The 59043-nt window shown below is 33.9% G+C and overlaps 4 protein-coding genes and 2 long non-coding RNA genes across 8 annotated transcripts; 1 reads left to right on the top strand and 5 right to left on the bottom strand.

Annotated features, from left to right (window-relative positions):
- Window positions 1-8898: 8898 nt before the first annotated feature.
- Window positions 8899-12945, bottom strand: LOC147564025 (uncharacterized). Its single transcript, XM_086663542.1, has 2 exons — window positions 12872-12945; window positions 8899-9397 (listed from the first exon to the last, which is right to left on the bottom strand). Exons 1-2 carry the CDS (start codon window positions 12943-12945, stop codon window positions 8899-8901), a joined length of 573 nt encoding a protein of 190 aa, XP_086519668.1.
- Window positions 12946-13677: 732 nt separating this feature from the next.
- On the bottom strand, window positions 13678-14926 carry LOC147564024 (protein SLOW GREEN 1, chloroplastic-like). The gene has a single exon (XM_086642871.1). It carries the CDS (start codon window positions 14832-14834, stop codon window positions 13839-13841), a length of 996 nt encoding a protein of 331 aa, XP_086498997.1. The 5' UTR covers window positions 14835-14926; the 3' UTR covers window positions 13678-13838.
- A 7155-nt stretch (window positions 14927-22081) lies between these two features.
- Window positions 22082-23331, bottom strand: LOC147564023 (protein SLOW GREEN 1, chloroplastic-like). The gene has a single exon (XM_086642854.1). It carries the CDS (start codon window positions 23225-23227, stop codon window positions 22241-22243), a length of 987 nt encoding a protein of 328 aa, XP_086498980.1. The 5' UTR covers window positions 23228-23331; the 3' UTR covers window positions 22082-22240.
- Window positions 23332-27098: 3767 nt separating this feature from the next.
- LOC147564022 (zinc finger CCCH domain-containing protein 32-like) lies at window positions 27099-31697 on the bottom strand. 2 transcript variants are annotated; one of them, XM_086642843.1, is made up of 3 exons: window positions 31275-31697; window positions 29599-29709; window positions 27099-29381 (listed from the first exon to the last, which is right to left on the bottom strand). In XM_086642843.1, exons 1-3 carry the CDS (start codon window positions 31398-31400, stop codon window positions 27363-27365), a joined length of 2256 nt encoding a protein of 751 aa, XP_086498969.1. In that variant the 5' UTR covers window positions 31401-31697; the 3' UTR covers window positions 27099-27362. The 2 variants fall into 2 exon arrangements, with proteins under 2 accessions (XP_086498969.1, XP_086498973.1); XM_086642847.1 differs by having other exon boundaries at window positions 29599-30730; window positions 30775-31653.
- Window positions 31698-34580: 2883 nt separating this feature from the next.
- On the top strand, window positions 34581-36671 carry LOC147564021 (uncharacterized). The gene is made up of 3 exons (XR_015236743.1): window positions 34581-34891; window positions 35433-35518; window positions 36230-36671. It is a non-coding gene; the product is annotated as an uncharacterized LOC147564021 (long non-coding RNA).
- Window positions 36672-50060: 13389 nt separating this feature from the next.
- On the bottom strand, window positions 50061-53043 carry LOC147564020 (uncharacterized). Of its 2 annotated transcripts, XR_015236742.1 has the most exons (5): window positions 52939-53043; window positions 52667-52742; window positions 52421-52577; window positions 51165-51310; window positions 50061-50568 (listed from the first exon to the last, which is right to left on the bottom strand). It is a non-coding gene; the product is annotated as an uncharacterized LOC147564020 (long non-coding RNA). The 2 variants fall into 2 exon arrangements; XR_015236740.1 differs by lacking the exon at window positions 50061-50568 and having other exon boundaries at window positions 51122-51310.
- Between the last annotated feature and the right edge of the window lie 6000 nt (window positions 53044-59043).

Below are 59043 nucleotides of genomic sequence, written 5' to 3'. Positions count from 1 at the left end.
AGAAGTTTTAATTCTCTAAGATATTCAGAAATAGAAGCATTACCCTTCTTAATATTCTGTATTTTCCTTCTAAGTTGATCTTTTTTTTTATTCTAGACCCTCATTATTGGTAAGATCTAAGTAATCCCATATCTCTTTTGCAGTCTTTAATCCATAAGTGTCAAAGTATACAGATTTTGACAAAGTGCTTTTGATGTATGATCTTACAAAACTTTCTTTTGTTCTCAAAATTAAAAAATCTGGGTTTACTTGTTCTACACCATGAATGATCTTAAGCTGTGGGGGTTCTTCTATGGTACCATTAACAAACCCTATCAATTCATATGTTCCAAGTAATGTTTCAACTTGGTCTTTCCACATTAAAAAGTTACTATCATCTAGCTTTTCTGTGATAAAGCTAGTTACAGAAGATATAGGTGGAAGATTACCTTGAATAGTAGCTGCCATGATAAGAAAATGAAGAGATGATCAAAGAACCAGGAGAAAGCTGGAAGATGAGTCTGAAAAAGGAGTAAGTGATTCCAATCACTTAGTTTGTAGCTTGAATTTGATCTTTATTATCTAATTTTGATCTTTGTTGTATAAACTTGATATAATCTTTGAGTATTGATCCATTTTAACTGAATTTTGATCTTTGTTGTTTGTTTTGCGAGATTGTGGACTGATTGTTCTTGAGTTGATGAGCAGAAAACCTAGCTATGGATCTTTAAAAACTAACTGATACCATGTAAAAAGAAGCTCTCAACTCTATTTTATTCAATAATTGTCTTGTCTTTACAATTCTCTTTATATAGAAAAGGATTAGAGAAGAAAGGGTGAAAAAAACAGTTATACAACTAACAAAAACTAATAACAGAAAACTGAATTGAAACAATAAAGTTTGTTAACAATCTTTCTTGTTTCTATTTCAGGTGATGGTGGCCTTTAGACAGGAATAGAAGCTGCCTTTAGACAAGTCTTGGAGAAGTCACTTTGGGCCGGTCCTGTTGACTGAGCTTGGTCAATACCTGTTGACATATGACCAATTCATGTTGACCAAATATAAACTCAAGTGTTGCCCTAATCTCCTCTTTATTCTCTTACCAGGAAACCCTAGGAAACCCTAGTTTCCACATCTAGGTTAGGTATTTTTTCTACAGTTTGAAATTTTGTTACTCATATTATTTTCGTTTTTTTACGTTCTGTTGCAAATTCAATGTGTTCTTAATGGCAACTTCTCTACCTTTTCTGCTTCTAAGTTTTCTGATTTCAAGTTCCATTTTCTGATTTCAAGTTCCGCATATTATATAGTTCGGGGCTAATTTTGCTTGCTTTGTAGTGTGCAGGAGGCTTTAAAGTAATGAACAGTAGCATATTGATATGAAGAAACAAATTTCTCTAATATTTTTGCTTTTAGACATCTCTCTTAATTTCTCCAACATTTTGAATCACATTGAAACTTCTTTAAATTATTTCACTCCTTTAAATATCTCTTGATTTTCTCTTTCTTTAAAGTAGTTTGAGTGGTAGGTTCATTCAAATCTTTCTAAATTTAATTCATTTGTCTTCAATGCTGCCACATTATTACTGTTTATTTTGCTGATAGATTTTTATTTACTTTTTACAGGGATTACAATGTCAAAGGAAGAAACATCAACAAAATAAATTTTAGCAAGTTTACTCTCCATTAGAAATTTTACAATTACAATTTGTCAATTTCTTTTTTATTGTTTTTATATTTTTATCTTTTAAATGTAATTTTAAATTTGAATAATCTCCTCCTCACATAATTTCTCCCTTTTATTTTAGAGATTTGGTTGGAAACACATGATGATATAAAATCTTTTTATGTAAATGGACTCAAAAGTGAAGGGTATTGATGTCAATAAATAAATAAATAATTTTTTTTATCTTTATTTTCTTAACTTCTTACTCTTCCATTTTCGTTGTCTTCTTCACTGTATATAATTGACAATGATATTCATTTATGTTCTAATTTTCATTGTCTGCTTTTTATTTGTAGGCAGTGTTTTCTCTGTGCAATGAAGAAGAACAACAACCCACCTGCATTCGTAAATCCTGTTATCAAGGTTGAAGGACTGGACATAAAGGGCCTCCACATTAATAATTTTTGGATGTTTTTTTCTTCCATTGATTCTCTTTTTGTGTGTGATCTCTATATTTGATGTGACTTTATCATTTAAGAATTTGTAAACAATGCAAGTTTGTATAACTTTGATTCTTTTTGGTCTCGCTGATTCCATAATGTATTTTTTATTTTTTTAATCTCTAATGTTGAATCTCATTGTATTGTGATTTTTTCTAGGTTATTGTTTAGAGATAGCAAAAATTACTGCAGAAACGAATTTTTAAAGTTGTTTGACAATCCAAGTTACGTCTTTTTTTTTTGCAGAAACGAAGTTGTTATTTATATCAAACTAGGTTCCCACCGCGCCCTACGGGCGCGGTAGATCCCTCTTGGCTAACGCCGTCGAGACAGACAGACAGATTACATGGTCCGATTTTTTTCATGGCGAGCATACATCTACGTGTACACGTTCCAATATGTCCATTTTCACATCATATGAGGTCAAGTGGGTATCAGTTATCTGAAATTATGTACCGATTTCGTATGAAATCGTGTACTGATTTCAGATCACAGGTATTCACATGTCGCCAAAAGGTGTGAAAATAGACATATTGGAACGTGTACACGTAGATGTATGCTCGCCACGAAAAAAATTGGACCATGTAATCTGTCTGTCTGTCTCGACGGCGTTAGCCAAGAGGGATCTACCGCGCCCGTAGGGCGCGGTGGGAACCTAGTATGTTAAAATGACAAGACTTAGAGCAACAAAAGAGAAGGGTAATAGTGTCAAAACTACCCAAATTAAGTTCCTCGATTTTCTCCCACCTCTCGATAACTACCTTATATCTAAAACTACTAATAATTCTAAAACTACCTTATATTCTACAGCAATAAATTATAAATTCCTTGAATTAATCCAAACTAATTTAAGTAGTTACATTCCCTCTCTCAATGTGGATTCCACATTCAGTTTCAGTCTCATCTTTAAAATTTCATCTCTCTCTATGCAGAGACTCTTTCTAACTCTACAGCAGGCCAACAAATCCAAAAAAATAGCAACTACTTCATCTTCCATTTTTCTGATTTTATGTAGTTCCAATCTGCTTCTTCTTCCATTTTTCTGATTTTATGTAGTTTTATTGTTGACTAACCATCTCCTAATCTCTTCTCTTTCTTCAAAGAATTGTTATATTGTAGTTCCAATAGTAGATTTTAATCATTCACGGTTTAATCTTTATGATTTTTCTAATCCATCTGTTTTCGTTTGTTATTTAATCTTTATAGTTCTTATAATCCATCTGTTTATTTGTTTTATTTATAGGTTGAAGTTTTCATTGATTTACTGAGTTTAATCTTTATAGTACTTTTTTACTGTTTCATTATATTTTTACTTTTTTTTGTACTAATTTTGTTTCCTACTAATTTTATTCAGATATAAGGACGTAATGCAGTCTTGCTATAGAAGTGTTTGAAGAAATGTGTACACTCAAATTTTATATCTAATTAATCTTCTTATTTTCGTTTTATTCAGAAGGGTTCGTTAACTCAATTCGTATATAAGGCCATCCATGCTCTTCCTGTGAAGCTGTTCGAAGAAATGGCACTCAAGTTGGTGTGTTTCCTCTTTCTCTCACTTTCAGTTTTGGTGTATTCTTTAATTTTTCGAGTCTAATGACATTTTCCGAGTTCAAGGTGTTCGAAGAAATGACACTCAGGAAAGAGAAATGTCATTAACTCGATAATGACTTTCATTTTTTATTCCGTGTTTTGATTCTCTGGACGATCATCTTCGCCTCCATTTGTATGAGATTTGCAGATTTGGAGGTATTAAGTTATGATGGTGCACAAGTTGTTTGACAAAATACTTCTTAGATACAAATTTAGTATGTTAATGCGCGCACTTGGAGAAATATTGAGAAGAGTAGTTGCTTATTCTTTTATGAGCTTAATGTATTTTTCCTTTTATGAGAATAATGTATTTGTTTCTCTTATATGTTGAAGAGCTTAATAATAATATGAAGTTTGATGGTTTAATACTTTTTTTCTTTCTCCCTTTAGTTTTTTTTTTTTTTTTTTCAGTTTTTCTTCGATCTTTCAAATTTTAGACAAACCTAAAAAGCTTCCCCCTAGCATTTAGAAAGTAAAAAAAGTGAAACCCCGTCGAACTGTCCAGATTAACACAAACAAAATCAATCTGACGACACCAGTGTATAACTAACTAGGTTCCCACCGCGCCCTACGGGCGCGGTAGATCCCTCTTGGCTAACGCCGTCAAGATTGATAATGGTTTGGCATCCCGTGTCGAGCATACATCTACACATGTATGTTCCAATATCTCTATTTTCACATCATGTGGGGTCAAGCGAGTATCGGTTATCTGAAATTATGTACCGATTTTTATTCAAGAAAGAGAGAAAAAACCATCTCCATATTTTTCGTTGTGTGTCGTTTTCCATAGTATCCTTAACTCAATGTTTATAATACATTTAAATAATTATTTTACTTCCATTACTAATTTTTTAGGTTTTAATTTCTGTAAACCTCAAAATATAAAGATTTAGATTTTAATTTGTTTTTACAGTAAAAATGTCTTTTTTAATTTACATTTTCTTATGTTATTATGTACAAATTAGGAGTTACAGTTATTAAAATTATTGTGGCTAACATAAAAAATTATGGGTGTTTTAGTTGAGTAAAAAGAGAATTTTACATAACCATATCGTAAACAATTGATTAATCTTAGACTAGGTATCTTCGGCGACAAATTTATTCAAGAAAGAGAGAAAAAATCATCTTCATATTTTTTCGTTGTGTGTCGTTTTCCATAGTAATGTTAAATTCGATGTTTATTTTACACGTAATTATTTTATGGGAAATTTTAAAAGGCCCCCCCGCTAAAAGCGCCCCTCATTATAACCCATTTGGTTATAGGGCCCTCTCTACAAAAGAGCACCTCCTTCATCAATATTTGACCTAACGGCAAAGTTAACGCCGTTAGGTCAAACTTAACCCAAGACCGGTCATGTTGACCACGCCACATCATCATCTTCTCCGCGGCCGGCCAAACTTCCGGCCGGCGACCTTCAAAAATTTTTTTTTTTTTATTCTCTCTCTCTCTAAAAACAAAAAAAAAAATTTTGTTTTTAGAGAGAGAGAAGAGAGAATAAAAAAAAAATATATATTTGAAGGTCGCCGGCCGGAAGTTTGGCCGGCCGGCGACCCTGCCGGAGAAGATGATGATGTGGCGTGGTCAAATGATGTGGGTGAAATACACCTTTAAAGGGGGTTTTTTTCACCCATTCAAAGAGGGGGCCCTTTAACCAAGCTAAGTCAAAGGTTTTTTACTAAGTCAACAAAACCATGGGGAGGCCTTTTAACAAAAACGGGGAGGCCTTTTAAAATCTCCCTTATTTTATTCCCATTACTAACTTTTTAGGTTTTAATTTCTGAAAATCTCAAAATATAAGGATTTAGGTTTTAATTTGTTTGTAACCATTCTGTCTTTTTAATTTATATTTTCTTATATTTTCATGAACAAATTACGACTTACATTAATCTATAATTATTGTGGCTAACATAAAAAAGTTATGGGTGTTTTGGTTGAGTAAAAAGAGAATTTTACATAATCATATCTTAAACAATTGATTAATCTTAGACTAGGTATCTCCCGCGTCCTGCTCACGCGGTCAATCCCGTCGGGTTTACGCCAGTCGTGGTCGAAAATTTTCAAAGTACGTGCATCCGAGGGAATGCTTGAAACAACCGTGCTTGTACTTTGAAAATTTTCGACCACGACTGGCTTAAGCCCGACGGGATTGCTCTAACACATTTAAAATCTCCGATATTAATAATTGTTACGTAGACATCGTCTAGGTAGATCTTTAATTTCACTCTGGTTCCTATATTCCAAGTGTGATGACAGATCAAGTTGGTTATATTAATAATTGTTATGTACTTATGACAATCCACAAAAACCAAAATTATATCAATACAGACGTGCTAGCACTGTAGTGTCTGTGTTTCGTCGTATAGGGCTAGCACGTCTAGGTTTGGGCTCGGTCTGGGTGACGTTAGACGACGATTTACGTAGACATCGTGTTACATGCACCCTAAATGAATGTTTAAACTCGTTATGCTTGTGCTACGAAGGTTTTTTAACCCGACTGGCGTAAGCCCGACGGGACAATTCAGCTATAAAGGAGTCACTTCTTAGGTTATTCTTTGAACTTTGCCCTTGGTCTTGTTTCCATTTTCTATCTCTTCTTACAACTTGTCTATTTTTTTAATCTTCCCTTTCTAAATCCAATCTCTTCCTTTATTTATTTCATTCTCTTTTTTCTTTTAATCGGAACATAAAAATCAACCTCTTCTGTTCATAGTGGCCTTAAGAAACCATCTTAAATAGAGTCTCATGAAGATAACTACTTTATTGTGTTTTTTTTTTCAGAGAACCATGTTGCAAATCCGGTGAGGGTAAGAAGGGAGCAGGAAAAAGAATAACATAGAAGGAAATTTATTCCTCTTCAGTTTAGGTCTCCTTCTATGCTCTATCTCATGTCTAATCTCTACGTAGCTTTATCTATTATGAAATTTCTCCGAGAGAAGAGAAGAGAGAGAGAGACAAAAATAAAAGAGAAAGAAAAGGAGACATGTTGGAAAAATGGAGACACCTTATTAGCATGAGGGTACCGAAATACACTTACCCATGATTTTTGATTGGATGATTCGAGACTAAACAACTCGCGTGAAATGATAAATACCTTCCTCTTGTTGGTTGATTCCTTTTCATTCCTCATCCTTTAGCCAATTATCACCACGATCTACTTGAGTAAGAGGATCTTCTAATTGTCCACCTTCAAAGTAAAGGGAAAGGGAGAGAGAAGGAAAATTGGTTTTCTCAAGCGAGTTTTCTCAACCTATGTCTAAACAATGTGATCGACTAAGACATGTTTGGTTGTGGTGGGTTGACTTTGGCTATTCATAAACATGTTGTCCTACCCAGCAGGGCAAAAAAGACAGATAATGTGTGACTTTCTTAAATAGACTCTTAAGGAGGGGTGGGGGGGGGGGGGGGGGGGGGGGTCGTGGTTGGGGATTTGGAATGTCCCTCCAAGTCTGTGTTATTGGTTGGGGACATTTTAAATGTCACCAAATGCATGTTTGTGTTATTGGTTGGGGACATTTAAAATGTCTCTAAATGTCCGTGTTATTCGTTTCAGACATTTCAAATATCCTGAAATGTCTGTGGTATTCGTTAGAGACACAAAATTAAGGGCATTTCAAGACAAATTGGTTTTGGAGACATATGAGGACATTTTAGTGTAAATTGGAGAGCTTTTGGAGAGAAAATGTCTCTCAAAATATGGAAGACACTTGTGGACATTTCATTAAGAAAGATAAAAATAATATTATTATCAAATTAGATTAAATAATTTATAATAAATAATATATAAAAATATTAATTATTATAATACTTTATTATAGTAGTAATGATATTATTGTCATTACTATATTATACTATTATATTATTATAATATTATCTTATTATTATATTACTATACTATATTATTATTATCTTATTATATGTTACTATATTATTGTATTATTATTATATTATATTATTACTATATTATTATTATATTATAGTAATAATGATATTATTATCATATTACTATATTATATATACATTATTTTCTTATATTACTATATTATTGTATTATTATTATATTATTATATTATTGTATTATTATTATTATATTTTTTAATTTTATCTTAATATTATATTACTATGTTATATTATTATATTATTATACGTTACTATATTATTGTATTATTATATTATATTATAGTAATAATGATATTAATATCATATTACTATATTATATTATTATTATATTATTATATTATTATATTATTATATTTATATATTAGTATACTATATAAAATAATACATATTTACCAATTGTCCATCAATGTTCACAGATATCTACGGATGACTACCAAAGTCGAAAAATATATTTTCGAAATAATGGTACAATTATTTTTATTTCATATAATTAGACGATTATGATAATATTAAAATAATGAATGTCCACCAATTGTTGATCAATGTCCACAGATATCTACGAATGTCTATGGAAGCCGTAAAATATATTTTTTGAAATAGTGGTACAAATATATTATTTTGTATGGTTAGACAATAATGATAATACTAAAATAATAAATGCCTACCAATTGTCATCCATGATAATAATAATAATAATAATAATAATAATAATAATAATAATAATAATAATAATAATAATAATAATAATAAAGTAACAATAATAATATCCACTACGCATTTTGTCCATGGATTCAATATGTTGAAATGTCTCCAAAACATTTTGTCTATAAACCAAATGTCTTGAAATGTCTATAAAAACATTTTGTCCATGAATCAAATGTCTTGAAATGTCTATAAAGACATTATGTCTCCAGACAAATGTCTCGAAATGTCTTAAAATGTCTCGAAATGTCTACGAGACATTTTGTCCACGAAAGTCCTTTCAAATTTTCAAAAGTGATGGTTCCTTGTAAAGACAAAAACAACACAAATTCCAATTCCTTTGAAATTCCAAACAAACAACAAAAATCCTTAAAACTCTTACCTCCTTTCTTTTTGAAAGGTAGCAGAAGGATAACAGTAGGGTTTGTTTGTTTTCTATATATATAATTTTTTTTATGAAAGAAACTCAAGCCTTAATTTATTCAGATAAGTTTAAGGTTACAATATGATTTTTTTCGGAAAGTAACATACTAACAATGATAGGTGGTGTTTCATGATAACTTCATTGTTTACATATATTTAGTTCCAATGCTTGGGAGACTAGTGTGTGAGCAACTTTGTTTGTTGGGCGCCAGGTGTATCGGAATTCAATCCTCTCCAATCTTTCCTTTTCATTCATGATCTCTGATATAATATTTCTGATTCTCCATGGGATGGGGCCATCATTCGTATTGCAAGCCCGAATGACGGTGATTCCATCTCCTTCAATAATCACTTTGTTAAGATTTAATTTGGTTGCTAGTTTCACACGCAAAAGGATTGCACTTGCTTCTGTAATAATCGCATTTTCAACAATATAATAGTCGGAAATCGTTGCCCCGAACTCTCCATTTGTGTTTCTCATAATTGCAGTTGATGCCCCATCGCCATGTTTGAATGCCCCATCAACACTTGTCTTGTGATACCCTGGAGGTGGAGGTAACCAGGTAGTGACTTGATGGTGATCTTGAATTGGACTCGTTGTTTGACTATAATAATTGAGATTTGATCGTACTGTATAACTATAAATAATTATAATATTTAATTCTATAATAACATATACAATTAAATAATTTTAAATATAACTTTATTAAACTATTTAAAATATAATTGTTTTATAATATAGTTGTAATTTATAATCATACTATATAACTATAAATAAGTATAGTATTTAATTAGTAATAACCTATATAATTATATAAATAACATAATTTTAAAAATATTTTTATTAGACTGTTATAATAATTATATATTGTTTTTTATATATATAAATACATATGTAATAATTGATATTTGATGAAATCATTATTTAATCTTATATATAAATTATATTATAAATAAAAAAAGACGAGAAATAGACTATATAAAAATATATTTGATAATTGAGATTTGCATTGTACCTAATTTTTAGTCTCATCCGCATACGTCTTAAACATATTATCAAAGCGCTTCTTTAGCGAGGAGATCTCCTTTAAAGGTAGAAGATTAGAAATTATCGTCACTTGAGTATGGTCTTCGATATCAATAGTGGATACGATGTAAAGATGCTCAACTTTGTAAATTTGTACAAATATAAACTAGCCAATGCCACTAGACTCTCTCTTCACATTCTTTGGTCACCAACCTTTAGCGACCTCTAACAATTCATTAGCAACAGAATTACATGTTTAAGATTCCGTCGGCTTTCAAAACGACTTCATATAGTATTAAGCAACAAAATTACATGGTGTCGGTTGAAATTTTAAATTTAATAAAAACTAATGTTTAATTAAAAACTAATGTTTTAATTAAACTAATGTTTTAATTAAAACATTAGTTTAATTAAAACATTAGTTTTTAATTAAAACATTAGTTTTTATTAAAAACTAATAAAAATTAAAATTAATAAAATTAAAATTAATAAAACTTAAAATTAATATTAAAATTAATAAAAATCCATGTTCCAAGTAGAAATTAATAAAAAATAATGTGCGTAAACAAGCTCTAAATAGTATCAAGTAAAAAGAAAGACAAATGATAAAAAAAAAAAACAAGTTGCATGATTGCTCCAAAAAAGTAATTGCTAGATACAACGGTTTTTTTCTTTATTAATTTGCTAAACGACACCAAAAGTTTAGTTCATTTATTAAATTGTTAATAAAAATAGAATTTGTTTGATTGGTGCTATATCTAACAAATATTATATTGAGAATCTCAAAAAAAAAAATTCCAATTTAAACCCAAAAAAATAATAAATATAAAATAGATAACATTTCTTTTTAAATTCTTTTTACTAATTTGACTATAATACAATCTATTTTATATTATTATTTTTAAAAGATTGTCAATTTGACTCTAACATACTCTATTTATAAACTCCCAAGATTTTTGAAAAAAAAATCGATCATATTCGATTTTTTACTTGTGGTGTTGGTTTAACAATTTAGGACAAAATTTTATATTTAATTAGTTTTATTTAGTTATTTTTGTCTGATGGTTTTTTCTTTTTAAATAAAACTGAGTTGTGTATAGCATAGAGGAGAAACTTGTTATACTTGATTTTTGTTTTGAGGGTTGGTGTTTTATTTAACTATTTTAATTACTTTATTCGGTTATTTTTGTGCAATAGTTTTATTTTTACGGTCAAATTGGTCAAAAGAAATATTTACAACTGATCAAATTGGTCATATTTGTAGGTCTTAAATCTCGTCACATTCACAGATTAAGCGGGAGATCAAAAATCTAAAAATCTATTTCTCGTCGTGTATTCAAACAATATACTATTAGAGTTGTATTTACTTCAAGTGTTTGAATATGCATTGACTCATCATTGTTTTATTTCTTATGAGGGGTGTAGTGTAGTCTATTATGTAGTTGTGCTTATTATGTTCTATTATGAATTTTACTGGTTTCAACAAAAAAAAATCTTACTATATGTGCAGATTGTAGTCCGAGCCCGTCCGCGCCCGCCCGATTCCCACCCCTAATTATTAACTAAGATAAACTAGATTGACTAGCTTTCTCCAAGAGTCCTTTTAAGCCCAAAAAGACACCTTATATATGTGCAGTGGTACCCACCCTTGTACCAAACCATTCTACGAATAAGAGTAAAGAAATCAATTGTTCTACAAACCAAACAAGAATATTTAATTACACGGGCAACTCACTTGTGGTAGGAAGAAGCGATAAAAAAAAAAAAATTCAAGCTAGTTTGACAGTAGAAAATTTATATTTAAAAGTAACCCCTTATCTATTTACTAATGTGGACTAAAAGGTGAAAGTAGAAGTCACACATATAAATATATAATCAAAGATCGGGTAACTAGAAAACATCTAGTAAGTGAGAATGCGTATGTTCAACAAAAAAAAAGTGTGAACGCGTATGTTCAACAAAAAAAGTGTGAATGCGTACATATCCATGAGAAAGGATCATCCTAGAATAAACTAGAGAAACTATTTGTACCACTAAGGTTGAGATTTTGCTATGTGGTTTTGTCTCCTGTCTAAATGGGGCAGGTCATAACGCGCTAGCCTTTCAAGCCTCTAGATCTGGCACGACCAAAACAGAGAAAAGAGGGGGAGGGAAGGAAAATTGGTTTTCTCAAGCCGAGTTTTCTCGACCAATGTCTAAACAATGTGATCCACCAAGACATGTTTGGTTGTGGCGGGTTGACGTTGGTTGTCCATAAACATGTTCTCCAACCTAGCGGAGCAAAAAGCGGATAATGTGTAACTTTTTTAAATAGACTTCTATGTTGTACCAATTTTTCTACGAAAGTGTTTAAAGTACATCCCCATTGACTCTCATGAACCGCGTATCCAACATGGATAATCGAAGGGAGTGAAACACGGAAACATATAATATTGCCTACTGTCGTATTCGGGGCGGTAATAAAAAAAAATGAATAGGTAATAATCAAATAGACATGTTAAGTAAATTAGCTTGGAGAATCAAATCGGAACCAGAGGCAATGTGGGTTAAATTCCTGAAAACCAAGTATTTTGAGAAGACAGATAACCCAGGACCGGCGAAACCGCATCATTCCTGGATCTGGAAGAATATTAATAAACATCACAAACTAATAGAGAACCACACGATTTGGGAAGTGCATAATGGAAACAGTATAAACATTTGGACTGATAATTGGATCCCAACGCTCTCAGCAATACCTCAGAACCAGAACTCTAACCTTCAAAAGGTTTCTCAACTAATACACCAGGGTAACTGGAACGAAACCATCCTGAATAATGAATTCGACAACGAAACAAAAAATTTAATTTTAGCTATCCCCATAGCTTCTGATAGCGACGATCAAAGGAAATGGACCCTAACCAAATCAGGAAAATTTAGCGTGAAATCGATGTACCAACACCTAAGTTTAAGTAGAAATTCTCCCCAACCCCAGACCCCTAATTGGAACTTCCTCTGGTCACTCCCGGTTGTTCCCAGGGTCAAACTGTTCCTTTGGAAAATTTGTACTCAAGCACTCCCAGTCAGGGAAAGGATCGGTACATACATTGATAACAACAGAATATGCCCGAATTGCAATGAGATTGAATCAATAGAACATGCTATTTTGCACTGCCCCATTGCTAAAAACATATGGTTCTATTTTAACATCATTTCGGAAAATATACCATCCGCACGTGATTGGATCTTCTCTTGGGAGAACAAGGATCAGAACGAATACACTACTAACAACATCCATTACGCTACTATAATGTGGAACATTTGGAAATTTCGATGTGACCATTGTTTTCAACATGAAATCAATAAAATCGACACGATGATCGCCATTATAAGTTCATTCCCACAAATCCACATAGTGAACGAGACAAAATCCAAACTTATTCAGGAAAAATGGACCCCCCCTGAAACTTCGTTCTTAAAAATTAATGTAGATGCATCTTTTATAAATACCCAGAATATTACTAGAATCAGCATCCTGGTTCATGATAACGAATCTAAACTGATCGAAGCAGTAGCTTACCCGGTAAGATGTAGAAATGCAGAGGAAGGTGAAGCTATTGCCATCCTCAAAGGATTACAATGGGCAGAATCTAATGAATACAAAAAAATTATTATCGAAAGTGACAATATGAATATCATCAAATACCTTCAGAAAGGAAAGAATAATATACAGTGGCAATCCCTTTCACATATGAAAACTATCAAAGACATAAAGAAGAGACTAGAAACAGTGGAATTCTCGCACACAAGCAGGAAATTCAATCAAGCAGCGGACAAAGTGGCAAAATGGGCAAGGAAAAAAAACAGATCGAAGGTTTGGAAACATGTCCCTTATTTTCTATGTAAATTATATTGTAATAAAACTCTTATTCCTATTTAATATATATCTCCTTCAACAAAAAAAAAAAAAAAAAAACTAGTGATTTCAAACTTTCCGAATTGATAGATTCTTGTAAAGACAAAAACAACAATAATTCCAATTCCTTTGAAATTCCAAACAAGCAACAAAAATCCTAAAGGCTCTTACCTCCTTTCAATTTTTCCCCTAGAAGACACTGCAAAAATCCCTCCACCTCAAACTCCTTAGGAGAAATTTTACTACCCATCTCAAATTGTTCCTTAGCTTCTTCATTCCGACCTAATAATGTGTAAATTACACCTTGACAGAAATATGACCTATAATCTTTGGGATCTTCCTTAGCCAAATCTTGATAAATTTTCAATGCCTTTTCAGTTTTCTTCTTGAGAAACAGACATTGAGCAAATACAAACATAATATCACGATGGTCGTCTTTAGGGTCCATTTCTTTCATATAAAAAAGTAAGGCTTCTTCAAGCTTGTCAGTTAGAGCTTCAACTTCTCCAATTTGATCCATTAACAAAGCATTTTGAAACAAAGCATCAAAAGAGATTAGACTTTCTTTTAAAATCTTCTCTAAAACCTTTCCAACTCCGAAACTCTCTCCATATTCTTTTGTTAATTTGGCTAGTAAAAGTTTCCCTTGAATAAGTGCTAGTTGATCTGAAACTAATAGTTTCAAAGCTTTCTTATCTTTAGTTGATTCAAGCTTTTCTTTACCTCTAGATTTTAATTCGTCAATATCTTTAGATTGAGAATCAAGAAACTTCTTCAAAACTAATTCTCCAATCTCCTCTTTTATTCCTTTTGATTCTTGTTGTTGTTGAAGATCTTGTTGTTTTTGTTCTTCAACTAAGGGCACCGGAGTCTCTGCTCTTGCAGGTAACTTGGACAACTTACCGATCATCAAAGCCGTCGCTACGGTTATAATGAGAGTTCCGGCCGTGCTCTTAATCTTCCGCAGAACAGGGGTTTTTCCGGGTTCAACATTGAAAGATGATGATGAGGCCCTAATGTTAAATCTGGATTGGGGATTGGAAGGAAAATGTAAATTGGATCTGAAAAATGATAGTGATGTTTTTGGATTGAATTTTGAAGGAGATAAGGGAAACCCTTGTAGTGTGAGAGATCCTGTGATCAAAGAATCCATGGAAATATGTTTGTGATGGTTCTTCTTCGATTGAATTTTGAAAAATGTAAACTCTTCCCACAAACCAAATGATGAAAATGAGGTTTTTAAACATTGACTCTGTTTACTGTGTTTGGGAAAATTTAAAGCTCATCAACTCTTGGGTGGCCTAGAAATCTGACCAACTAGCTCATTCGGCCTCCAAAATGTTACTGTTTGCCTATTTTTTTTTTTTTTGTTGAGAAGAAAACTAAAGACACAAGGACTACACAAAAGAAGACAGTAAGGAGACTGGTAGATCTGATCGAGCTAGCCAAATCCAGGTTCCCCCATTCAGACGACTCCATTTAGCCAACTGATCCGCTCTAGTATTTCCTTCCCTGTTGATGTGAGAGTAAATAATTCGGACGAAGTTTCCTTCAAGCTGACGAATTCTGTCGATGAGTTTGATTGTTTGCCAACCAATATCTGCCTGTTTCCCATTGAGCATCTGAACGATATTACTATTATCACTTTCAATATGAAGGTAAGCAATATTCTTTGAAGCCGACCATTGAAGCGCTTTGACAATTGCCCAGCATTCACATTCTTCTGCGTTTTGGCCTCTGAAGTTACATGCCGACGCAGCTAGAAAATTGGCTTGATCATCATACACAACATAACCAATGCCCGCAAATTCTTTACCATCCACGAACGAGGCATCTACATTAATCTTGATGAAAGGCGCTATCGGAGGAGACCAGAGGGAATTCCTATTTAGCCTTACTTTTAACAATGAAGTGTGAATCTTGAGGTCCAAACAATAGAAGATTATATTAAGGTCCTCAAACTAAGCATCTCTCTAACAATCAAGTCAATTAAGACAAACTAGATTGACTAGCTTTCTCCTAGAGTCTTTCAAGCCCACCCGCCCTATCGATCTATGATTCTAAGAGTAAAGAAATCAATTGTTCTAAAATCAAACAAGAATATTTAATTACAGGGGCAACTCACTTGTAGTAGGAAGACACGATAAAAAAAAATTCAAGCTACTTTGCAGTAGCAAATTTAATTTAAAAGTAGCCCCTTTTCCATTTACTAATGTGGACTAAAAGGCGAAAGTAGAAGTCACACACATCCAAAGTCGGGTAACTATAAATCATCTAGTAAGTGTGAATGCGTACATATACATGAGAACGAATCATCCTAGAATATCTGTTTCATGTCTAAATGGGGCGGGTCATAACGCGCAGGCCTTTCAAGCCTCCAAATCTGGCACGGTCCGTTTTGTGGCAGAATTGGCACGATGGTTTCTACAGTCTCAGTGAGCAAAAATGGGCGTGCGGTGCTTCCTTTGGACCAATATGGCCCGATAAGGAACTCTAGATTGAACCAAATTTTCTATCCTTTGAAGCACAAATGTGTCCAATACTCATACATGAACACTATCCAAAATATATCACTAATCAAAGAGACATCATCAACAAACTAGTAGTTTCAAGAGTGACTTTCCAAATACAAAGAACAAAATAAGAATTCGGATTGCTTTAAAATTCAACAAGTTTGTAAGAGAACCCCAAATTCAACAAAAATCCCTAAAATATTTTTACCTCCTCTTCGACTTTTTTTTTTTGTTGAGAACCTCCTCTTCGACTTAATCATTTGTTTTGAGTTTTCGACTTGTGGTCACGAATATTCTGCAAAAATCTTTCAACCTCATCAAACTCTTTAGGAGAAAGTTTTCGACCCATCTCAAATTGTTCCTTCGCTTCGTTGTTTCGATCAAGTAATGTGTAAATTACACCTTGACAAAAATATGGCCTATAATCTTTGGGTTTCTCCTTGGCCAATATTTGATAAATTTCCAATGCCTTTTCAAAATTCTTCTTAAGAAACTCAACTTGAGCAATTACAAACCTAACAGAACGATCTTTTTTATATTCAGTTTTTTCTTCATTCAAGTTTAGGGTTTTCTCAAGTCTGTCTATTATAGCTCCACCTTCTCCGATTTGATCCATTAACAAAATATTTTGAAACAGAGAGTCAAATGGGATTGGATGTTTTCTCATAAAAGACTCAATAATCTTTCGAAGGAAGAAGTTGTTGCCAAATTCATTTAATATACCTGTGACGACAAGTTTCCCTTCAACTAATGTTAGTTGATCTGAAACTAAACTTTTTAAAGCTTCCTCATCTTCAACTGATTCAAGTTTTTTTCCAAGTACAGATTTGATTTCTTGTATACGAGCATTAACAAACTCTTTAAAAGACCATTCTTCTTCACTTTCATCATCCTCTTCTTGATTATTTTGTTCTTCAACAAAGGGTACCACAGGAATCTCTCTTCTTGAAGGTAACTTGGAGAATTTAACTATCATCAAGGCTGTTGCTACTGTTAGAATGAGAGTTCCTGCAGTAACTTTGATCTTCCAGAGGATAGGGTTTTTAGGGGGTTTAGCATTGAGGGCTGATGATGATGATGATGATGAAGCCCTAATGTTAAACCTAAAATGAGTATTAGAAGGAAAATGTAGATTGGAAGTGAAAGATGATTGTGATGTTCTTCGATAGGTGGGATTTGAAGGAGAGAAGCTAACTCCTTGAGTAAGGCCACCTCTAATCAAAGAATCCATGGGAGAGATTAGAGATATAGACAAGAAAAAATGTTTCTGTCAAAATAGGTAGCCCTAATGTTAAACCCTAAAAAAATATTTTCAAAAGATGGAGCAATGATAAAGCCACCCAAAATCAGGTCGATATGGAGAAAACCTAATCAACATTTGGATTTTTCTCATAATTTTGAAAACAATTTCATAAAAAAGTGACCATTTCTTAATCAATTAGAATAGGCGGAGCGTAATTTCTGGTTGGAAACAAAAATTGGCCTCCCAAGCTGGAAGAACGGTACTAATAGAATCGGTCCTTGTGCCGAATTGTACCTACCCTTTAAGCTACCAAGCATTGCCAAAACAAATTATAAATCAATTAGAATAGGCGGAGCGTAATTTCTGGTGGGGGCATTCGGAAAATGAACATAAACTTCATTTCATAAAATGGGATATTATTAGCAGTCCCAAAATTAATGGCGGATTAGGCATTCGGACTTTAGAACATGTTAATGAACCATTACTAGCTAAAATGACATGGAGATTTCTCACTGACCAAAATGCTATTGGGGAATTTGGTCAAAACTCCCTAAGAAATTATGACTTTGGTTAAAAAGGATTCATCAAAGTTTTTTAGGCTTCACCTCCCTGATGGCAATTATGTAAATTTCAGTAAAAAGACCAACCTAACCCCAGTCTAAGAAAATACCTTGCAAACACCTTGCACTGCCTTGCAAACACTTTGCACTGCCTTGCAAACACCTTGCAGAGCCTTGCAAACACCTTGCATGGTTTGCAAACACTTTGCACTGCCTTGCAAAGCCTTGCAAACACCTTGCAGAGCCTTGCAAACACCTTGCATGGTTTTTGCAAACACCTTGCATGGTTTTTGCAAACAAATTGCAGAGCCTTGCGAACACCTTGCAGAGCCTTGCAAAAACTTTGCAGAGCCTTGCGAACACCTTGCATGACTTTTGCAAATACCTTGCACAACCTTGCGAACACCTTGCAGAGCCTTGCAAAGCTTTGCAAATACCTTGCAGAGCCTTGCAAACACCTTGCAAACACCTTGCAAAGCCATGCAAATGGCTTGCAAATTAGTTTCTGAATTGATTTAACATGAAATTTGTTCAAATTATTATATATTGTCTAATAGAATGGTGTATCGAAAAACTAGCTAAAACCCCTACAAATTCATAATAGTCATTTTATAAACTCTAGCACCATCATTTTACATTTCTTCGAAAAACTTCCAAAGCTTTCATGAAATTCTCAATTTGAACATAAATACCAATCATGATTGTCCAAGAAAAAATATTTCTCATAGGCATTTCATCTAGCAACTTTATAGCTATTTCAACCTACCTAAGTCTTGTATAACCAATTAACGTTGCATTCCAAGCAACAACATCTCTTTCAAGCATTTTATCAAACACATTGCATGCATCAACTATACTTTCACAACTTCCATGTAAATCCAACAAATAAGTTTGAACATAAACATCAAAACTAACAAATTGTCATCCATCATTCATAACTCAATGAAAATAAAGCAATGAAGAAGTTGGATTATACCCTACACTATCAAATTCTCTTTCCATTGAAAGTATATAAAACTTTCTCTCTCTAGAATTTAGAACCAAAAACTAAATCAAACCCCTTAAAAACCTCTTCAAACAACAAGCAAATAGATTAAATCACCAAAACCTAAAAACATCAACCTATCTTATAGCCAAAATCAATTCAAACCCTAGAAATTCTAATCGGCGTCGACAATCCAACTTGGTTCGTTCATGAGAAAAACTCAAGTTCCTAATTTTTTAGTTAGATTATTACTAGGTATTTCTAATTGAATGAAGGGTATTTTTGACTCTTAAAAAGTTGGTGCTTTTAAAAATGTCCTTCAAGCCTATTTTTAAAACTTACTTGGGGCCTAGCTAGTAAAAAAGATGGTTTGTCTTTTTAACAAAAAAATACAAGAAATTGGGCCTCCGGCCCAATTTCCTGAATGCTATTTGGGTTAAACTCCTAAAATCTAAGTATGTGAAAAATGACGACTTTTGGAGTTCAGTCAACCCTACCAGTATCTCCCCATTTTGGAGCTCGATTTCAAAAACTAAAGAGACCATCAATGCTAATGTGGTGTGGCTTATAGGAGATGGACTTCTGTTAAAATTTTAACGGATCCTTGGATTTTGGAAATAGAAAATCATCGCCTCACAATCACACAGGATTTGCCTACTAACATCTTTTGGGTTTCAGATCTTATGAATGCAGGGACTAATATATGGAATGAAACAATTTTGTATCATTATTTCGATCAAACAACAATAGATGCAATCGTCAATATCACATTACCTCTGAGATCACAGAAAGATAAATTAATTTGGTGTCCTACGGAAGGGGAAAATTCAGTACTAAATCTTATTACAAGCAAATCAAGCTTCTACCTGAATTACCTGAAAACGCAAATTCATTCCCTTAGAAACAATTCTGGAAGAAAAGTGAACTTAAACCCACAACCCAAAATTTCATATGGAAGATCATTCAAAATGGGATACCAACACTAGCAAATATCGCAACAAGGGTTCAGAATATACCTTTCTTTTGTCGAATCTGTGGTACAGATGAGCCAGAAACAGAGATACACCTTTTTTGAGAATGCAGTAAATTTAAGGAGTTGATAATACACATAGGTATTACAGACCTACAACATTTAGATGTTAATCCTATAATCAGACTAAAAAACATTCTGTTAGAGGAAGGTAATACTAGTAGGAAATGGTATTTATCAACATAAATTCTTTGGGAATGGTGGAAGATGAGAAATGAGTTGATATTTCGAAATAATCCAGTCGATATAAACAGATGTCGATGGAACACGAAGGAGAACCTCAGGTATGTCTCTCTGCTTCAAGATTCAATTAAATCTAACTATGATTTGAGTGTCGCAGTATGGATCCCCCCAAATCCAGGAACTATCAAACTAAATTTTGATGGAGCATGTACAGAGAATCGAGCTACAAGCGGAGTGTTAGGGTGAAGAGACTTTATCGTTGAAGGTGATGCTAGGGTTCTCTTAAACCTAATCAAAGTCGTCGATCTTGATCCACTTGAGAGAATCCGTCATTTAATCGACGGTCTTAGATCTCGCTCCTGTGCTCTGCACGTGCGTACTTCGTTTTGTCCGAGAGATGCAAATCAAGAGGCCCACCTGTTGGCTCATCCAAATTAGGTCCTCGAAATTGTCCTGCGACGCTTCTAATCCTTGGTGCTAACTTCTATTACTTTTTAGTCCTCGTGCGGCTGTTGTTTTTTTTATCTTTCACCCTCCCGGGTCCTGAACTATGTAATATGTTTTATGTATGGATTTTACCTTCTCAAAAAAAAAAAAAAAACCAGTTCAGTTAGATTACTTTCTTAGCCCTTAAATTTACAAAATTGTTGATTTTCATTAGTTGGAGTGTATATTTTTTCAAAATAATTTTTGTAAGGAGTAAAGGTCTAGATTTATTTCTTGTAGTCTACGTATTGTCCTTTTATAAGCACTACCGGCAATTAGAAAGAATATAGTATTTGTCATGCTTGTTCGTTACAAGGCATTGATGCATTATTGAGATGTGATAAACACGATAACTGCCTAAGTTAAACCAATGTAATCCATAGACAGTTTGGCCCCCAATTTAACGGTTCGTTCAAAAAACGAGTTAACTTCACTTTTTGTTCCAACTGTCCTTTTAAGGTTCACAGCAGAACTCAACTACACGCTTCAGGAAAAAACGAGCTAACTTCACTTTGATCCCGACACCCCAAAGGACTTCACCAGATCATTTTTGCTCTAGTTTGGGTGCCTAGATTTGAACTTTTCATTACAAATGCTGTCAAAGTTGTAAACTTTTGTGGAGAAAGAAGCACTGTTATTATATGATACTGAGAGTCTGAGCATTAAGATCTGTGGTCTTGTGTAACAGGCCAAAATAGGGAAAGTTCGAACTGAGTTCTGGCAGAACTCGAATTGCATGTCGTAAGCTAAGGCTTCACCAGATTGGGCTCAAAGAAATTCCTACTCCTGATAAGCTATGATGGCAAATCAAAGAACAGAAAGAAAGATAATAGGGAAAGTTCGAACTAAGTTTCGGCAGAACTCGAATTGCATGTCGTAAGCTAAGGCTTCACCAGATTGGGCTCATGAATCACTCCCTAGTAACTCTGGGAGTCTGCTAATGTAGCATGACCCAATCTAAAAAATTATACTAACAACATTTCTTGGGCGTGGAAGTAATCGATGTTCGACACATTTCTTCTACAACTTCATTTGAGAGTTACATCTTTCTTCTAATGGGATCGCCTCACTTTAAGAAAACTCAGAACTCAGATCGAAATGCTATAATAACATGATGTTCCAACTTACCATTTTACTAGTTACATTATGTGAGAAGGAATCACACAAGAGGATCTTAACCATGGAGGCACAACTTGCTAAATCCTAGCAAGACATGATAATCAAAATGTAATGCTAGTATAATTATGATTTACGAGTATTCGAATACCCACTTCCGTTTACTTGGAAATCATCAAGTATCTAAATTGTCAAAGATATCCATGAGTCATGACAATGAATCATCTTAAACCCTAAATACCAATATATTTGACCAATCAAAGAGACATCAACAAGCTAACTAATGAAGATAACATCACATATTCCAATTGATATAAAATTCTAAACAAGTTTATAAAGAGACAACAAAATTCAGGGGTTTCATCATTCATAGAGTTCTTAATAAAACTAACCTCCTCCCTCATTATTCACTTACTCTGAAGTGCTCCTAACTTGAATCATTTTCAACTTTTCGAATCCGTCGAGAAAAGTTGCTTCCTTGACAATGGTGTCTGGACAAATCCCTCAACCTCAAACTCCTTGGGCGAAAGTTGCCGACAAATCGCGAACTGTTCCTTAGCTTCGTTGTTTCGATCAAGTAATGTGTATATTACACCTTGACAGAAGTATGGTCTATAATCTTTAGGATCTTCCTTAGCCAAATCTTGATAACTTTTCAATGCTTCATCAATATTTTTTTGAAGAAATTGAACTTGAGCAATTATAAACCTAACATCACGAGCTTCTTTAACTTTTTGTTCTTCTTCAGCAAGAATTAGGGCTTCTTCAAGTCTTTGAATTACAGCTTCACCTTCTCCAATTTGATCCATTAATAAAGCATTTTGAAATAAAGCTTCAAAAGAGAGTGGATTTTCACTCAGAATTTCCTCAAACACTTTTCTAGCTTCTGATTTTTCACCTAATTCGTTTAGTAATCTTGCCATTACAAATTTCCATTCAACTTCTGATGGTTGAGCTGAAACTAAACGCTTCAAAATAGTTAGGGCTTCTTCATCTTCACCTGAATCAAGCTTTTCTTTAAGTAGAGATTTTAATGCATCAATTGCTTCAGAATGAGATTCAAGAAACTCAGTCAAAGGAGATTCTTTGATTTCATCTTCTCTTTCTTCGAATTCTTGTTTTTGTTCTTCATCAACTAGGGGTACCGGAGTCTCTGCTTTTGCAGGTAAGTTAGAGAATTTACCGATCATCAAAGCGGTGGCTACTGTTAGAACGAGGGTTCCGGCGGTACCCTTAATTTTTTGAAGGATAGGGTTTTTTCCGGGTTCAGCATTTAGAGATGATGATGAAGCCCTAATGTGAAACCTAAGTTGAGAATTGGTAGGAAGATGTGAATTGGAAGTGAAAGATGATAGTGATGTACTTCGATTGGTATTTGAAGGAGAGAAGCGAATTGCTTGTGGGAGAGGTCCTCTCCTCAAAGAATCCATGGTGGTAGATTAGGGTTTTGGGTGGGGGTTTTACAGAGGAGGAGGGAGGGAGGATAAAGGAGATAGAGTTGTTGAATTTTTATTTGAAGATCACACTCACTACTCACAATAGTGGTGAATCACGTGAACCCATCACGTGTTCACAACTCACAGACAGGGTGTTGCTAAAGGCACTCGACTTTTGTGTGGTTAGCGGACGGTCCTATTAGTATCCGGTTACTCTTTCTGAAAATCTGTGAGTACTTGGGGGTTTTTTCTTGGCTGAAAGTCGGTTCAGAAAAGGTTATAGTTGATAGTTTTGAGAAGAAAAGAAAGAGGATACCACTTAAAATCTGGACACTTATCAAATGTTTGTGTCAAGGTTAAGCCACCTACTTATTGCACAAAGGTCTGATAATTTTAGCAGCAACCACACAATATTTAGCATTCGCGTTTCTTAAGTTAAGAGTCACTACCGAAATTATAGAGCCAATAACTAGAAAAGTTACATGGACAGTAGGCAAAAAAAATAAAAACTAATAAACTCTTACTCTCTTAAAAAAAAACTCTTACTCTGAATTTGATTGAAGAAGTTCTCAAGAGTGTAACATCCATAGTTATAAGAAGCAGTTACTTTGGGAATATTGTTTTGGTTGCGAGGCACAACCACAAGAAGACCTTTGGTTTTGTTTGGGGTTTTTCTAACCAGACAATAAAGTCCTTCAACAAAAAAAAAACAGACAATAAAGATTTCGTTCTAAAAAAGGGTGGATCCCTAATCCTCCTTCTTTTCATACAAAAGGTTATGACAAAGAGAAACCTCATGTTCGTTCAAGAGGGAGAAAGATAAGAGAGAGGGAGGAGGAGAGCAAGAGGTAGGGGAAGAAGAGGAACCATATGACAAAGAAAGAGGTGTTAGCATCTGGAAGTGGAAGTGGTAGTGAAGATGAAGAATTGACCAAGTCTTGTATATCTCGAAGTCGCTAGAAGTCAAACCCGATTGACCAAGTCAAACAACGATCATCTGAAATGAATATAGTATAAGGTGTGTGATTTTGGGGGACCAAATTTAGTTTTTTTTGTTGAAATGGGACCAAATTTAGTTGAGGGTATAAAGAATATGGGGCAATCTAATTTAAGCTAAATTTGCTAGTGCAACCTAATTTTAATCCAAAAAACTAACATGTTTGTCTTTTACCTCCTAATCTTTTATCTTCACTATTGCCACCCACCATTTTCATCTTTTATCTTCACTATTGCCACCCACCATTTTCAACCTCTGCACCCTTCTCATTCACCTCCCCCCCCCCCCCCCCCCCCCCTCCATCTCACCCTATTTCTTTTTTCTTCTCCCCCTTTCAACCCCCCTCTCTCTCATCGGCTCTCCTTCTTCTTTCTCTATTAAAACTATTTTTTTGTTTCAACACAGAAAACCCGTCTCTTCGCTACAATAAAGAGGAAAGAGAACGCAAAGAGAGCGAAAAATAGTACTCCAGTGGTTGGAGGTGGTAGTCGAAGGGATGGGTGGTGAAGATGAAGAAATAGGGAAGAAAGGCAAAAAGGTAAAGTACAACTTTTAGGACTTAAAATTAAGTTGTCATTTAATCTACTTGGACCAAATGAGATTGACTTAAGAAAACACCCACAACTAAAAAGTCTAAAACTATATGCCCCACACCATGCACCTAAATCAATGGTGAGATTGTTACCTACGGTATGCAGGGAGTAAAGTGTCCAAGTTGTAGCTTGACTTTGGCCTCATTTGAATAAGTAAAAGTTTTCTGCAATCCACTTAATTGGACATCCTAAACCCAACCACAGAAACAGGTACTCCCAACTCTATAGAGCTTCCTCACCTTATTATATTGTTGTGGGTTTATGTTAGTTTAGTAAAAAAAAATGGTGACCAATACGTGGACAACCAATTCTCTTGTATGGACAACTATTTTCAGGTCCAGTACCAATCAACTATGTTTGACTTCATTGACTTTGATTTAATAAAGGGACAACTTTATAAGGACTCCAACAATAAAACTACTTAATGTGAGGACCAATTAAGAAAACCTAGAAAAATGAAGAGAGATAAACAAATAATGTTTCCTTCACAAATTTTCTCTCTCTAATTATCTGTCAATCTAGTGAGAACCAGTTAAGAAAACCTAGCAACTTCATCTTCTATCCTTCTCTATTTCTCTCTCTAAAAACAATCAAAAACAGAGAAACCCTAAAAGCCATCTAAGTACCCCATCTGTCAAGCAAACCGTTCCGTTAATGTGATGCATACACACACAAGTCTCTCTAATGATGATAGAAAACTTGTAAACTGTCCCTTGATTAATTGGTGGAAAACTTTTGTAATACACACACAAGTCTTAAAGTTTCACTTTTCTTGCTAAGTATGGGCATAAGAAAAATTGTATCGTATGGGCTTTGTGTAAGACACAGATAGTAGTAAGATCTAAAAGGAGTAGTATGATACAGATCTTTGGACACAACAAAGATATCAACAATCACTAATGGTTCGATAGTTTTTATCAAGAACTTAAGTCTTCCTGCGACCTTTCTTTGCCCTAAATAAATAAGCCAACCATGTTTATGAAAAACATAAATTTTTATCAAACAATATCCTTTTCTTACTAGAAAAAAAAGAGAAACGAACACTTGATCAATCATATACCTTCATATCAACCCTAAAATCTCAAAGATTCCACATGTACCTTTCATTAACTTCCTCTCACTAGAAAAAAAAATCGCTCTCTCTCTCTAAAAATATTCAGTTAAAATAGAGATGAAAACTGCGACCATGTTTTCGAATTATTGGTAATTACTTCATTATCGAATTTACAGTATTAGAGATACCCATTATCAAAATCCTAATCAATAATGTCTCTCTAAATTTTTTCTCTCTCGAAAAACTTGTTGGGTGATGAAGAAGAAGAAAAGTCTAGGGTTTATGGAAAAAAATAAGGAGGAGTTAAAATAAAAAATTCTAATTCTCGAAAGACTTGAGTGAAAGATAATAGTGTGTTGTCCTCTTAAAGACGGTTGTCCGCATAAAATTTTTAATTTTCTTGATTGTCCATATAAAATAGTTGTCCATATAAGAAAATTGGTTGTCCACGTATTGGTCACCAAAAAAATCCAAAAGTGACAAAAAATACTGCAACTTCGAAATAATTGTTTAATCAATAGAATTACAACTTTTTGTTTGTAAATATCAACATACTTTAAAGGGTATGATTCTGTGTCTCGAACCCTTAACCTATAGGGTGAAAACCGATTTTTTTTTTTTGATGAGATGGTGAAAACCGACTTGGTAATCAATTCAATTTTGATTGTTGACATAGAATTACAAGTTTACAACTTTCAACAAAAAAGAAAAGAAAAAATAGAATAGAATTAGAAAGGTGTTCTTCTTCTCTCTTTTTCCTACTTTTGAACTTACATTCACTGATATATTTTTTAATTTTTATTTCATCGTTTTTCTAACTTTTTTATTTTATTTTTCTTCGTTTTCCTTTTCAATTATTTACACCTAGTTTTTTTTGTCACCAACAACCTATAGTTTGCCACCTGCACAAGCTGTTTGTTTCTACCATTAATTTTCTTTTTTCGAGAAATCGACTACGATCACATTTAGATGATGTGATAAGCACGATTAATATCGAAATACTACTGGATCTAGAGCCCGATAAACCTGAGACCTCTGCATTGCAGAGTATATGCACTAACCAACTGGGCGAATCATTATTTTTTAGGAGACAAAAAACTAAACAAACAGTTGTTTAAGCAAAACAGAGCTGAACAATCAAATCAGCTCTTCTAACGAAACAAAATAAAATTATTAATAGCCATTTTCGGTTACACTATCAAACTAGAGAGGGAGGGAGAGTTTTTGGCATCAAACTTGACTGCCTCAATATTTATGAGCATGTCACAGAAATAAATTATAATTCAATCAGTTTAAATACAGTGAGAAGGTGTTCTTCCAGTGATACAGAACAAAATGGGAAAAAGAAAAAAAATAGGTCTCCCCACTGTTACCAGGAAACCCATTATCTAACACAAGTTTCTCTTATGCTGCAGTCATGTACTTGAAAGAGCATTAGTAGCCAATCTAATCTTAGTTTTCTCGCTTCTTCTCTTTCGCTCTCTCTCAAGGGAACATTACACCAATCCTCTTCGCAAAGTCATCATCGTCTGAGAATTCCTCTTCTGCTTCTTCCAAATTGAAATCAGCTTCCTCGGTCTTGAAATTCTCATCACCCTCAACGGGCTCGTAGTCATATTCCCCATCTTCCTGAACATCTGTTTCAGATTCTTGTTCTTCCACTTTGTCCATCAACATGGCGTCTTCTTCCTGAAACTCACTATCTTTCTGTCCAGGAAAATGGGTTTCATGTGCTATGTCATCATCACCTTCAGCATGGATCAAACCTTCTTCTGCCACATCTTCTTTACTGATTTGACCTTCTTCTAGCGTTGGCTCAAATGGCACCTCACTCTCTTCTTCTGGAACTTCTCTAGTTCTTGATCTGGTACCAGGAATTTCTTCACCCTTTCTTCTAAACCCGGGTTCCTCTTCATTGCCAGAAATTGCATCATCTCCAGAACTTCCTGCTTCTCTTTTCCTCTTCAGAATCACACTCAAAGGCTTTGGACCATCAAAAGAGTGGGAACCTTCTCCCGATTCTTGGTAATTCACAAGTTCTCTGGTAACGGGTTTGCGATTATTCTGAGCAGGAACCTTTGACCCTTTTAGCTCTGCGAGGCTTTTCGGACCAGCAAAATTTAGTGTGTTGGCATCTACCTCATCTCTCTTGATTGGTGCTGCCCTGAAATTTCTCCCCTCTATGTTAACATCTTCATTTGTTCTTCGTTTTATTGTGTCCTGGAGCCTTCCCTGGATGGAATATACCGGTATCCTGCTAGGTGATGATATTCTAGCCACATCTCTTACCCTAGCAGACTCGCTCTCTTGATGAGAACCACTGTAGTTCTTACTGTCAGGCGAAGATCTCCCTGGGATTTTTATTCTACCTTGTAAGCGATTACTTCTTATGGAGCTCTCCCGCTGATTTGAACGGTGTGGGTCACTACGAGAATGATCACGGATTCTCTCATCCTCGACATAACGGCCACGGACATCCGTTCTGTAAAATGCATCACGGTGATCGGGACTAACAGCTGATCTAGATCCATTAATCTTCCTGTGTTTTAGCCGATTACGAAGATCTGATTCATCAGTCTGACCGGGGCTCTCAGCTCCTAAGTATCCCCTCCTTTCTGATATAAGTGGCCTCTCAGATGCTCTATCAGATGAAGGCCTACGTTGTTCCTTAACATACGGATCTCGCGTTCTCCCATATGACCCATAACCACGAGAATTGTCATAACTCTCTTGGTCAAATTTTCCAATAGAACTGTGATCAGAGGATCGCCTGAAATCAAGATCATTGTTATTGTCCCCATCCCTTTTCTTAAGACCTGTCCTTCCAATTTCATCCTCGTTGTGGAAGTAATCAGAACCCTGGACGTCATTATCTACAAGAACATCAAAACCAGGAGAGGAATCTGCTAAAAGGTCATCAGGTTCTTTACCATTCTGAGGGATACGAAAGTCCATTGGATTAGCTTGGCGAGAATGGTGAGTCCTACTAACTAATTCTGAACCAACTGAAGGATAATTTGTGGCCTTATACCTCGGAGCCTCATTGTAGAAAGAGGATGTCACAGGCACCATTTTCTTACCTGCTACTCCATTTGTTGGGAGTACAAGTTCCGGTCTTGATGGTGGTTTGGATGTGGATGGTATTTCAACTGGCTTTATACTGTTCCTTTGCTGTGGGGTAGTACACCTCTGAAGGCCTTCCACAGGCTTCTTGGGGATATGGTGATCGATAACAGATATAGGCACTCTTGTTGCCGGTGGCTTAGGGGCAGAATTATCCACAGGAAGTGGTTCATGCATGAAGGGACATCGATCACCCTTTAAACAATGCCCGTTCTGGAAGTAATAGCAAGGGGTAGCTTGCTTCTGGGGTTTCACTTGATTACTGAAGTTAGCCGCAGAATTGTGGGTTGTGGGCAACTGTGTTGATGCTGCAGCAACCGACGGAGGCAGAGATGATTTTGCCGAAGTTGGAACTGCAGTTCCGACCAGACCATCAAGCGGCTGAAAGACAAATTTAGGCATTCAGGATACTCTCGTAATAATGATTAATACTAGCATCAAAGATAATAATATAGAAGAATCATTCTTGAACATCAAAAACTGATATACTGTCAGATTTTTTCTACTCCAAGCTTATAAGAAAAATCAGATGTATTTTAAGAAGAGGAACGAGAAATACTATTTGTATTGCCGTTAAAGTAGAGTTTGCAAAACTTACTGGATGTCGGAATGGACATTTTGGGTTCAAGCAATTGCTGTTCATCCAATACCAGCAATCCCGCGGATTCATTCTAGCCTCTTCACTGTGGCGATACTCGCATTCAATCCCCTGTGAGAAGGCATAAAAAGGAAGGCTCAAAACAGAGGCTTATAGGACATATTCTAGTGATAGTGATACTAACTGTATTAAGAATAAACAAAAGAACTTCTCTAGCTATCATTACAGCAGTTGCAGTATACTAATTACACAAAGAAGAAAATAAACATCTCAAATATGAAAATTTCTGATGTTGATTAGTTTCCATGACTACAATGTGAATGATAATACTGCTTCACATCATAGGCACATACAACAATCAAAACCTGTTATAAATTTACAGTGATTTATTTGTTAGGCATAGACATTATCCTGACTTCCTCATCTATTGGTCGCTCAGATGCAAATCAAAATAAATTTGTTTCAGAGTAAATGAATGAAGGTATTGTCATATATATTATTCATAGAAACAGCAGATCCGGGAGATTTCTCATTTCTCTAACTATAAGTATAAAGCAGAATTTTTACGAGCTCTTTGCAGGATTATCCATTTCTGGAAAACGATAAAGTTAGTAAATATATAGAGAATATCAACGACACTGAAATTGCCAATGAACATAAGCCTTTCTAGAACACCAAACTATTTGGGGAAAGCTTCTTTTGCAAATCACGCGTATATTTCAGCGAGAAACCGACACTATCTCGGAATCTCCAATTACTACTGCTAAAAAGTTTGTACTATTTATAACTATATTAGGCACACGTGTCGGTAGGAGAGTACTGAGGTAGAAGACCATTTTGGGACAACTGAATGGTCAATTAAGGAACACGACAAGAAGTTCCACACGTTAAGTTATATAACGCCAAAGATACTAACCAAATTCTCATTAAATAAGGATTCCTGTTCCACAAATAGATGAATAATAGCCATGAAAAATCAAGGCCAACTAGTATGGAATTGATCAAAACAGGGTTCAACAAAAATAGCATCCTCTCGAAGGAGAGCTGCCTAGAAAAGCTTATGAGAACTTAGAGCCGGTCGTCATTTTGGTGGCACATTAAGGTTTTTTTTTTTTGCTTAAAAGACGACTAACTTTCACATTTCAAACAAAAATAGTAGTAGTGATCAAATTTTACGTGAAATCAGACCCTCCTGGATTAATAAGATAAGGTCAAATTTCTGGAAAAGAAAGAGTAGTAGCAGGAAACTAATTAAACCCTTCCCTAGAATGATATAAAAACCTCACCTTTCTCTTCATCATGTACTCAAACTGGATCTTTAAGAGTAAAAGACTTCTATTTATCGAAAACAAATAACGGGGGAGATGGGTAATTTTCAGTCCTAATCACTAAGATCTAGCTACTCAACTCCACCGCAATTAGGTTCCGATGATACTTTATCTAATCTACTTCATTTTCTTGGCAGAAGAGTTCCAAGATGCAACAACACTTATTAATCAAAGAAGCACAAAATAAAATTGATAAAACCCTAGTTCCTTATTAGGCGTTAATTCAATCCACACACCAGTTCGATTAAAACCCTAATCCCACAAAATCCCGATATTATTTTAAGATAAAGAAACACGACATACGCTGAGAAAAACCCTAAAAATTATAGAAACCCAAAAAGATTCTACCTTTTTGCAAGTCAAAGGAGAAGCGAGAAAATAAACGCAATCGGTATTACGCTTCAAGGTCTCATCTTCAGCCGGTTTTGTTGTTGTTTGAAGATTGCTCGAATCTTGAGTCGTCCCCGTTTTCATGGCTTCTCTAAAAGAAAGAAAATCTGACTACAAACGTCTAGAGAGAGAGAGAGAGCCAAGAAAAGAAAGTTGCAGATAGAGAGCCGCTACCTAAAGAGATAAATTAGGGCAAAAGAATGGAGAGGGAAGATCCGATCTGAACTTATTAGAGAGAGATATCAGAAAATCTAGTCACGTGATGAGAGAGAAAGTGAACAAAAACGAGATACTAGCCAGAGACAGAGAGTAGAAATAGTTGGGTAGTTTGAGCTACAAGGGCAGATCACTTCTCTGTGTCTAGTCTTTTAAGTGGATGACTTTCTAATTTCAGTACCGACCTTTGTAATTTGGGTTGATTCTATTTTGGCCCCTTAAAGATTATAAACTCATCAAAATTGACCTCTAAAATGAGTAACTTTGAATATGACTCTCTTTTTAATAATTCTGTTAGTAAACTTTAACAGTTGACTTTTTCTCTTTTACCCTCATTTTCAGAAGTATTTCCCTCCATGCTCTTTCTCATAGGGGTGGCCCTTCTAATCGAACACTAAAGATGTGTTGTGGCTTCTAGAAGGTGGTGGTCCGAACGAGGATTTTCTAGCTTTGACCCCTAAAATCGACATTATTATATTTTGATACGATGAAATCTTCTTGATTTCTATAGAAAAATCATAATTTTGGTTGTGGCGCGATTTGCTAAGAATTAAAATAAAATTGATTTTGTAAGATTTAGTTTCTTGAAATGAAAAAGGTACCTGTTGTGGTTGAAACATGTGCCACGTAGTCATCTTTATCTTGGATGCCCTAAAATTGACATTATAAATACTAGTTTATGAAGTTGTCGTAGAGCAGCCGTCACCACATTTCTCTATCATTCCTTGGTCTACACTATACCTTGTCGCAGTCATGCTAATAAAGACCAAACATTGGTAAAGTATTTGATTTCTTACAATTCAATTGTAGTTTGCTATTGTCTTTAACGACTTCTTGCTTTGTTGGATTTCTACTCTGGTTATGTTTTTGTTGATTCTCGAATTTTATGGTTATGAAATCACAAGAAGACGACCAATGACACAATATGACGGAGAACCTGAAGGAATGCAATTGTGTTACTAGAGTTCAATTTCAATGTTTTACTTCGGTTTTGATAGTTTTTTTTCTATCTTGTTTTAGAAGGTTATCATGTAACAAATTTAAGTGAAATTTATCATGTAGTAGATGTAATTAAAGTTTATCACACAATAGAAATAAACCCTAATTTAGTTATCTCCATTGTTATTATTTTTAGGTTAAAGATAAAGTCTAGCAGGAAAAAGTCGATCATCGGATCAACGATTTATCATATTACTTCTCCTCTTGTGGTTATTCTCTCCCAAGGGTTGATTTTCTTCCCTAGTATCATTCACCTTCAATGTCTGCCTTCATATGCTATGAATTTCTCTTTACTAATATTAAATTGATTTAACTTTTCAAAGCATGAGAATGAAAATATTGGCTCAGGATATATTTGGAAGGAAAAAAATATAAACTGACCAAAATGTTAATTAGAGATATTATTTTACACACAAGTCACACTTATACTTAACAAAACATGGAATTTTTAGTTATTTCAAAGGACCACAACCTTTTTTTTGTTTATTATGCCTATTGTATGTTTTGGCTCAAAATGAGTTCTCTCACAAACCACTATAATCGATATATAGATCTTGATTCATTTGTGATGATTCAAATGTTGTAGGAATAGATTAAATGATGTCACTGCTAAACTAAAGAGTGTTTTCGTTGGTACAAAACCTCATTTAATCTCCGAAAATCTTAAAAACCCTTTAACCTCTTTCTTTACTTAATTTGCTGATTTAGAAGAGAGTGTACACAGAGTCTTTAATATAGGGCACTGATTTGAGGAAATAAGAATATTATCTGGGGTGAAAATTTTTGAATGGAAGATGTAAAATTTAGAAGATATTCGAGAAAAAAATTTTTAAAGGGAAATAAGAATATTATCTCTTTCTTCCCCGAGAAAACCCAAAAAATTATGGAGCTTGGACGGTTTTTTGAAACTGATTTTTGGTAAGTTATTCGTCCCATAGTCCTGGTAGACATAGAGTTCTAGAACCAGACCGGTCCACCCCTATATTAGTTGGCATGTCTTCTTCCTAACAAGAAAATATATTAATATGGGTCCACGGGTTTTAGACCCAAAATAAAATTTAAAAAGAGATTAAGGTCCAATCTTCCAAAAAAAAGGGATTTTAGTCATTTTTCCTTTTGAAACAAACATTGTTGATACATAATGTGTTATGTATGATACATATAAAAAAGAATGAAATAAAATATGAAACCTTAATAATAAATAACACGTTATTTATGAAACAAAACAAGAATCAATTAATAAACAGAAAAATACTGTAACTTTGACATCTAAACATACTTTAATTATACTAAATGTGTTTTGTTGTAGCAATATACGAAATTGATACTAAACAACGTGTATATTGCGAAACAGATAGTAAGTTTGAGAACAATCGAAAAAATCTAAGAAACACAACACAGAGAATTTTAAGGATTAGTTTTCAAAAGTGGGTTTTTTCTTATATAAAAGGTTATAATGGGCATTATGATTAAATAGTTGATAGAGATCTGTTTTTTCTATAGAGATGAGTCAATTTAGACTAAATATCCATTATAATTATTATTTTGGCTTAACATTCTATATTCATATTAGGGTGGACTAAATGTATGTTTAGATGTAGATTTTTGGACTAGGAACCCAAAAATTATATAAATATTTGTTGACTGTAAATCTATATAATAAAGTAGGTTGAAACGTGCTGACTAGGACAAACCCATGATAAATCTTGGTCGTTCGTTTATATCATGATAAATCATGGCCTTCCTTACGTAACTCTAATTTATTGCTAATGACATTGGATGTTTAATTAGTTATAACTATTCTATTGGACGGTCAAAATCATGGCATTACGACTATCTTTTTGCTTATGACCGTTTCCAATCCACACTTCATGCAAAAATTAATGGGCCTTTTAATGCCATGGAATATGGTGATCCTAATGCTAATTAAGTTGCAATATAATTTATTAAGATTTGAGTAAGAAATTTGATCTAGACTTGGACGGTCAAAATCATGGCATTACTATTATCTTATTGCTTACAACCGTTTCCAATCATGGCATTACTAAAATGAATCCCATGTTTAATGCCCTGCCGTTAGAATATGGAAGGTGGGGTTAAATTTCAATGAAAAGAAATTAACTGCCCTTAATTGGAAAAATTGATTAGAAGAACATGGGATTCTTCCCCCAAAAAATCGATGCATCCATTCTCCTTCCTGCCGTTACCATCTCTTCCCCGTAATCCATTCTTCCACCAGACCCTTTCTATAAAGCCCAGACTCAAGAGATCCTCAAAGTCCATTCTCAATCCACCATTAGAAGATGAACATTAAGTGAGAGTCTTTATCTCGATTTGTGATGGGGAAGCTTCTTTTTGAGGTTGTTACATTTTCTATTTCTCTCTATAAAGTTTTCTCTATCTAAAGAGCAAAGTTAATAATGGTTTTGTGTGGGCTTTTTTATGATGTACTTTCACTTTTAAATTTTGCAAAAATCTCCAAGGACGAATTCTTCAATAAGTTACCTCTCTTTTATGGTTGGCAATTACAAATGACACTATCTCCATTTACTTCTATATATTTAAACCAATAATTGATCAATAATCTGAATTTGCTTCAGTGCTTCATGGCTATTATTTGAATAACTGGTTATGCTCTTGAATTTTATTTTTATTGAATAGGTGGTATATCTACCGAGCTTGAAATACCGGACCTGTTTCGCTCAACAAACTTCCCTTAGTTACTCGGTTTACTAAGGAAATTGCACGAATGATTTTTGAGAATCCAATTACGAAACATGTACTGACATATAATCAGATTTTTCTTTTCAACATTTTGAATGGTTGAAAGAAGGTCTTTGAAGCTTTGATAATTAAAATTCTCAAGTGAATTTTCATTTTGGAATTATTTTATAATTGCAGGTTATCTATGTTCGCGTCAAACTCGACGATGGAGTTGTAGGGATACCACATTCAGGTTTTTTTTAGCATCAAGGGAGACCATCTCAGTGTGTTTTTTCTCTTGATTTTTTCACTTTGATTTCTGATTTACACTTCAAAATTTTCATAATGTAATTCATTTGCATATAGATTATTCTTATACCCGAAAGAAAGATGGCAAACAAGTACTTTTTCTACAATGAAGTCACATATCATAATATAAAAGTTGGATTCCTTTTACTTATTTAGAGCAACTTATTTTCATCACTTGGGTTTTGCCTGCCAATGCATTCACAAATGATTTTCTTGAAGGCAAACTTACACCTTTCTACAAGTCCAATCCTATGCCGAGATTGTAAGTTTTTAGTCCTCATTTTTCTGGTGATTCACTTGACAAAATAATTTTATACTTTTCCCTTTTGTCGTTCGTGAATGAGCACAAAATTATGGACAATGGAGACATATAGATAGTGGTAGTGAAAATATTCGATAAGATTGTGTATGAGTCAAAGAAAATTCTTCTTGAGACATCTGACTATCATTCTTCCGGATGATTCATATTTTTTTTTTTACTTAGCTTACAATCTCATTTGATGAATTGGCATTGATCCATATGAATGCACCACGTATTGTGAATATTGCATAAAGTCATATTCGACATTTCATATTCCAGTTTAGCTTATTCTATTGTGGGAAAATGTGTTAAATGAAAACGATAATACTTTTTGTCATACTAATGCATGTTGATGGGTTCCCCGCATTTTTTTTACCCCCTGCAGGAAATTTAGTGAAAGAATTGATGTACCAAAAAGAGTAATTAGGGAAGTTACTTAGAAGTCGCATTTTTGCTGGGACAAAGAGAAATTTCGTTGAAATTGTCGAAAATCTAAAATACCGTGCTTCAATTCCTTCCAAGAGCGTCAACACTGGGTTGCCCAAGTACTGGATAGTGTTTGACATAATACAATTTTTTATTGGATAATTTGCAGTGCTAACAAAAAGAAACAAACAATTAACAAGACAAACGAATTATGCTTTGTTGTTGTGTGTCTCACGTATGATGTGATCTTTTCTTTGGAATTGAATCTCTTCCTTATCAAGTAAAGTGCAAAATTTGTCTGGTTTTGGTGATTTTTTGAAAAAGTGATGATACATTGTCGATGAAAGTCGGTAGTTTCCTCCGAAGAAATTGAGAAGAAAATTGATTATTTTTATCGGAACTTCAATTTCAATCATGGTATTTGTTATATACTCAATGATCACAGTCGTGCCGAAGGCACGGGTTATATCTAGTCTATTATATTAAAACAACTCAGTCGGTTATCCAGGAGATAAGTCTCATCGTCCATTTTATTTTAGAGATTTGGTTGGGAAGACTAAAAAAAAAAAGGGTATCTATGTAAATCAGTCAAAATTAGTTAGAATAACTACTACTCACATATTTCTCTCCCTATTTTTTTCTTGCAGGCATTACATCTTTGAAACTTTATTCAAAATTTTTTTAATCAAATCTTTAATCAAAAACGAAGAAATTTTATTAAAAAAAAAAAAACAACAACAAAAGAAATCGATCTCCCAATTTTTTTATCAAATCTTTATTGTTAGTGATTTTTTATATGTTCATCCTTCACATAATTTACCGGCGAAATCGAGAGGGATCTGTCCAAAACCTAGTTTAAACCAATAACTAAAGAGGTCCTAAAGCCCGACAACATCTACTTTATTTAGGGTCTAAATTACATGGGACAACGTATACTACTTTAGGGTTTTTTGGGCTTACCCCATCGTCACTAATTGGTAATTGAGTTTACCCCCTTCAATAATGGGCAATTGAGCTTACCCCTTTGGATGTAATATTAGTGACAAAAACACAAAGGCTATGTTTGGCCAGGGCCGGCCCTGACTTTGTGGTGGCCCGAAGCGAAGTCTAAAAATGAGGCCCCTTGTATTACCATAAAATCGAAATTCACTTTAAGTCCTCGTGAACCTAGGCCGACCTTAGCCCCTTGTATTAGAAGATTTATCTAGAATAAAATGAAGTTTATCTAACTTAAATTCTCGGCATCCATTGATGAGAAAAACATAATTTGTCTGTAAAGAGGAATACAATTTGGAAGGGTTGAAAATCCTAGTGTTTTTGCAACTCCCATTTGATATAACTCAACAGAAGGAAAAATGATGGAACCATACAAAAACAGTGCTTAAGTTAATTGTGTTTTAAAAATATAACGGAATAAAAACTATGACAATTTTAATATATAACAACAATAACGATAATGAACATTAACGAAATAAATGACGAAGTCAAAAAGAAAAATTATAAAAGAGAAAAAGGAAAAGTAACTAAAAAAGTAAAACTATGTATCTACTAACAAATTATATTTTTTTATTCCGATTACAGAAATGAATATTGTTATAGCATAACTATAGACATTCTATCTTAACAAAAAAAAATATAGACATTCTGATAAAAGTATAGAGAGATCTACTAAAGTATCGTGAAACAAATAGGGTAGCTCATATCCTAGCAAAATCCGCTTATGCTACTGTTTTAAATGAAATTACGAATATGAATCAAATTCCAAATTCTGTAGTAATTCAGTTGGAGACATATTATTTCAATATTGATTCAAATTCAAGTAGTTCTTTTTTTTTTTTTTTGATGAAGAAAATTCAAGTAGTTAATAAATTAAGATATTAACCTCTTTCATAAATTCTCTAAAAAAAAAGATGGCTCTCAAGTCTCAACAAATAACTTTCAACAACAAAAAAAAAGAGTTAATTCTTATATGGCCCCCTACTTTGTGACCAGCTTCCTTTATAACCCCCTTTTTTTTCGTAAATTCAAATATAACCCCCTATTTTCAGGTAAATGTCATTCCTACCCTTCTTAATTCTAAATTTAAAACAATAAAAAAATTATTTCCACCTCACCCCTCTCTCTCTCTCCACCTCATCTCTCCCTACACCTCACCCCTCTCTCTCTCTCCAATTCACCTCTCTCTCTCTCTCCAACTCACCCCTCTCTCTCTCTCTCCAATTCACCTCTCTCTCTCTCCAACTCACCCCTCTCTCTCTCTCTCTCCAATTCACCTCTCTCTCTCTAACTCACCCCTTTCTTCTCCGGCAAGGTGGCCGGCCGGAAAATTTTCCGGCCGCCCACCTTCAAACTTAAAAAAAAAAAATTTCTCTCTCCTCTCTCTCTCTATTTTTTTTTTTTAAAATCTCACCACTCTCTCTCTCTCTAAAACTCCGGCGAAGGGAGTTTCCCTTCGCAGGAGGATCTGTTCGTGAACAGACCTGCTGTTCACGAACAGATCTGTTCACGAACAGAAATCTGTTCGTGAACAGAGAACAACTCTCTGTTCACGAACAGAACAACAGGTCTGTTCAGGAACAGATCCTCCGGCGAAGGGAAACCCCCTTCGCCGGAGTTTTAGAGAGAGAAAGAATGGTGAGATTTAAAAAAAAAAAATTAGAGAGAGATCTAGAGGAGAGAGAATTTTTTTTTTTTTTTAAGTTTGAAGGTGGCCGGCCGGAAAATTTTCCGGCCGACCACCTTGCCGGAGAAGAAAGGGGTGAGTTGGAGAGAGAGAGAGAGGTGAGTTGGAGAGAGAGAGATGAATTGGAGAGAGAGAGAGAAGGGTGAGGTGTAGGGTGAGATGAGGTGGAGGGAGAGAGAGGTGAGGTGGAAATAATTTTGTTTTAATGTTTTAAATTTAGAATTAAGAAGGGTAGTAATGACATTTCCTTGAAAATAGGGGGTCATATTTGAATTTACGAAAAAAATGGGGCCATAAAGGAAGCTGGTCACAAAGTAGGGGGCCATATAAGAATTAACTCAAAAAAAAAGTCTCAACAAATAAAGAAACTTCTTTCATAACTTCAAAAAAAAATAAAAAATATAGAGTGGTGGAGATTGGGATGGGGGTAGAATTAGTGACCTAGATTTAAGTGATAGATAGGTAGTAGAGATGGAGCGGAGCCCGGAGAGATACACAATCACAACTTGTTAGCAGACACGTGTCGACAGTCACAAGGTTAGATATTTTTTGAAAAAAAATTGGTGGGCCCCCTTTTTGAAAAGATATAAAAGCAAGGTTGCTGCATGTTGATTGTGGGTGCTCTCATACGGTAGTTACGAGATGGTCCGGGTTAAGAACAATTAATTGGTAGAAGTGGTTACAGGCACTTTTGTAAGGGATTGAGCCATTGGTCCAAAAAGGGGAAAAAAATGAAAATCCCACCCAAAGTTGCCTAAAAATGAAAGGGAGGTCCAATGTGTCAGTTTGGGGGTCAAAATTACGTAAAGGGCCCTTAGAAAATAAAGTATTTACCGTTCATGCCATCGAAAATTAGAAAATGCCCATTGAAAATTACAAAATTGCCATCGAAATTTCTCGGGAAACGATTTTTTTTCTGAAAAATAATCTGACAACCCATCCATCAGAATGTGTACTGTTCAGAAATTTACGGAACTGCCACCGAAAAATTCCCAGGAAACGAAATTTTTTTTTGGGAAATTATTTTATTTACTGAAATTTTTTTTTCTGTACTAGACATTTTTGCTGGGTGGGAATTTGAAATTTCGTAAAAAAATTTGAAAATTTGGGCGGGAATTTGAAATTTCGTTTGAAAATTTCAAAACTTCGAAAAAAAGATTTTGTGACCGGGAAATTATTTTATTTACTGGAAATTTTTTTCTGTACTAGACACTTTTGCTGGGTGGGAAGAAAATTTTGCCGGGAATTTAAAATTTCGTTTGAAAATTTCAACAAAATTTCGAAAAAAATATTTCGTTTGAAAATTTCAAAAAAATTTGAAAATTGAAATTTTTTTTGTACGGGAAATTATTTTATTTACCGGGAAGAGATGGTTTGCTGGGCGGGAATTTGAAATTTCGTTTGAAAATTTCAAATTTTCAAAATATTTTGAAACTTTGAATTTTTTGTGTACTGGTAAATTATTTTATTTACCAGGCATTTTTTTTTTTGCAGGAAAACGTCAGCATGTCCTGTTCAAGGGCAAGAGGGGAATAAAAAAAAACTGACATTTGGACCTGCAACTAATTTTTGGACAAGAGTGGATTTTTTTTGGGTTTACCCCCCAGATTTTGGACTGTTGACTCAAAAATCCCTTTTGTAAATATGTGGCTCCTAAAAATTTGTGGCCCAAAGTTAGGCATTGCTCGCTTTGGGCCAGGGCCGGCTCTGTGTTTGGCGTACATGAAATAATTGCCACTACCAAGATCAACTATTTATAAAGCTATCACTTTTTAATTTTGATAGCCTGCCTAACTTTGTAAGCAATACGACTTCTGAACAATGATTCTTAAACTCTAATGTTTGAAAATGAATACTCAGAAAATGCTAACAATCGATGTAATTACTGCTTTAAGTTTCTTTCTATCTAATAAATCAGAAAAAAAAACTTATCTTCTCTCAATTATAAACTTAAAACTAAATAACTAAAAATGAAATGTAATATATGTCAGAAGAGTCGAGGATACTTCTATCCTTTAGACAATTTACACCTTGTATATTAGTACCAACAGTAATGGTGTATTTCTCCCAGGATAAAACGGATTATCCATCAAGTTAAGAGATGGTACTTCTTAATTTTGATAGTTTGTCGAACTTTTTAAGCAATACGAACTTTTAAAAATGATTCCAAACTCTAATGCTTGAAAACGAATACTCAGAAAATGTTCCCAAGAGTCGCACTTATATGTTGGGTTTCGGGTGTAATCTTGACCGTCAGATGACAACGGTCTAGCGCCCTGAAGTAAAGCGCCAAATGCGTCCATACGTCCATGTCACGTGGGGTTTACGTGGTGCAAACCACGCAAAGCACCTTATCGTTTCAAAGAATCTAATATTAGTACATCAAAAGGTCTATATAAGGAAGTAGAACTTGCCTTATTTTTTTCAATATGTACTAACGATAAAATTACGCTTTGTAGTTATCCTTTCATTATGTCCTAAGTAAATCAATGATAACTCATTCATAAGAATTTGGAATTTGACAAACTTTATATCTAAATTCAAGAACTCTACGAGTCGAATCCAATGATATGTCTTACTCTTGATTTGGACCACGTATAGTTGCCCAGATTAATAAAAAAAAAAGACAGATCCAATTTCAACAAAAAGAAGCGGAGAAGAAGATGGTGATAGAGCTTAAAATTGAGAAGACAAAAGTAATAGGGACAAAAACAAAAACAAAAACAAAAACAAGGAAACAAGAAAAGGTCCCGCGTTACAAAATTTCAAAGGGTTGGAAACCCAAAAATATCTTCCAAACATACCCTTTTATCTCTTCTCATTTTTTAACTCTCTCCTCTTCTCTCGCTTTCTCTCCTTCTTCTCTATCTATTGTTGGAAGACCGATCTGGTTTGGGAGAGCCCCCCTAAACGAGATCGACTACTGGTTGGAGGAAAGGTTTGAAAAAAAACGTGGTGGAGTTGTTGCCAGAGTTGATGGTGGTAGTGGGAAGGGAATATGGAGTAAGAAGAAAATGTAAAAACATTAAGGGTGTAAAAACAAAAAATTACGAAAAAATTGTTTCCACCCAACTTTGTAGCCCGAATTCTTTTTTCTGCAAAGCATGAATATATTGAAAATTTTGATTTTTTAGTCAACACATAGAAAATATATTGTCTCCGCATTTTCTCTAACTTAGGGAGCCACACAAGAAACTTGTCATACTTTAGGGCCCACTCGGAATATAACACTAAATTAAAAGTGCAAGACAATATCTTTTGCTAAATTAATAATTTTCTCTAGAGCATAAAGCTTTATTACATGGTAAAAGTGAGATCTAATATAAAAAAAGTGCACATCATTCCTGATTTTCAAGACGCAATATAATATCAGATTGTTCTGAGGTAGGCTGGCCAATGCAGTCTTTGAGGCAGATAAAAGGGCATTTGAGCTTGGCAAAAAATCCATCATGCGTAGCAATACAAGTGAGCAGGCAAAGCTTGTAACATTCCCCATAGGATGCTGAACTCTGCGCAATACACATTCCAAATACTAGAACCAACAAAACTAGTATTCCTCTCACATTTCTTCCTTCCATTTGTTATTGTTTGTGAAGTGACCCTAGTTTTCTATTTCCCTCCAATATACCTCAACCTTTTTCTATAAACTTTGTTGGATATATGAATCAAAGATACCTCTTATTTATAGGCTTTAATTATCATTTCACCTCAAATGGAGAATAATATTTTGGTGATAACAAATATTTCCTAACTTTAATTAACAATTTAGTTACTATATTTCCTTTTAAAAGAACAAATCAATGGAGTAAAATATTAATAAATTTTGACCTTATCATGCTACTCATTGCACACTTAAAACTATCAAACAGGTTCTAGAAACTCATCAAATTTGGTGAAGAGAATCAAGTAATCCAGTTTTAGAATCAAATGCCTATTTCAAAAAAGAAAAGAAAAACACAAGTCAAATGCCTGAAATAAAAAATACATTTTATTTATTAACATATAAATCAAGATAACATTGTTGCAAAATTTAACCATTTTCTAAATCTAGCAATGTAGTACTCAAAATCAATAAGATTTTGATTCATGATAAAGATTACTTCCGGGACAAAGAGAATATCATAAATATGACGGCAACAATGAAAATTAACCAAGGTAGCGCATTTGTTTACTTCCAGCCTAACCATTATTTTTTGTGGAACAGCAAACCGATATTGAGCCCTTCAATGGTCGAATACTTATGGAGGCCAAAAAAATCGTTGTACACCAATAGAGGCCAAAGATTCAATTGGTCACAAATTCAAGATATAAGTGATTTAAACTTATAATAAAAGGCCGCAATTTTGGGTAATAAAAAAAACTATTTCGGGCATAAACACTTTGGTCAACAAGATTTGACTTAAGGTCATATTTATTTTTACTCCAATTTTTTTTTTTTTTTGCCCTCCATTCTCCGTCTTCCTCTCTCTCTTGCTCCTCTTCTCTCCCACTCATTTCTCTCTCCCTCCCTCAGGAAATTAACCTAAAAGAAACCCAATAACAAAACCCCTAAACTTACAATAGGGAAATAGATAAAATTAAAACACCCATAACATATCCAACTTTCAAGTCTTACCTTAATTTAATTACGTAAAACCTTTCAGAAACATCAAACATACAATAGTTACTATTCCAATTAGAGGATTCAGCTTTGCCTAATATGTAGATTATGAAATTTTGATCCAAAAGAATTGAAAACCTAAAATCACTTGAACTGCATAAAAGAATCAATATCCGAACAATAATCTCCTAACCCACACTAGATCTTTTTCAGTATTACCCATTAACAAAGAATGGATCCAATTGAATGATTAGTGTAAATAAATTTGTCGTCATGGATGAAACCGACCAGCGCTTTGGGGAAAGCTAAATAGTTTCCGGGGTGTGAAGACTTGGTCAAAAATTGGTCAATTTTGTTTGACAATTTTATTTAGGGGGAAAGCAAAATACTTCTCCACCTCAGCTCTCTCTCTACCTCACCTCACCTCACCTCTATCTTCTCTGATTATGTCGCCGGCCGGAAAATTTTCCGGCCGGCGACCTAATCGGAGAAGACAAAGGGGTGATGTGGAGAGAGAGTGAGGTGAGGTGGAGTGTTTTTTCTTCATTTCCCCTTAAAATTTATTTCCCCGGAAAATTTCTAAAATTCTACATATTCCCTTTAAAATTTCACACCCCGGAAACTATTTAGCTTTCCCCAAAGCGCTGGCCATGAAACCTATGGACCTTGACAATGAATTCGTCCATAGATTCATGCTCTTTCTCGAACAGTTTGCCCTTTGAGAGAATGCTCTTATCAGGAAGAAAAAGTGTTCTTAAGGAAGAAGCAAGTAAAGTATCCTAACTTATGAAAGAAGCCATAAAAAAGATCGATGGATTTTTGGAGAAAGAGAAAATGTGGAAGTACTGGTCGGTGGTCGAAATGGTGTTCGTGGTGGAAGATGAAGATTAGGAGTCAAAATATAACATTGCCAATTTTTTTACTCAAAATAAATATGTTCCCTAAGTCAAATCTAGTTGATCAAAATCTTTCTATCCTACCAGACTTTTCTTTATACTCCAAATTAATGGTCTGATAAAAAGATTAAAAAATGTAAAGAGGAATAGAATTTGTAAACACAAAATGTTTTCATACACAAATAATACTTACATGGTAAAGGGAAAATCATAAAGATCACGACAAACGAATAAGTACCCAAGATAACACATTTGTTGACTTCCAACCTAACTAATATTTTTGGTGAACCATTAATTTATTTTCGGCCCTTTGATAGTGAGATATTTATGAAGGTGAAAACAATTTCCAGGGCACCCATAGAGAGGCCAAATGGCCAATTGATCACAAATTGAACAATAAAAGTGATCTCACCCCAATAAAAATCTATAAAATTGGAAACAGAATTTCGTAAAAGGAAACTATGTGAAGTGTTAGCTAATAAATTATGTAGGGTTAACTTTTATCTATTGTTTGCTTAATGAATCTCAAACGGGAGGCTCAAGAAATACTCCAAAAATATTTTGTGTGAAGTGTCAATTTTTCTTTTCTACAAAGCATCAATGTATTGAAAATTCTGACTCTTTAATCAATACATAAAAAAAATATCCTTCGCATTTTCCCTAACTTAGGGGGCACACAAGAAACTGGTCATACTTTAGGAGCCACTCAGAACATAAGACTAAATTAAATATCCAGGACAACATATTATGCGGAAGTAAAAATATTTGCTTTAGATAAAGCTTTATTACAAGGTAAAAGTGAGATCTAATATAAAGAAAAAATACACATCATTTGTCATTTTCAGCACACAATATTCCCATTCCTAGCAATGCTTACTCAACTGATGTAGTAACTTTGTGAGGATTAACGGCAGATTGTATTGAGGCAGGCTTACGATTGGCGTCTCTGATGCAGCTAAAAGGGCATTTGAGCTTGGCAAAAAATCCATGATTTGTAGCAAGACAAGCAACCAGGCAAATGGTGTAAGATTCCACAGAGGCTGAACTCCGCCCAATGCACATTCCAAATACTAGAACCAACAGAACTAGTATTCCTCTCACACTTCTTCCTTCCATTTCTTATTTTTGTGAAGTAACCCTAGTCTATATAACAAAACACATTGGTTGTGACTAGGACAAGCTGACTAGGATAAAAAAAGAGAAAAATTGCCAACTGGATTTAGACCTTAAATTTAATTTTCATTACTTTGGTAGATGTTAATCATTCAATTTTTACCCTTAATTACTCCAATGTATTCTTAACTACCGCATGCAAAAGCAATATAGAGAAAATACACTTATGCCAAAACTCTTCGTGTTCTTTCTCTTCAATTTGTCTTTTTACAGTTTTTTGCCTTTCAATGGTACAAAAATTTATGATCAATTTCTTTGATCATACTCTAAAGTTAAAAAAGTTTTTCCTTTTCAATGCAAAAAAAGGAATTTAAGTTGGGTATTTTATTTCTGAAATTGGTGAGAATTGGAAGTTCAAAAGCTAATTCAATTTCGTAGATTTCACACTAGATCTTATTTAAGTTCCAATACACATTTTTGTGAACTTGAAAGTTAAAAATTACTTCAAAAAGAGTATCATTGGTGCTCCTGTCTATTTCGTCATTGTTCTTGAATACCTTACTGCAAAATTAAATTTCTTTTTAGTGATTTGAATTTTTTTCCACTTTGATTCTTAGATTTCTGATTTTCACTTTTGCGAATTATATCTTTCAAAATCTTCGTTAAGATCTTCCAAACGGGTATGTTCACTTCAATTTTTGTACTAAGCTTTATATTCGGTTTCTTGTTTTCTGGAATTGATATACCAACGAACAATCATAAAGGGATTGATAATACAATTTATGGTATCGGTTCTTCATTTGTTTTCCTTTGATAAACTTGAAATTTCAACCTCAGACTCTCTCTCTCTCTCTCTCTCTCTCTCTCTCTCCCTATATAAATATACATCGTTTATAATTATGTTTGTGTATTTTATTGTCCATGATTATTAAAGAATCATGGTTGGCGTCATGCCAACTGTAAAGTAATACCAATGCGCACATATCCCTCTTCATGTAAGGATGAGCAGTTTGATTATCTCTTCAAACTATTTTTCTGCATATATATCTTATCCAAGTTGTTGGTGTGCACTCATTGTCAAGGTTGCCTCCAATTCTTTTTTTTTTGTTGAAAGGCATGTGTCTAATTCTTGATGTGGATGTAGACATGTCAAGTGTAATGTGTTGGTGTCTTCTAGAGTATAAACTTATGTGTGATAAAGTTTCTAACAAACTGTAATTGATTATATATAATTCAAAGCTCCTAAATGATATCATGAATTCCAAATTAACTTGCATATTAGATCAAACTTATCATAACTATATTATTTTATTTCCCGCTTACCTTTAGAAACTGTTTTGGTTTGGGTATATTTCATTTCTTTGCAATCAATAGTTTGTTTTTGAAATTAGATTATCAAATGTTTAGTTTGGTTTGTTTCTAAACAAGAAATCAAATAATGATAAAAGGAGATCTACTGATCGAGTACATTTGCAAATCAAGGTCATTCACCGTGGAAAATATAAGAGAACAAGAAAACCAGCAGAAACCTTAAGTGACTTGTTTTGATGCGTCTCCAATATTCTTAGAGCCGCTAAACTAAGAAACACGACAAGCCACAATAGATAACAAGTTTTGTGAGTGTCTAACAATTTGGACTATATTTTCTTTTTACTATACCATGTGGCTCCTTCATAAGAGATGATATATTTTTGTCAGAACTTTTGTTTCAAATACGTAAATACTCGACGAGAGCTTCCGTGCCGGAGGCATGGGTTAGGCCTAGTAAATTTACAAAGTATAATTAAGCAAGTGGAAATAGATATCTAAACAACATCAGTAACTTAGTTCTACAATAAGTTCTTCCAATGCAAAATGTAATGTCAAAATAAAGGAAACGGTTTTCATGCATGGTGATTCATCACAGTTCTATGCATGTTTAGAATTAATGCAGTTCAAACCACTTAGAGTTACATAATATAAAATTTGCATGTACATAGAGTTTGTGACTTAAGTAGAGATAGAGAGAGAAAGCAAAGAGAAGTCTGAGAATTAAAAAAGATACCCTTGAATTCCAATCACGGTTTGTGATAGGTTTAGTAAAGATGAACATGAAGCAGCCCAAAATATTCCCCTTCGGTTACCCTCCATGTTGTTTCTGCTAATCATTGAGAGATGATTATGGCGGTGATCGGATTTGGTGATTGGAAGAGGAGAGATGAGAAAGAAATTTAAAAAAAAAAAATTATTGTCGTCGGTAGAGGCAGTTCACCGGCAATATTTGTCTGTATGGAGAAGAAATGGAGAACAAAATTTTATTCTCAATAACAATTAGAAAATATATTGGTCAACTAAAGTTGACTATTTTTTATTAATTAAGTCTTTGCACTCCGGATAATTTTCTTATTTCTCCAAATCAGCGGTCTTAATATATTATTAAAATTACGAGATATAAAAAGTGGAATATTTTATATTTATGAGAAATTAGTCATATTCATAGTATACATACATATAATCAAATAAAAAAATAAATCTAATGCAGTAAAAGTTCCACTTCTACATTTTCTTGTTTACAAAAATATTGTAGTTTGGATGAAAATGTAATGATAAATATGTTAATTTGTAGTTGATCATGAATTGTTCTTTCTCGGGAGCAGGAATAAAAGAAGAAGCAGGAAAAACAACAACTTCCGGCGGAAAATACAAGTAGTGGTGGGAAGTGGGAATAAAGACAGAAATGGAACTGAGAAAAATTAGAAAGATCGCATATTGGAGAAAGAATTGGAGAAACTAGAGTATGAACGTAATGAATCATGAATCAGGATGAAGGAAGAAATTAATTGAAAATACTCAGATGAACTCCTTCTATCCGTTATTGTCACATGTCCCTTAAATTCTTTTTCCCTCTCTTCCATCTCATCACCTCTCCCTGCCACGTCATCCCTCTCTGACTTCTCATCATCTTCTCCGATAAAGTCGTCGAACGAGAAAAATTTCCGACGACCTTCATCCTTGAAAAAGAAATTGTTTCCTTTTTCTCTCTCCCCTCTTGGGGAAACCCAAACCCTTAAAACAGTACCATTCCAGTATCAAGTTCAGACACCATTGGGATATTAAGTTAATGAGTTGGAAAACAACTATATTCCTAATCAAGAAATATCTTTTGGAACATCATTAGGGGAGGAAGTTACTGAAATGGCGAACACCGAGGATAGCTACCGCCTTAATCAGGGATCTCTTGAAGCACCATATCCATATGAACATGAAGTTTATGAAATGGAGGATATCAATAACCCTAATCAAGAAATATCTTTTGAAATAGAAGTTTATGAAATGATGAAAATAAGTGAAGAGAACTATCATCCTGGTCAAGAAATACCAGTTGAGACACCACCATTTTAATATGAAGCTCAGCAAATGGAGGATAACACTAATCAAGATATATCGGTTGAGAAACAACCATTAATCCAGCAAGAAATGGACAAACCTGATGCAAAAGAAATAGCATATGATGATTTATCATTTGTTTTCCAAGAGTTCAACATCTCTATGATTTACTAGAAAGTGACGATTAATTGGTTATTATATGAACATCCCTACAATCCTGAAAACCGACCTTGTTGAGCATTCTAACCAAGTAAACGACTTGGAGACCCACAACAGTAATGAAGTTGAAGCTTCAGATCTAGGGTTTAGGTTTCCCCCTAGTGGAGAAAGAGAGAAAAAAGAAACCAAATATATATATATATATATATATATATATATACTAGGGTATAGCCCGTGCCTCCCGACACGGCAACCTTGGTATAATGTTATGTCCTGGTCTTGCGTTACTCAGTGAAAGGTTTAGAAGGTGGTTAAGCAAAATCGAGATGTGTAGAAATAAAATAAAAATTACATAGGGAAGAGAGCAAATACACATGAAAAAGGACATGAAATTGTACAAACTTTCTATATTTATCTACCAGATTGGCTAGTTGCTTTCGTGGCTCAAGTAACAACATGATACAAGCGTACAAAAATGAAGTGACTTTACTGAAGAACATAAACAATTACAAATAAATTTTATGAAAAACAAAAACGTACGTGAATCAAACTTAGACAATTTAGGTCTTTTTCAATTTAACAAAAAAAATAACAAATAACCATACCAACAATACCCAAAAACATACATATCCATAATGTGTTAGGACTGTAGTAACCAAATGTGTAAATGTGTTGCCCATTAAATGAACCAAAAGAAGTCAAATAGTTCAAACTCACATGTGTAAACGTGATGTCCATTAAAATGAACCAAAAGAAGTCAAATAATTCAAACTCAAATGAAAGTACACATATTACAGTAGGATTATGGGCAAAACAGAGATTTTGTTACTTTTAATTAAGAACAAATTCACCACGTTTCTGTATCTTTATATAAATTAAGATCATGAAACACAAGTAGAATGTAGTCGAAACGAAAAAAAGTACAGTAGAACATAATTATAATTCTTTGATAACCATATACATCATACACGATAATACATTTTCTTAACAATTACAGATCAATTAATGATAGTTTTTTTCCTCTCGCTTACAATGCTTACTTTCTACAGTAAATTAGATTCACCAAGAATGTTCAACCATAAACAACAAATCAGCAGCATAACTCATTGCATTGTCACCATTTTCTTCACCATACTCATAGGCAACCATAAATTCCACCCATGATGCCTCATGGTCCAAGAGTACGATGACTGTCAACCTTCTCCGCAACCATTTACATCCTCGCTTAACCATATGACAGTAGACAATTCCATATTTGTTTCAATGGCTCAGCCTGACAGCATATAATGTGCAAAGGGAGAAAGACTTAATTCTACATTACCAGATCCTATCTCATTGACAATGGCTTAAGCGACCTGTGATGCGAAAAGACCGAGATTTTCTCCATATCCATTAGTTCGGTCATTGATTTGATTTTTCATAAACAAGTCGATTAGGTAGCCATTGCTAATGACCACATCAAATTTCCACTCCGTCAAAACCTTCACACAACAAAGTTAGCCTTATTAGAAGGTATAGAGTTCATTAGATACAAAAATAAAATAAAAGTTTCATCATTGAGTAAAGATTTTTTTTCCCATAATAGAACTTCATAACTGTTTTTCAATCTTTTAATTAGCTTTGTTCTTGTGCCATGATAAAAAAATTAATGCAAAAGTTTCCGTTAGGTAAGAAAAATATAACGGGCTCTATAGCGTTCCTTGCAACCACTCTGAAGTCATGAATTATTTGTGGAATGTCATCGATCCTTAACTTTCGTGGAAAATTGAATTCTGTTGAGTTCCCATTCAATCGACGTTGGGGTACCAATGGCATTTTACATATACATGGTAGATCGAAGGAACATGTATGCATCTGAGTAATCGTGTAGTTCCAATACTTGCTTAAGCTAGGCATTTAAGGATTTGTTTTGATTGTCATTTCGAAGGTTGAGAGGTTTATTATTTATTTGTAAAAGACTAATGTTGTTATTTTGCTGAATGCCATCACCAAGTAGCTTTGATGTAGTAACTCAGTTGGAAAAGACTATTGAAATTAAGGAAGAGACTCATGGTCATTAATTAAAGGAAAATGTTACAAGTTTGAAGCTAAGCTGAACAACAAATTCTTCCAACATGCCAAATTTGGCAGTAGAATACACCCCCTTTGGCATGAACATTGTCCACAATAAGTTTGCGTGCTTCTACTAGCTTCTTTATCCAAATACAAGGCGTATCTTCATACCTGAAAGAATGAATGAAAAGATATAAATAGTCAGTCTCAAAGAGGCCTTAAACGATATAGAACAAGTGTATAACTATTGTGCTTGGAATTCCAATCTAAATGACAATCTAGTTAACAGTGTTTCATAACTTCAATGGTCCAAGAACGTTCATATCATGGGTTCATATCAGTCGAAATTCTCATAGACATGCAAGTTGCCTACTCAAAACCTTGTATCTCTTACTGATTCAAGCTATCATTTAGATGCAGCCCACCTAAGAAGTGCTTTAATACATTTAGGTTGAAATTTATTAGCTAAATTATTTTTTCAACATAATTTCCAATTTACAAGTTACCAGCAAACATCTCAATTACAATGGAGCACATAGTTGGTAGGGTTAAGCCTTTCACTTTGACCTAAGAATACCATGGCCTTGGATTGGAAGAAGCTTCGGCCACCAATCTTACATGCTTCAGCAACATCTTAACTTCAATATTTCAAGTATCAATTCGCCTAATTTTTTCAGCAGCTGTACTGCATTCTCGAACTTGCTGGTTTTTTCATCATATATTCACTCAATCATTTTCAAGACAATTAGAATTATATATATATATATATATATATATATATATATATAGAGAGAGAGAGAGAGAGAGAGAGAGAGAGAGAGAGAGATAGGGACGAGAGTTAACATTTTGAATGCCATATCGACTTGGGCTCGGACGAAAAATGCTTAACGTTCAAAGAGCATCCCAAAGATCAATGTCTTTCTTTGAGCACACGAATGGAATGTATGAAGTTCGAGTATGTTTGATAGATTGGTATTAGCTTCCTGAAGATGATGGAGTTTCCATGAGGCTTTTGTTTTGCATACAAACAACTCCAAGTGCAACTCACTATCGTCCTTTTAGATGTATGTTTCTTCAAATTAAAATAGTCTATCAGAACGAAACTTAAACAAAGAAATGAAGCCTCGATTAGGGGGTATACAAGTAACCTATATGAGTATAACCTAATACAACAGAGATCATAATTCAAGCAAACAATCCAAAGAAGAATACCAATAAAAATAAGTGATGATCAGGGTCTAGATTCTGTTAGATTTCAAAGAATTGAAAAATGCTTCTCACCTCTATGAGAATTGGATTCAAATAGACTGTTGACTTATTGAAATTGTCGATGCAGATTCAATTCAAACATCTATTGAAACTCATTGCCGGTAGAGACAGATAGACAAGAGTGTATTTCCTATTCTTCGTCACGAGAGAAAGCCTGCTGTGCTTTTTTCTGCAAAAAACAGTCAAACCATAAACCATTTCTATCTGAGAGATTACAGAAAAAAAAATTGGTGGATCAGGAGATGTGATAAAACTTACAGGAGATGTGAAAAGTGATTTAATCCAGATTAGGCAAGATTAAGAGCATTTAGTACAATAGTTGGTAACTGAAATCCTAAACCAAAGAATAAATACACCAGCGTTTAAGAAGAAGGTAATGGTTTGAGAGGTTGGGAGATCTAAAGCCCCTTCAACTTATGGGAATCCCAGAAAACCCTCACTCATGAACCCATAACAGTAAAGTAAACGAAAACCATAAAATTGAGAGAAAGGAGATTGTAAAAATTAAGAGAAAGAAGATTGACTAATACCTTAACTTAATCTGGATCTCCCAGTCTGATTCTGAAATGAGAGATAGAGATAGAAAATCGAGAGAGGGGAAGAAAGAAATAAAGAGAGAGTATGTAATACTGATGGAAAGTGCAAGGAAGAAATATTAAGATTTAAGCGTACGTGGGGATCCGGGATTTGAAGGAAAGTAACGGATGGAGTTAAAGAGTCACTCCTCTTCCCGATTTGAAGAGTTATTTTTTATTTTTTTCGATTTGAAGAGTTTGATATGATTTAAATGGTAGGATTTAATCTGACCCAAAACAAAGGCTAGATTTCTGAGGGTTTAAAAACTCACTGAACGAATAAAAAAAATAGCGAGGAGGTAAGAAATCTGAAGGCCAATACTAAAAGATAAACTAAACAAACGGCTGGATTTATGCAGGAGTGTGTCCCAGTCAGCACCCATTCACCTGTTTTATTATATAGATATTCCCCCCGTGGAGAAAGAGAGAAAAAAGAAATCAAAATATATATATATTTTTAAGTACGAAGGTCGCCTGAAATTTTGGTCGGTCAGTGACCTTATCAGAGAAGATGATACCTATCATGTATGTACAAGTTTTTACGATAATGTTAAAATTATTTTATCAATTATTTATTGTTTTTTATGTCTCGATTTGTTTCATTGTTATATACATTTTTTCAATTTTAAAACTAGTGGGGGTATGGTATTTTTTTTTAAAATCTGAAAACGGAGGGATGTTGATGTTGGAAATGAAAGAATGCACCACTTTTCTTTGGCATTTACCGCCATGCACATAGTGAGACTTGGTGAATGGGTATGATATCCATTATGGATGGATACATCCCATCTCTTCCTTTAATATAAATTAAGTGCCTTCATCATTTGGACAGGAGATCCAACAGAATTTCTCTCTCTCTTGTTTTCATTTTCTAAAAATCATACCAACAGTCAAAGTGTTTTTGGAATTTCTATCAAAATATTTTGGCAAATTGAGTGTCGTATTCTTTTTGGCATTATCAGTTATATATTTCGGAGTGTTCTGGGACTTGGTCAAGGCATACATACTTTGAACTAAGATAGTTGTCAAAGACTTCATCGTATCCTGAAGGCATAATTCCATACCCGTTGTGTACTCATGGTTTTACCAGAAGAGGGTGAATTACTCTCTAAAAGAATCGATACTATCGAACTTTGAAGTTTCGTGTATAACAACATCAATACATCAATTTGTGTTTTTCCATTTCAATTATTAGCAATATATTTTTTAACACAAGTATACTGGTTTCTCGAATGGACCAGCGTGGCCGTGCTCTACCATTGAGCTAGTAGACTGTCGACCAAGCCCCAACGGGGGGCTTGTTGTCCCAAAAGCAAGAGTGTCTCTCTTTTCCCTTTACATTCCTATGTCTTACTAAATTATTTCAGTCAATCAATATCGATTTTTTTTAGAGGATGATGTGTTAATTTCAAAAAAACCTCTCTTCCATTTTTGTCTAGCTCATAGAGAGCGGGGTGAGAGTGTTAGCTGGAACTTGAGACACTTATCAATATGAGTTTATAATGGTAAGTGTATATAAAATTTGATATTTGGAGTGACACTTTTAATTGAAAACTACATATGGGTGGTGGCCTTTAAGAGCAACTCTAATCCAAGAGGGGCTTAGGCCTACAAAACCATTTTCTCTATCCCAAATTAAATCAAGGTGTTCAACATCAAAAAGTAACTCTAACCTAAGAGGATGTTAGGCCTAAGATTTGTGCATGTATAAGAAATAAGTGCGTGAATATTTTGTGGGTGTGTGAAAAACGTGTGTGGTCTTGTGTACGTGCGAAACACGTCTATATACTATTTTCAAATAAGAAAAATTCAGATTTTGAAATTTCTACCTTTTCTACTCAATCGATTTTCATATATTTACGTCTACCATCTACCCAACTAAAACATGAATACGGGTACCTTCAAACTTTTAACTATATCTACTCACCTAATAACCATATTAATTGGTCGTTGGGAAATTTATGACTGTTTTGCAAGTTTTAGCAGACGAAAAAAGGGCGGTGACTATATGAGCTTGAGCTCATACCAGGAGGTAGCGGTGATTATATGAGCTTGAGCTCATACCAGGAGGTATGAGCTCTAGCCATCTACGATTGGGATTACCCAAAGAAACCGTGAGATGTTGAAAGTTTAGAGGGATACAGTTCATATCCCTTATTTTTCTCCATATATTTAGGCTAGTAACTATTGTTCATGAAAATCCAATTATTTACTAAGTTGCCACTAGTGCACTTTTTCACATTCACTGATTCAATTCGTGCCCTTCTTTTAGGTGGATGTTTTTAATTAATTGACATCCAATATAGCCACATTATTTTATTTTCTTTCAAACGGACCCCGTTTATTACGTTCGCTTAGGGTCCCCAAAAGTCAGAACTGATACTTAAAAGTTTTTGACGTCGTTGTCGGTGATTGATTTTACGAATTGATTTAAACTAGTTGGTTAGGAACCTATTTACTTTATAAAAAAAATAAAAATAAAAATAATTTTTATTTTATTTTTGGGATACTTATAAATTTTGGAAAATTTATGACTGTTTTGCAAGTTTTAGCAGACGAAAAAAAGGGCGGTGATTATATGAGCTTGAGCTCATACTAGGAGGTATGAGCTCTAGCCATCTACGATTGGGATTACCCAAAGAAACCGTGAGATGTTGAAAGTTTAGGAGGGATACAGATCATATCCCTTATTTTTCTCCATATATTTAGGCTAGTAATTATTGTCCATGAAAATCCAATCATTTCCTAAGTTGCCACTAGTGCACTTTTTCACATTCACTGATTCAATTCGTGCCCTTCTTTTAGGTGGATGTTTCTAATTAATTGCCATCCAATATAGCTGTTATAAATCTTTGATTTATGGTGGCTGACCACCACACTTTGGTAACTCCCACCACCATAAGTTCTCCACCATTATTTGTATTCAAGCACCATTGATTATATGTAACTCTTGTATTAGATATGTAACTCTTCAAAGGCCTATATAAAGAGGTCTCTAGCTAATGTAGCAATGTACCAAACTAGTGTACCAATGTACCTAATATACCAATATATCAAAGTAGAGAAATCATCTACAAACATAAGAATACAATTCTAGTTCTTCTTGTCTACAATCTCTTGGTTAATATATTTCTATTGTTTTTCTTCTTCCCTCCTTTATTTTTCACAACACGTTATCAGCACGAATTGCTCTATCATCAATGATCAAAGGGAAGAAGAAAGTTTTCACTTATTGATCAAGATACAAACAAATCAAACATGGGTAAGTTTGGTCAATTGTAATTGGTAAATCAAAAGGTATTTGCACATTTCTTTGTTGAATTTTTAAGCTTGTTATTCTTATTTATCTCTAACCATTGATTTTGTGATTGTTGAGGCATAGTGAATCATATCAAAAGGATATTAGAGTTACATAGCTGATAATGATGAAAAGGTTGGTATTGATCTATTAATAAGGATATTTCCAAAGTGGATATTTAACCATCAAAATTTGGCTAAGATCAACATCTATTGGTATTACCAAACCTGAAGTTTGGTGTATATACTTCTTCAAATCTAGACATTTCTAAAATGATTATTAGAGTAAAAAAAAAAATCTCAAAGGATGTATCCCTTATGAGTCGGTAAATTGTCACCTAAAAGGGTAAACCCTTGAAAAAACAAATTTATCTACGCATTCCTGAAGAAAGACAAATACTGACTTTTCAGTATTGGAATTATTTTCCATTGATTATTAAAGGATTATAATTGAACCATGGTAAGAAAAATCCTACACCGAGTTCAGATTGGAAATAGAGTGACAATATTGAGAATCTCATTTTACTATTCCAACATAGAGTTCAATTAAATTTGAAAAAGTTCTTCATCGTGGAACATGTTCTATCGAGCCAATATAAATTGGTATTAATCTCTTAACTAATGTTTGATTTTGTAAGATGAAAATTTAAGTGCCTATTTTGATAAATCTTTTACAGATCATGAAAGTCAATAATTTTTAAGATATGAATCTCAAGGATGATGAAATTATCTCATATAAATACTTCAATTCTCCCCTCTTATTAGATCTGTTAATAGAAATTCTTTCAGGGAGAAAAATTTAACCATCTGATTTTGGTTACAATGAAATTGAATCATCTATTTGTACATGAGATTACCAAACCTGAAGTTTGGTGTGTGTGAAATAAGTCTTCAAATCTCAAAATTTCTAGAAGAGTTTGAAGTATAAATTTTCTATGAGATGATAATAAATCAAATCACTAAAGGACGAAAATATACCACTATGAGTTGGTTAATCATCACCACGACAGTAAATCATTGCAGAACAAATTAAATTGGTTTACTCAATCCTGAAGAATGAAAAATATTGATATTTCAGTATTGGAATTACTTTCTATTGATTATTAAGAGTCCACAACTGAACTTGTAAGAAAAATACTTCATCGAGTTCAGATTGAAATGAAGTGGCAAAAATGAACATCTCATTTCACTGTATCAACATACAGTCTGATTAGATTTGAAAAAGTTCTTCACGGTGGAAGACAACCAATTTTTGTGAAATTCTTTTAAGGAGAATACAATATCACACCTTTGGTTGCACTTGTATCGCAATAAAATTTTCATCAAGTTGTGATAATATCTTCTTACGTGTCTATGGATGACGACGAGTTGAAAATTATTGGAAAATAAAATTTTTTGAATATCTGCTTTCATATTACACCTGAAGTTATAATACACAAAGAAAGTGATGATGGATTTTAATAAAAAAAAAAAATCGAATGAAATGACATCTCATATGTAATCAATCACACCTGAAGTTGTTATTAGAACAAATTGCTCACACCTGAAGTTGTGATTAGATAATAATTTTGGTCCAACAAATCATACGGTATAAAAATAGAAATCAAAATTTGCCTGAAGCAATTGATTTCCCTTTCGTCTATGTCGCCTCCTTGAAGTATGTGCACATAAATAAGACGAAAATCTATCGACATTAGGGGGAGGAAGTCCTATATTAAATGTCGTAAAATACTTGATATTGATCGAGTCCCCTCATTTGGAATCAATATACGAAGATTTATACCTCCAAATTTTAATAGTTTCCAGAGCTTAATATTCTCATACACGGATAAAGGTCATGGAAAATGATCAAAGCTAATCAAAGTAGCATTACTCCTAGAGGAATAATTTTATAAAAGAATCTTCCTGAAGAGGCTATAACATTAGAAATGAATATGTGATTCATATTCCTAATAAAATTCCTCGAAGAGGATATGTGTAAAAAGAGACATTGGTCTTTTACTTAGGCACATACATGAGATTATTAAACGATGTATGATGTTAAAATTTGAGAAATCAAATAAATCATTTCAGACGATGTATTTATGAAAATACTAGCTACTGGGAGCATGTTGATCCCGAGTTACTATAAGTAATTGGTAAAATTTTGATGAGATAGTTCATTATTTTTAGATTTTTTACAAAAATTTTAAGTGTTCAGACATGAAGTCGAAGCACCAACCAAGAGTTACCCTGAAGGTAATGAAGTAGACATATGTTAGAGTTGAATTATAAAGGATTGATTAATCCTATTGTGACTCCTGAAGAGTTTATCAAAGTTTGATAGTAGACTAGTAGAGTATTGAAAAAGATTATTCGAGCAAAGAAAAATTTGAAAATAAATATGTTCTGATATACTAAAAGGCTCCAACCTTAAAAGCAACTCATTTGTCTCGATCTATCATCTGTCATGAAATTAAATTCAGGTCCAGAAGTACCTAATATTTACAGACAATACATTACATATGTTGTAATGTGATTTCAGAAAACAACCATCATTCATGTATAAAATGTCAATCACGTTGTACTCTTTTTCCTTCGCTAAGGTTTTTCCCATAGGATTTTCCTTGTAAAGGTTTTAATGAGGCAACTATGCGTACTTGAAAATTGTTTTAATTTTTTAACAGTTGTAGTCTTTTTCCTTCGTTCAGGTTTTGCCCGATCGGATTTTCCTGACAAGGTTTTGGCGAGACAACAATATTTTAAAACAATAGTCATCGAATG

Source organism: Eschscholzia californica, unplaced genomic scaffold (genome assembly GCF_041429995.1).
Source record: "Eschscholzia californica isolate CP2 unplaced genomic scaffold, dmEscCali1.0.p SCAF_1, whole genome shotgun sequence".
In the NCBI taxonomy this organism is placed as follows: Eukaryota; Viridiplantae; Streptophyta; class Magnoliopsida; order Ranunculales; family Papaveraceae; genus Eschscholzia; species Eschscholzia californica.
The sequence above is the reverse complement of the archived record's forward strand: the minus strand, read 5'-3'. Positions and strand labels throughout refer to the sequence as shown.

Coding starts and splice junctions, on each gene's coding strand:
- LOC147564025 (XM_086663542.1), bottom strand. CDS start 12,945: ATGGGGCAGTGCAAAATAGCATGTTCTATTGATTCAATCTCATTGCAA. Junction 9,398..12,871: donor CATATTCTGTTGTTATCAAT/GTATGTACCGAT, acceptor AATTATTTATAG/TTATACAGTACGATCAAATC.
- LOC147564022 (XM_086642843.1), bottom strand. CDS start 31,400: ATGAAAACGGGGACGACTCAAGATTCGAGCAATCTTCAAACAACAACA. Junction 29,710..31,274: donor CTCCTTTGACTTGCAAAAAG/GTAGAATCTTTT, acceptor GCCTTCTCACAG/GGGATTGAATGCGAGTATCG. Junction 29,382..29,598: donor AATGTCCATTCCGACATCCA/GTAAGTTTTGCA, acceptor TTTGTCTTTCAG/CCGCTTGATGGTCTGGTCGG.
- LOC147564023 (XM_086642854.1), bottom strand. CDS start 23,227: ATGGATTCTTTGAGGAGAGGACCTCTCCCACAAGCAATTCGCTTCTCT.
- LOC147564024 (XM_086642871.1), bottom strand. CDS start 14,834: ATGGATTCTTTGATCACAGGATCTCTCACACTACAAGGGTTTCCCTTA.